The following is a 60,120-nucleotide window of genomic DNA, read 5'->3' as shown; positions in this document are numbered from 1 at the left end:
TAAATCCTTAAAATGCAGTCCAATATATTGTAAAAGGTGGGATCAGGGTAGTACATGTATACATCCAGGTGTTGTTTTCACACAGTCAAGTCAGTTCAATTCAAGGCAGTATACATCGAGGGGCAAAAATACAGTGCAGCAACACTGTAGTACACACAACAAATAACTCCTCTAAAATAAATAAATATAAATACATCCTCATCCCACATATACCATAGAAAAACATTTAAACAGGACTAAACATGACATGGATATAATACAGTGATCCACTGAGTCTTACATATTATTGTAATATTCTCATATTCTGTAATGGCTGAGGGGACACAAACTTTTAAAATGTGCTTTTTTTTCCCAGTCTAATGCTCTGTATCACTGGCCAGATGGGAGTAGGGGGAAAAATTGGTTGAGAAGGTCAGGGCTGCTAACTAATTTTTAGCTGGTGACAGTGAGAAGGGTGAAGAAGCAGGGGGAACAGTACATGGGTTGGATGGTGGGCCACAGACAGTGATTTCAGTTTAGTCTGTGTTGTGCACATGTATGTGGTGATGACATTGTCATTGTCTATATGTCCTAGGTATTTGAAACTGTTGACTGGTTCGACTAGTTGTCCTCTGATGAGTGTGTAGTTGAGTGTATGAGGTGTCTTTTAAATTGTTAATAGACCATTGTAACATGCAGTAAGTTGCAAATAACTGTCCCCAAAAAAGCATTTACTCTCAGAACATTCTCTGGCAACTTTTATGGTGAAAATAAGCAAGACGGGCATTTTAAGGTTTAGGTGTGAATATACACAAAGGTGCAGGATGTTATGCATGCTGGGTATTATGTGTATAAATCTCTTTGGAGAGTGAAACGATAATGTGTTGCCCCTTCCTTCTTATCAGTGTGGTCGTCTGGAGAGAATAAATGCCCATATCTGCTATAAACGTCAATCATTGTGCTTAAGAGAACGGGCGAGAAAAAGAAAGAAAGAAAGAAAGAAAGAAAGAAAGAAAGAAAGAAAGAAAGAAAGAAAGAAGGAAACCGTTTTGGAAACCATTTTTATATTTAAAGGTGAATACACACTTGTAGAAACAGTATTTTTCTACCAGTTAACCTTAGGCATGGTTCTTGAAGGAAGTTTATATTTCTGTTACAGCTCACACACACACACCAGCTTGTTAATATTTAAAATGTTAATGTCTCCATGCATGCTGCACATTGTTTGGGTTAAATTGGAATGAAATATCTGCTGGGGATTAACATTATGATGTTTTGTCATAAATCATATGTGGCCCTTTTGCCCTCCTTTATGTCAGCGCGCCCCACTGGAGTAAAGTGTTGTCCAACCCTGCCATAAACTCAAACCATTGAGCGTGAGAGGGGATATATGGATACGGTATATGGCTGCATCTTCAACCAGGGGGAGTTGGCATTCCCATGCACATGAGACAAAGAGGAGGGGGACGGGCGGAGGAGGAGGGTGGGTGAGTAAAACGCCGAGGAGCGAGGTGAGGCACAGCTCATTCAGTGGGATCGTTGAGCAGATCGTTGAGCTCCTCGGATTTTAAACTGAAAATCCCTGCGTTTGGTGTGTGTGAACGCGCTCCTGCACCTGGACCGCTGTGCGCTTCGTGGCTCACCATCTCCGAAGCGGATGCGACAAGACCCTGCTGAGGGACCAAAGACACAAAACTTTTTCTTATCGTGGTTTTCAACAAAGGTAAAAAAGAAAAATGTGCTTTTCACTACAGCTCACACAATAGTATGACAGATAAACGCTGGGCGGTGGAGACGGTGGAGATGGTGAGGCGCACGGCGCGCGTCTTAACCTCGTCTCTTATTGTCTGTTAATAGTCAAAGGTTAATTGAAACTGATTTAACGGAGACATTTCTGCAGATGTAACACAGGTGCATCAACATTTCAAATATTACATTGAGCCGCTGTTTGCAGAGCTGTCCTAAATTTGGTCGCAGATTTAGTTGCATTTATTTGTGCATTTTATAGAAATAATTCCAGTTTAAGAAACCGGGGTTAAATGGAAATGGAAAATCGAGGAGAGGAGCCTGGGCAATAAAACTACGCTAAGCATTGCAATACAAGGCTGAACAAAAGAGCTGCAATTCACTTACATCTTCAATCGCTGACTTCTTACAGGCACCTGCCAAATAGAGTCGCTCTGCTTTACCGCAGGTAAAATATCGAAGTCATCCTCTTGTGATGTCCCTGTCAGTTACATAATCAAATTCATATATGTGGATGTAAGGGGAGACCATAGGAAGCACTTTGTTGCCAACGCTGGCTGTAACCTTTGTGTCACTGCTGTGTTTTTAATCGTGCGTAAAGCTGCCTGATCTGAACTATCCCACAGGGCTCCGCTGGTCCTGCTCCAGCCAAGCGCGCAACATTTTAATTTCTCAGTCAGACAGAAGTGTCCGTGTCACTGGGAAGAACGATATATAAAGTTGTTATGAACTGAACAACAATGATTAGGTGATGAATTTGCACAGATTTGTCAGTTTCCATTGCGCTTCTGCTAAACACAGATATTTCCATGGTAATATACTGGCAACAAGTTGTCGCTTCAATTTGACTGATTATTCTGACTCACTGTTGAATGACATGCATGTTTTTGCAAATCGTGTTTCACTCTGAAAAAAAGAAGGTGATATTTCAAATATTATTTAAGTCTTGTCATCTACCCAAGTGTTTTGCATCTTTAGTTTGTCAAAGGCATTTTTTGTTTCATGACTGGAAGCTCAGCATCACACCAAATCACATGCTGCAACGAGAAAATACGAATTGCCGGAGAGGAAACCTCAGCATTATTACCTTTATATTACCATCACCACCCACTTCAAGAGCCAATCACTGTTTCAGGCCCTGCCCTTCTTCATAACCCCCCCCATCTCCCTCTCTCTCACACACACACACTATTTTTCCAATAGCACTATCAGCATCACCATGGAAACCCACAGTCTTGGCACCATCGGTTGATCGCCTTCGGCATCACTCTTGGTTTGTCACATAAAAAAAAAAACATAGTGAGATTATGGTTTCTCTTCAGCAGCTTCATCTGGTTACACACAGGTTACAGCTTGTTTGGTTCTGAATCAGCCTTCGAATGGGCCTGCATGGTGAAAGGTGGAAGGCGTGTGGTGTGATGAGGCCTTGGCCTTCAGCATATAATTGTCAGGAGAATCTGCAGCTGAAAGTGTCCATGCATCTAATGCATTTTGTCCTTTCCCCACAGGCTGAATGATCTCTGTACTGTGGCATTTGCTGCTTTAGAATGTGCACTGCAAACTCACACATGTTGACAGCCAGGATGGATGAGTCATTTGACGGAGAAACATTTCTCGTTTTATTTGTTTTTTTAATAGGAATCTGTGCATATTACCATGCTGCCATCAACGCCATTATAAAGTAATTGGAATTCCCCCATCTACATCAATGGGATTGTTTAGCCACATTATGCACATAATTTGCATTTGTTTAAAGATCATCATTAGTGTGAAGGAATTCATGCAGTGGCTTTTATCCGACTGTGCCATAATAATGTTGTTTACCTGCATTTGTCAGGGAACAATAGACAACGCACTACTAATAATAATTTCCCTGGATGGTCATATTTGCCAAATGCTGTTACGCTACATTCTAATAATTTGTAGATTACTTCTTTCTGTTTAACAGATTAATCTGTAAATAAATCTCAGCATCATACAACAATCTGTGTGGATTAAGCTTCTACACCAAATCCCATCATATACCAACGGTGGATGGAAATCAAGACTTAATTGTGATAGATACCACTATTTGGCTGTTTATGACAGTAACTATGACAGACTCCTTCTTTTTCGATGTGATTGTTAAGTGTCAAAGGTAACGACATCCACAGTTGAATTATGTAACCACCGAACCAAAGAGCTAGGTGTCACGTGCCAGACAGGACCCTGCAGCCTCTCGTCCGTCTCCAACCGGAATAATTGAAATGAGTCAGAATGGTATTCGTCAGGACGTGTTGTGTTAACCATCTGTGAAGACGTTATTTTAATTGGAGTATATTTGCTCAGGCTATTCATGGCAGAAAAAGATGTTTATATGGACGTGTGTGTGTGTGTGTGTGTGTGTGTGTGTGTGTGTGTGTGCCTTTGTTCTGATGTTTGCATAGCTATTCTTCTGAAGACACTGCATCATCTTTGCAACCAGTTTCTCAGAAATGAGGTTCTGCCTAATTAAGACCAGTTTTAGTGTCCATGAGGACTTCTGGTCCTGACAAGGTCAGTGTTTATGCCAGAAAAGGTCCTAAAGAGGAAACAAGGTTCACATATTTGGGGGGGGAGGGGATTTGTGCAGAAATTTAAGACAGGTTTACATAATCAGGAAAGGGGAAGTAACAACATACTGGTAAAAAAAAAAAAAAAATCAATAGGCTGATGAACCGTCAGCTTCTTCATTGATTGTGAAATTACATTTGGATGGATTGATTATTGTGGTCTGTCGTGCTTGAGAATCGTTAAAAAAGAGGAATTTGCTTTGCTGCATGGATTTGTGTGGGATACTGGTGCGATGACTGGGAATGGTCGACCAGATAGCAAATGAGCCATCAACGGTTGGGGTCGGATGATGATGATGAAAAGAAAATGTACATTGTCGAGAAAGATTAATTGAATCCTAAACGAAGTTTATAATGTAGTAGAGACAATTTGGTAGGCATTTTTATTTTTATTATTTAAGGGTCTGAGAGTTTTCAAAAGCAAGCAGCCTGCAGCTCGAGCTGGCCTGTTTTCACTGAAAAAATGGTTCAATTTCTGCCAGATGAACTGGGAAATCTTACACTGAAAGAAGTGTGAGATGGAGCAGGGGAGTAACTTTAACACGTGGGAGGAACAGAAAGTGAAAAAGACGAGGAGGACAGACAGTAAAATATAGGACTCTCTCTGTTGTTCTAAATAGATAAATGGCTGCGTGATGGAGTGAGCAAGCGGGGCAGAGGGTGGTGTGGCTTTTCTTTCTTTGTGTGAGCTCTGCCGATGCATAAAATAGTCAAAGGGCTGCACAAGCAGCCTGAAGATGCAGCATATGTTACCTGTCTGTCCCTGGCCAAGTCGTAGCTCTCCTGGCTGCTGTTTGGAAAGACTACAGAGAAAGAGAGAGAGAGATGGAGAGGCTGAGAGATTAAGACAAAGTGGGAAAACACAGGGCGAAGGGGGACGCTGGGAAAAGTGGAGGGGAGGGAAAAAAAAAGCTCTGTAGAAAAGATGGAAGACAGGAAACAGGTGAAATACAACTGATGTTAGGTCCGTGTGCACGTCTGCGTGTCCATGCATGAAACTTTGCCTGTCGTCTTGCTGGCATCTAGTGCTTGAGTAATCCTCCTGGGAACACGCTGAGCCTGCCAAAGTGCCATCCATTTCCCCTTTTTCACTCTTTACCACCCTCACGCTCGTCTATCTCTGTCTCTCCTTTTCTCACTCTATCAATACTCCTCTTTTCTTCTTCTCTTAGCTGCCCCTTTCATTTCAGTCCTTCCTAATTGCGTTAAAATCACTCACTCTCCTTTTTTCCCCCCATATGTTTACCGGCTCTCCACTTTCTCCCACCTTGAATTGTGATTCACGTTCTCGTCGCTGTATTCCTGGTGTGAATCTTCCCACTATGAGGGATTCGTGCAACATTTTCTCTCTCTATGCGTCGTCTCGCCTATAGAATGAGCGTTTCAGTTCTCAGAGAGCTTGCACAGAGTGAGGCCTTTCCCATGGGTTGACCAAACAAAGAGCCTGGCTCCCTTCACTTCTGTATGACTGCACAGGAACAGAAACAGAGGCATTCACAAGCGAGTCGGTCAAAGCGTTTCTTCAGTTTCACCGTGAGACAGCAGCAGTCGTTAAACTGTGTGATTTGTGATCTGTTTTTTTTTTTTATCGCAGAGATGGGGATATAACCTCTGAATTGGAATCACATAACATGTGTTTATCCTTTAACAAAACTTTTCAACTAACAATCTACATAGATGTAATGTTAAATATCATAAATCCCTCTATATTTGATCTGAGGATTATCCTTTGTGGTGTTTTCTTGTGACAAACGCGCATCGGAATAAAAATGCTTGGGAATATTCATTCATTCATATTCAAATGCACATTCAGGGTTAGGTGTGCGCTTGATAAACTCTACAGGCACACGACAGACATGAAAAATAACAACACAGCATCCAAAATAAACACATCAGCCACAGCATTACAGGTCTAAAATTAAAGCGCCAGAGATTAGCACGTCGCACACATAAAGTACCTTGAATAATTAGAATGAAAACATCAATATGTTTTCAACTGTAACTGTATCACATTTATGCTTATTATGTATTTCTTGCAATAACAAAAGTCTGATACCGAATTTAATAGTCACAGTATAATCCAAATATAGAGGATTTACAAATAGCTGTGTCACGTGAGAAATATTGTTTTTTTTACGTTTGTATGGACACAGTTCAAAGGTCATGGTGAGAGTATAACATGTGTCCAAAATATTTGAACATTAAAGCTAACATCCTGAGATGAACCTGTAACCATATCTAAAACATATGAAAAAAACATTTCTGAGAAATGTCTTTGGAGGAGACTGAGTCAGTGTTTCCTGGTACTGTGATGGCCTCATCACGTTCACCATTTAACCACTGCCACAGTCCTCCCAAATCCCAAACCACCCACACCTCATTGGCACCTGCTACATCAGAATTCAGGTCAGCAAGGGGGAGTCACGAAATTGCTCAGCGAATGATTGGTAAAAAGGAAGAAATTGGGATGGATGGGGGTAGGGGTTCAGATTTTTTTTTTTTTTTTTTTTTTTGTTTCCTCTTGGCAACAAAGGCCATGCCAGTGAGAACAATCAGACCATTGTGTAGCAACAAAGGAACATAATTAAAGCACATGGAGTGATTCCTTCAAAACAAATAGGAGACTCAATTGGAAGAACTGTCTCAAGATTCAATGTGACAGATTCACACTGGTAGTAAATTGGAGTTTATGTCGAAATGATGCTAAAATTATTAATCATTTTGATTAAAATGTCTTATACAAGTGACACCTTGCCAAACTGTTATGTACAGTGGCCCTGAATGTTAACTCAATGCAACATATCAGAAAACACTACAGCGTTTTACATATTACTGAAATGGTAACAAGCAAACAATGTAGTGTGAATGGACAGAGCCAAACTCCCTGATCTAATTTCCTGTTACTTTTCAGTGGCAATGAATAGTGAGTTAATGAGTGCAATAAAACTGTGCAAAACTACAGCAATGGAGAGTTTGCTGATGCACATATTAAGAGATTATGCATTATGTTGTGCATGTTGTGTACATTTAATTACGCACTCTATGCTTTAAACCAGGGGTTCTCAAAGTTTTGATACCTGAGGGCCAATTTAGGAACCCATCGTTGGACTGAGGGCCGCCAAACGAAAAAAAAACAGAAAGAAATCCCATTTGTAATAATTTTTATGATCCAGTAATGTCCAATAAACATTTACCGAGCTTAATAGCTCCTGGACTAAAACTATCAACTGTAATTCATTGCGGGCCGCCATAAATGTTTCTGCGGGCTGCCATTGGCCCCCGGGCCGCACTTTGAGAACCAATGCTTTAAACCTTTATCGATATATTGTGAAGATGATGGTATAGACTGTGGAGTTGACTGCTGTGATGCAGTGAAACCTGCAGTCACTTCACGCAAGGTTCCTATGGAGACCCACCCATGACACTGGGGAAGTACACAAGCATGGAATTATGCCTCATAAAAGACACATCAGACAAATATATCCATGTGACAGCCCATTTGAGAGTAAACCCGCCCAGTTGATATGTTCTGGTATTACTTATTGTCAGCCCCTGAGGTTTAATAAAAATATTTCTGATGTTTCAAAACAAAACAAAAAGATTTTGCAATAGTTCCACTCAACTTTAAGTCGATACGTTAACAAAGCTGTTAATATTTGACTTGACTTGCCCTCGAAGAATCAAATACATATTCAAAATGTGCTTTAATTAATGTTTTAGTTTCGTATTAATGAGATTATTTTCTGTCAAACTGTTCAAGTTTTCCCAAGCTATTCCAGCTGCTCTTCTCTGCAGTGATGTTTTTTTGACAGTTTCAGAGTGAGGATAATGAAAGGTTCAGTGAATGTCGAATAAAGGGGAAGACGATGAAGAGGGGGAAAAAAGGATTTGATGATGCCGGGAGGTTCATGGCTGGATATTGTTTTCACGTTTGATCCTTCAAGCACCATCAGCTGACTGGGAGCACATATTGAAAAAAAAGTTCAAATTTAAATCAAGCTATTGTCATTACCCACTTCCCTCACTCTCCCTCCCCATCTTAGCCCATCTTTCTCTTTCTGTGCCCCTTTTTACCATTCCAGAAACCTCATTTAAGAGCGCAATGGGCCCCTGAGGCAGGTCTGTGTGCTTCTTTGTGCAGCTTTGGGGGGGATCAGTCGGCCTTAATGTTCCTCTTGAGTTTGTAAATAGCCTGAGCTGTGGGAGCACAGAGCAGAGCTGCCACTTGTCCCCTTAATCACAGAGAGCGCCATCACTTTCGGACATTTTCTGGAGCCAAGACAGGACATGCATGAGAACTTTGGTGGGGGGGGGGGTGGGGGGGATACAATGCACAATCCCAGAGGAGTAACATCAGCACCCATGTCCACCTCCCGCTTCCTCTGGAATGAACCCCGTTTTTGCTCTCACTCTCTGTCTCCCCCTTCAACCTCACCCTGTGAGCCTCCTCTCCCCCAGATCTGCCAGTGCCTCTTAACCATTCCTACGCCACAGAAGCCCGACCAATATTGTGTGTGTGCTGTTCCCCACTGCCCAGCCTATCCCATCCCAAGAACCCAAGCTGATAGACCCTTCAGTCTACGTTTGTTTACCCCACCCACTCGTCCAGCGGGACACACAACAATCCCCTTCATTGCCTGTTTGTTAGCCTCCTTTCAGAACCAAAAGAGGAGGGGTGTGTGTCTCTGTATGTGTGTGTGTGTGTATGGGGGGGGGGGTGTTACAAAAACAAAACAGAGGAAACAATTAAATTGCCCCTCCTCTTCATGAACCCTGTGCGAGCGGTTTCCCAGCTCTGGATTCTGTGAACTAACTTGGAGGCCTGTAAAGTGGCCCATTATTCTGTTCAGGGTGGCGTGTTCCAAGAGCGGCCTGCCTCAATGGCTGATTAACACAGAGCGGGGTCTGTTAGAGAGTTTTTGGCTCACCACATTATGCACTGGTTAATTAGGAGCTATCTATCTATCTATCTATCTATCTATCTATCTATCTATCTATCTATCTATCTATCTATCTATCTATCTATCTATCTATCTATCTATCTATCTATCTATCTATCTATCTATCTTGCCCTGCAACATTCCTTATATGTCAAGACAGACGGAGCAAAGGCAACACTTTGTTTTAGTAAAGTGAGACACTTCACGTCAGGTCTGAAACCGGTTTTCAGATGAAGAATGCAAATGACAAATTATGTTCCCTTGTCTCTGTTCACGAAGACTAATCAGAGGCAGGATTATCAACATCAGAACAGGCTACGCAGTACAGCTGTAAAATTAATTTGAGTTCATACAATAGGCTTTTCGTAATGCACACTGCACAGAATTCCACTCGTGCTGAGAGGGATCCTGACATCCTTAGGATTCCTGATTCCTCACATTGTAGGAGGATTAAAGTGAGTCCCGATTTTGTGGAATTTGTGTCGTAGTGCATTGAATCTCTCGACTGCAGTGGGGTTTACCGTTCTCTGAGCCAGGCCAGGATGAGTGCATCTCTGGGGATTTGGCTGCGCCTGGGATCAAACAGTGGAAATGTGTCAGAAACACTTTTTTCCTGGATCTTCTGATAGACTGTGAGTACAGGCAGGCTGTCAGAATCAGACGGTGGAAAAGTGAGAGTGTGTTTGCTCTCAATGGCATTCCAGTGATGCTTGTGACTGAAGAAATATTTACATAGCCTGACAAAGTATGCGGTGAATAATACTTCCCCCTGTGGCGTTTCATGTGTAACAGCAGTCAGCCAGAGGCAACGGTTCTGAGAGATCTGATGAAAACAAATCTGTATAGATGAGGTCCTGAAAGAACAGTGGCAATTTAAGCTTTTACAGCACAGACACACTCAGCTTTTGCTTTATTGAAAGGGTGTTTGAACTCAAACAAGATATATTCCTTAAATTCCTTCATACATCACCGAATCGCCCTTTGCTCAGCCAGTAAGGTTCAGGTTCACACCAGGTTTTCATAGAGATCCATAGCATAGACTGTATTATATACAAAGTTTTCCTGCTGAGTTTTGGGTCTTATTTAACAGCACATGATGGAAATGATGTTCCCATGTAGAGAACATATGTGATAATGCACAGTATATAGTATTTGTGGATGCCAGCATGATTCACAGCTGGTATCAGCCATTAGGTGCTTAGTTGCATGTGACATCTGTGAAAACAACATGGCGTCTGCCAAATTACCAGTGTTAAGGCTTCAAAATATGAGATTAAATTCCTGTAACCGGTTGCCACTTGGTCTATAGATGTGTTGTGTTTTTTGGTGCTTTGAAATAAGACGCAGCATGAATTCCGATAGCAGAGTCTGCTGAAAATGGAACGAAGTATAGAGGAGATGTTTTTTTTTGACACAATGTGTTGTTGTGAGTGTATGTATGTGTGCGTTTGTGTGAAAAGAGGGAGGGAGAAAAACTGAGAGAAAAGGAGGGAGAGCCGTTGAGAGAGACTTTGTTATGAGGAAGAGATAATGTGTACTGCGGTACACATATCTACACACACACACGCACACAGATACTGACAGCTCTGTCACACTCCACTGCTTTTCTGATTATGCCGCTTCCATATTGTGTTCCAGTCATCCTTAATGTGATGCGTTCTTCGTCGGTGCAGATAGATACACATGAGAACTGTCAAAGAGTTTTCAACGATTTAATCATCATACCGTATCAGAATGTGTTTATGTTCAAATCACTACAGGACACACCTGCACATGTTTCTGGCTTCTGTTTACAATAATGAGCACAGCATGACACTCAGTCAGTAAATACCATATGGCACATAGTAAGTAACAGAGCTATTTTGATCAAACAATAGTGGATGACAGAAATGTGGCTGTGGCTATAGCATGTTATATACTGTGCTATATACTGCACGTAATTATGTTTTTATAAGTGTATTATCACTTATCGTATCCTTAGTATAAGCCCTTTATATGTACTTCAGGGTCTTCCTTCCATGAGGCCACCATCTTGTGCTGCCATTTTTTCTTACGGCACCCTGAACAGACAAACCAGCAAGAGTGTGCAGTATTTTTTTTTGTTTTGAAACAGAAGCCAGCCATTAGTTACAATCTGCAGTCTCACCATTAGATGTCACCACTTTTTACACATTGGAGCTTCAATGTGTTTCTCCTGCACTTCAATGTTGAGTCTAATTTGTAATTGTTCTCCCAATATTTTTAAACTAGGGAGCAAACTACCAATGTCAGTGCATCGTCTGAACTACCTGGGTACCTTATTGTTCATTCATTTATTCATTTATTTTATATATGCCTTGTCCTTTGAGGGTTGCTCAACTTTCACAGGGCCAAACCTTTAGTCGTTATTGAAATAATTATAAATTACTGTGTTTTTCTTAACCATATGAGCTAGACATGTGTCGGTGTGTGGTCATCTAGTTTGACTGGCTGACAAAAGAGCTATGTGTGTGTGTGTGTGTGTGTGTGTGTGTGTGTGTGTGTGTGTGTGTGTGTGTGTGTGTGCACTTCTGTGTGCAGGAATGCCCTTTCCATCAGCACGGTAGGGTGGTGTGAGGAGAGCAGGCCATGGCTTCTGCTGCAGGCTGTGCTCAGTCCCTACAGACTCAAGTGTTTAATTAGTGCAAGAACATCCTTCTTCCTTATAGTCCACTTATTGGCAAATCCTAAGTGAGAGTGCAGCCCCCTCCTCACTCCTCATCCTCTATTCCCTCACCCCACCTCAGATGCAGCAGCACTGGACCAGCAGAGATTTATGACCTCACATAGCAGTGCTATATTTTTTGCTGCGCGTGTCTGTAAAATGTGTTTTGCACAAACACGAGCAAGGCGCTCAGTGAGAGGACGCACACGCACATTGTCTATACGTATGATTTCAATTTGACAGTGTGGCAGGTGAGTGTAGCGGTGTATGAAATGTGATTTGTGCATTACATTACATTTTGCGGGGCCAGCTGGCTGACACAGATGTCACCTCCTCATGTATCCACTGATAACCTGAGAACACAGGAGACCTCCATACTGTATCACTACAGAGACATTACTCCACTGATTACTTTCTCCTCTGTTTGCCATTACATCCCTTTGTTTCCATCCTCATACCTTCATCAGCCACACCTTCCTTTTTCCACCCTCCCCCCCTTTTTCCCCTTTCCCCTTCCCCCACACACCATTACACATCTATGTGCCCCTCCCACTCTTACCACTGACTACTATACATCTTTCTTCCCTCTCCCTCCCTGTCATCTCCTCCTCAGCAATGTAGAGGGTGTTCCATAGCGGTGGTTGTAGTAGGGGGTGGGGTGGTCCCACCTTACTGGCTGATTTAATGAGATCCTATGGGGATCGGACCAAAGCCATCCAAAGCAGCGTGCTGCTATATAGCCAGCTCTGACAAACAAATGTGCCTGTGCTAATGATATAGTATTGTAGCATTTCTTCATATGCAGCCTGTCATGAATACCAGAGCAGCTATAGGAGTAGAACAATGAGTGATCAGCAATAGGTGTGCAACAGCTCATCTGATGGAAGAGGCAGCATGGAGGCATAATAAGAGGAACATCTCACATGACTATGGATGACCTTTCATCTGAGCAGCTTTAAGCAAACGATGGGGGCTGGGGACAGGGGACAGCAGTAACAAAATCCTTTTGGTTGTAGCTTTTGAAGGTTCAAACTGAAAAAAAAATAGCATCACAGATAAGACATTAGGTGCTGAAGAGAAGCCGTGGGAGTTACATGTTCAGCACATATGGCTTTTACAATGGCCACTGTCGATCTATAAAAATCAGTGCAGCCGATGGCCAACAATGATATTTTTTTTTTATGCCAGCCATGTTTGGTTGTTTTTTTTACTTTTCACACCTGAAAATATGACAGTTTACTTATAAGAAATATGCACACAAAATTGCTTAAACTAAATCAACCAAAACGTTAGCACTTATGGCCTTTTAACATACTAAACTAAATATGAAGAATCTGGCTCAACAACCTGCATACACTGCAGTTTCACATATAGACTGCTTTATGGCAGAAGAAATCTAAAGAATAAATAGGTGAAACATAAAAGAATATGAATAACACATGAAGCATTTTCATGTTGATCAAATAATCCTTCGGATGAGAATAATACAGTTTTGTGGGCGTTTAGCAAGTTACTTAGACAAACATTTGACATATGTGATGCAGATTATTAAAAAAAGAAAAAGAAATTTGGCCATACTGATCAATTGTCCTAGATGAGGCATCAAGTATAAATATCCAAATATCAAAGTTCCGGAATATTAGATGGTATCTGTAGATATGTAGTATGAAAAAGCAGAGGATAAATACATTATTGAAATACATTTTACAGCTGTAGCCCTGCCTGGCAATGACGTTTCCCTCTAGATATATTGCAAATAAATGGATTCCCCGTATTTACTGCCCAGCATAATGGGCAGTTTGCACATGGACAGATTACAGCAGTGTCGCCTCAGGATTCCCAGAGGCTCTCACTAATGACTGCCTCATTATTGACACAAAGAGTCGTGCCAAACAAAGGAACAAACTTTAGAGGGAGCAGGCGAGTATGGTTCAATCATGCAATGCCAGGATGTGGTGCACCCAAACTGTGAAACAGAAGAAAATGATAAACAGATAATGATATAGAGCAGAATTGTCAGTGTTACAGATGTTACAGGCAGAGGATGAACTAAAAGAGAAATTGCAGTAATGATGATGATGGCACTTTATTTTGAAACAAGTCTGAGTTTTTTATTGAATCAAAAGCTCCACTTGATACAAGATATATATATATATATATTTATATATATATATATATATATTGACTTAATGTCAGAAAACATTCACGTCCCTTCACATTCTGAGCTTAAATGCCATATTGTTTGATGGTAATAGATTATTATTATACTATAGTAGCAGTCAGTACACTAGGGTTTTTTGAGACTGCCCCACACCCATTTAGCAGATTCTTATCTAGGGGAAATTAAGATTTGCCAACCTCAGGATCATTTGAGGTAACTGCACTTCCTTCAGCACCAAGGAAAGTCGATCCAAAACTGAGGCTTGAGGATGTGTCACTGACCGTGGTCCTGAATGCCTGCTCTGCTTTCCTGTCCATTAAGGACTCTATGTTATCTTTATTACATTTTGTTGACCAGAAAACAGTAACAGTGTTACAGTCAGACAAAATAACACATTGCACTATGTTAAACAGGGTCATAAAATATTAATCTGAAGGAGGAATATGCAGAATCATACAATATTAAAAATACACACCATGAAATTGCCAGCATTCACTGATCAAACTGAAAGTGTGACTCAGTTAAAACATTCAGAGGCAGTTCGAGTGTATTTAAAAGTATCCACTGAGACCAACTCTCTAAGTCACAGCTGTTTTTGCTAATGATTCCAAGCAGAATGAGCAGCAAAGTGGAACACCCGCCTCAAGTCTTTGTGGACTTTTGGAACATTTAGCAGAAATGTGAAATGTAGGTCCCCAGCCAAAGAGATAATAAACCAAAAAATGTGCCAGTGATCAGACCTATGGGTGGATCATGGCAGCCATTCAACTCTGGCATACAAAAGGCAGTCATTTGATTACCGTGTTTTATTTCCTTAGGACTTGGTATTTTGATTAGGACGGAAATGATGGGATAGCATGGAATGAGTCAGCATCCTTTACTGTGCAGTTAATTTTGGTTCATAGAAATCTTTAATCCAACTATATTCTCTAATCTGGAAGTACTGTGCACACCTATGTTCTGTTTGTCACTGCAAATATGTTATAGTTGATAAAAAGGTCTATGATTTTTACTGGATGTATAGTTTAATTAACTTGCGAAGACATTGGTATATACATTTTCTTCCAGCGTTTGTCGGTGAAAGTTAAACTGATGCCAAATTTCACACAGTATCCACTTGATGGAAGGTTTTCTTTATGTCTCTCCTTTTGTAAAATAAATTGTTTCTCTGTGTCTTTTGTGTTTCGTTGAGCCTTTGAAGAACAGTAGGTTACTCTGCTGATGGAGTAAACCAGATTTGCACAATGAGTCACACATCTTCTTATCCATCACTGAATGAATTCATCCCAAAAAATCCATCCTGGAGGATCCATAATTGAGAGGACAGAGATTGACAACGCTTCCTTTTCTTCTGATGCTGGAATTTATCTCCCACTTCCTATGCCCACCGCAACCTGAAGTGTTTGCTAAGTTTGCTTCATTCTGTGGGGAAAGAGGCTGCTTTTTCACAGCTCCCAGGCAGCCACTATTTGTGAGCCCATTTCTTCCCACTGCATGGCAAGTGGCTGTGAGGCCCAGAGGGGCCAGATATATCCGGAGCCTGGCCCAGCTCCAGTTGTCTTTACCTCACAGTATATTGTGATGCAACAGCCATGAGAACGGGCACCGGGCCCCTAAAGAAACCAGTGGGAATTGGGTATTCTCATTTATATCTCTCGCTCTCTTTGCTGTTTCATGGAACATATTGAATTTGTCAAGTATCACCACACCACTGGTCTCTGGTGCAAATGTGTGAACAGTTATGTAAGACTATGTCGTGGTTGGAAGAGTGCACTGAAATAAAAAAGTGGTTGACAAACCGAAGAAAATTAGTTAATTGAAACTCAAGTTAATCAGGTTTTCGCTTTTGAATTGACTGTAACCATAATTTAAAGTAATATCTAAATGTTTGTTTTCTTTTTCAGTGTGGCATTGAGAATTTCATTATTGATGCAGATGACAATGAATGAATGATTCACTGTTTTTTTCCATGAAACTAACTCTATGAAGTTCTCCTTCAGTAAGGCAAATAATATTAGTTGTCTGTTCAAGCTCCATCCCATCTTATTATGGTGTGAGTACAGGCCATGTGTTTGTGTTTGAGTGTGTGTGTGTGGTTTTGAGCTTCCTCTCTCTCCCCTTCATCCCCTTCATCCCTTTCAATCTAAGCCACACAGTGTTGCCAGGACAACCCCTCACGGTCCTTGCTGCATGGCGGCGACCCTCAATACCAGCACTCAGGGAACCTCCTCGCGCTGGGAAGGCAGCATAAAATTGGGATAATCGCTGTCGATTATGGGACACAATGGGTGCAGCTTCTGAAAGATTCATTCATCCTGGAAAAAGAGACTGTGGAGGGGAGGAGGGGAAGAGAAAGGGGCGCCTTGGTCCCTCCACTGCTCTCCCACGGTGGGCACAGGCATGACATCAGTGGCCTAAAAGAACTGGCATTCTGGACATGCCCGCTACCCCCCACCCCCCTCTTGCACTACCCTTATGCTCCCTCCAATTCAACCCTTCCCCTCACCCTTCTTTTCTCGCCCCTGCCAGTTTGGATGCAGCGCTTGGCCGGGCGAGTTGGGGCCACTGCCACTGTTTGCATGTGGGACAAAGCCCCTCAGAAGGAAGAGAGAGGAAGCAGAGAGCTTCACATGGTACCAGCCAAGAGCAGAGATGGCTGCCTCAGCCCCTTCCCCTCACAGGCCCCTCATTTTGGCTTAGAGGTCCTGGTGTACCCCAGTACCCCCTTCTTTTCCCCCAGTGTCCCCCACTCCTCTGTGTAACCCCTTCATCTCCTTCTCCATCTTCATCCTTCACTCTCATCCCAAAAATGCTCCTTGTTTGTTTCCCCCCCACCACACGAAAGCCCCTTGAATGAGTATGACATGTCAAGGGATTTGGGATGAGTGATTTCTCATGACACAACCTTTGCTGTCAGAGAGAGATGGCATCCCTCTTGCTTTTGTTGCTCATTCGCTCACTTGTATGAAGAGGAAATAGCTTTCCAACACATTTGCCTAATTAGAATAATGTGATAGTGCTCAATGCAATGTGAAGTCCCATGCTGCTGGGAGACGAGGGGGAAATCAGTGTGACACCATCCTCACATGAATCACGTCGGTCGTTTGTGCTTTGGGGTTCAGGGCTTTGGAGTTGTGTGTTGAGTAGTGGGAATATGTAAATCTATATGTTGGTGAGTGTGTGACTTGAATGTGTGAATCTCATTTTGCCCGAGTCGTAAAAGACACGAATGTTCGTTTTTCAATTATTACTTGAGTTGCCAGAAACACATTACATTTGGAAATGCTTGATACATTTTACCGTTTTTGTTTCCAATACTGATGTCACAATCTTTAATATGTAGTGATATCGATATCAGTCTGATACAGTCTTTACCTCTTTTTGCGACAGTTAGTAACACTCACACTCTGCTCACATGACAGTAGTGGCACAAATGTCTTCTGACAATGTGTTTGTCCATGCTTAGTAAAGCACATGACGTTTGAATTTTATAGACTGATTATATATTTTTCTTTTTCAGTGATTTTGTCCAGTATCCTTTATTTTTTGTTTATTTTTTACTGTATGTCTGTTGTTTCTTTGGTAGTCCAATGCCATTCCTGAATAAAACAGAGCCCATTATATCCTTGTGGACCAGTGTGACATAATATGGTGCAGCCTAACTCCACTGAGCAGAAAACATTAACCTCTTTGTGCTTTTCGTCACAAGGACATCAAAGCCCCCAAAAAAGCAACATTATGGACATTAAATCTTCTGTCCGTCACTCCTTTGTCATTTATTCTCTTCTCAGCAAAAGGGCCACAACAAAGCTCTACTGTCCGCATTGTGCCATTAGTCGGCATCATCGTGCTCATCCCCACAGCACGGCCTTTCCCTCACTATCCCTCATGGCTGGATAAATCTGGGAGTGTGCTCTCTGGAGGGATTACAGGGTCCAGGGAATGCAGGAATCCCTGATGGATTTGGACTGTTAAGCTCAGATATTGACTCCTCCCTCCCACTTTTTCCTGTGTAGGTATTTATTTTCTCCTGGGATTGCTTGATGTGTGTGTGTCATCTGTGTTTCCTTGGTATGTAGCTGGTGGTGGTGGTATTGGAGCCTGGAGGTGGGGGCTGAGGGGAGACATCAGGATGGGGGCAATTGAGGTTGTTGAATGGGTCGCGCGTCTGGACTGTGTTGACTCGCTCCTCTCTGGATGTTCTGGACGAGCTCGTGGACAGCTGACCGCTTCTATCTGTCAATAGCAGAGCTCTGGTGGTGTTCTCAGCTGCCGGCTCTACCTCGGAACTTATCCACTAATATCTGGCAACTTTCTTTTTTTTTTTGTTTATGGATGGAGCAGTTGGGATACTGCTAAAAACTTTTATTTTGTGCTGATTCACTCTTGAATACCAAAGGCCGGAGTTTTGATCCTTGTCAATGTATATAGCACTTACCTCAACTCCACCAGAAATGAAGTAAGTCCTATCCATCCATTTATATTACTAAGGGTAATGCACTTTTACTCGACTCCATTCATTGAAATGATTAATTACACATATACTTTACAATTTATGTCAAAGTTAAAGGTTGATTTGCATCAACATAAATCGGTCAAACTCTGTTTATTGAGTCAATGGCAAATTGTATAATAATTTGCTTTCTTTCAGGTCATATTTCATGTCCCCTAGTTGGACAACAGGTGAAGGATCATTAACATCTTGTTAAATTTATTATAGCTTCAAGGTCTTGTGGTGAATAAAATACCTGGCCAAGATTACCTCAGTTATGGAATGATGATAAAATAAGGCTAAGGAGATGACGCCATGTATGTCTATGTCTTTCTGCACCATGCCTTATATTATAATGCTATACTGGATTAATATTTCATAAAAATCAGCTGTAGACACTAATATTAGTGTCTATTATTATTTTAACATTAACTCTTTCAATATGAAGTGGCTTTAATCCTTATTAAAATTGTCAGCATGGCAGATACAATGAATTCAAAGCTCATGTAATTAAAAATATTCCAGTCCAGGAAAATTCAGCAAATCACATTTTTTCAATCGATACTAATGCCATCACATCTCTTTGCTGAAGTGTATTATCCTGCTATAGGCACATCTATTAATGGAGTAACACAAGCCCAGTCTCTCATCTGTCACTGACTTGGTGAAAGAAGTGCTAATGAGACAATCGTGACAGAACCATTTCCGACCTTTGTGACGTTCAACATCTGCTTCCTCTCACTCTCTTTCTCTTGGTGCTAAAAATAATGGAAGGGAGAGAAAAGGGGGGGAAAATTCAATTAACAGCAGTCATCACTCTTATGGAGCGGGACTATATGATCATGCAAATCTTTTCGGGCCGTTTTATTTCTGGGGTTTTAATTATTCAGCCGGCAGTATGAACTAACACAGAGGTAGAAGTGTGATGGCGGCTACTGTTCGCCTGCTGTTTCTGTATTTCACACTTCACTTTGAAATGAATAAGATGAAAGAAGACGGATTCATCATGACCAGGTGGTCTTCCTATAGCTGAGCTTACAATGCAGCCGTACATAAAGCTGGGGGAGGTGTGACTGTGCGTGTGCGCTCTTGTGGAATTGTTGGTGACCACATACACATTTTTTTCCTTTGTCAATATTTTTTAAAGCCAAAATGTGATCAATCAACATGATTGATATCTATGAAGTGCTGTGACTTCATTGAGGACTATAGTGGGAGGGTATGAGGACAACATTAATTTAATTCACCACTGAGGTTTCTGTGTGTGAAGTCGAGGCCATGAACCCCAGGGGTGAGGTGAAAGGTCGGAGTCACATTGTTTCGTGTTTTCTGCTCTTCTTTGTTGTAACCACAACAGACATTTCCTGAGGTTACCGGGAATGAATAGCAACATTGAGATGTATCCGTTAACTGAAAGACCAATTATTTGTCAAAATGTCGAGGAAGATTTGATAGATTATCCCTATTCTTTCTTCTTTTCTTTCTTCCTTTCTATCTTTATTTACATACTCACAATATTGTGTGTGCTGTTTAAGAGAATGTGGTATGATGTTTTTGCCTGTTTTTGATTTTCATTTTTACTGAATTTCTGTACTCACCTGGGGATCTTTGCCAATTGTCGTCACCTCATATAACAATACATAAGAACACTGCATAATACACAATAATATTGCGTATTATATATATGCTTGAATTTGGCAAGTTTAAATTTCTGCTTCACTTTTGTGGATTTGAATACTTGTTGTATGGCATGCATGTAAAAATGAAAGCTGTTGTATCAGAATACTGAGAAATATCTTTACTAGAGTGTAGCAAAACAAAGCACTAAAGAGAACTGCAGATTGGTTTCTGCTGCTACATGTCTACTTATCTAAAGTAGCAGCAATTTTATTAGCAGAAGCTTATTGTGATAATTGATCTGCTCAAAAGGATGGTAACAATCATCCACAGTGGCCCGACAGTTTCCCGAAATCTTCTCACATATTTCACTGTGTCTTAACATGTGGTTTTAAACCTGTATGCACACATGCATGTTTTAAATCTCATTCATTTAATAAGTAACCCTTCCGTTTTTGCTCTGTCTGTCTGCCACAGTGCCAACAGTATGCCTAAACAAGTGGAGGTGAGGATGCACGAGAGCCACCTGGAGCCCATTGAGGCCAGGCCTCAGTCCAAATGTGCCCTAATCTGGTCCAAGATGTTTAAGAACCTTCTGCTCACACTCACCATACTTGGTAAGTCACCTCATTAATGTTACCACTTTTATCTTTCTTTCTAATTTCCTTAAGGAACTAATGCAATACAAAAAAGGGCATATTAAAAAAAAAAAAGGAAAAGAAAAAAACATTTGGCAGCACCACTGAGATCAGTGTGCTGTTAAATCAGAGCTCGATGACAACGCGTCATGGTATGTGGAGGAGATGCCATCTGTGCCTGCTCACTTTATCAGGCAGTGAGATGACTGGGCACCCTGACCTTCCCCAGCTCTGTGCCACCTGTTGCTGTCATCAGCTCGCTGCATTACCAGACACCCAAACAGTGGTGCATGAAAAATACTGTGATTATAGCAGTGGCTCACTGCGCCACAGGGAGACGTTTAATGAAAAGAGGAAAGGGCACGAAAGTACGGATGCTGCTTCTGGTTAAAGGCCTTTAATCAGATTTATATTAATCCTGCAGAGATCATTTCAGTAATACAGTCTCCTCTGTGTCTCACTGTTTTACTAGGTTGTGAACTCATTAGCAGCATGTTGTGTGTTCATAATTCCTTTTTGTAGCTCTCTATCTGTATCCTGCTTATATTGCACATGTGCACATCTCACCCCACTTGGCAGGACTCATGCAAAAGCAAGTGAGCCATAAATGATCTTGATCATCTGTCACTTGGCAGATAAGAGCTTTGAATGGGAACTTTGCAAATGGGCCACAGGGAAGGCACAGGAAATCGAGTGCCATCCAAAACCATTGAGTGAGCAGAATCCACATGATGCTGCTGTAGATTAGAAGAGATAGATTGAGGACAGAGGACAGTTTATGTATTTTTTTCAAAGAAAGCTGGAAGGCTTTTGATTCCACTGTGTTAGTAAAGGCTGTCCCGTGCGGTGTGATGATGATCTTTGGCTGTGGTAGCAGAGGAAGTGCGGCCGCAGGGAGAGTGAGAAAGACATTTAGTACATGTCATGTACATGTACTAAATTGAAACTATCATTATATAACTATATTTCAGTATGGCCCAAACTGGCCAAGGCTCCACAGATCCCAACCCTGGGCTTTGACCCAAAAATTATTAGAAAAGCTCATGGAATGGCACTTCCAAGTATACCTTGTTTTGTTTTTTTGTGGTAAAGTGGATAACATCTAATACTAGCAAAGTGTAAGGGGGCATGTCACCACCTAGTGTAGTATAGGTGACCACACGCCATTCAAGAAAGTGATTCCCACTAGTGCTAGAACACTTAAACAGCATAAATAGCTTGATGTAACTGCATGGAAATGTACATGTATGAGTATATTAAATCAACAACGACCGTCTTCATAAGTGAATGGATGAAATAGGTTGTGGTAGAAAATGGGGTTAGAAAAACCCCATGTATAACAGAATTACCCCAGCAATGCACAAGCTGAGTCTGAGATAAGGGTCAACTGTTTTTATTTTCCCCTCTATTGAATGCTAATATTGTTGGGGTTTTTTTCACCTAAAAAAAAAATCTCAAAGATTCTGGGTTTATAAAATTTACTGATGCTTCATCTGTTGCTTCTTCCCAGCTTTTAGAGAGCCTGAGAGATCCTCCTTCAACTTTACTCTCTCTTTTATCAAGTTTCGTCCATAAGCATGTAGCAGGCATCCTCATGTATAGTTCCAAAAATCATCTACATTGATGAAACAAGAGTTGGTTATTGATGTGTTACTAGTTCTTCATTTGTTATTTACACGTGTCAGATTATATCTAGGCTCTGACATTTTATGTTTTATGCAAATATAATATCCAAATCGTCTTTCTGACTTTTCAGTGGGACTGTCATCTATTTTACGCTATTTCACTTTCACTCTTTCCAATTCAGGTGTGATCTTGGGGGCAGTAGCAGGGATGTTGCTTCGTGTTGCGTCCCCAATACATCCTGACATTGTCATGGTGATTGCTTTTCCTGGAGATATCCTGATGAGGATGCTGAAGATGTTGATCCTGCCGCTTATCATCTCCAGTTTAATCACAGGTGCAGTGGCTTTTTTTTACTTTTGCACGCTTTATGTCACTGCAAATAAAATGTGCATTCTTCATCAGCACCTTTCACTGCTGTAACGCAAATTAAATCACACGTGGAAAAAGGCTTGTTATGACTCTAATCCTATACTATCAAACCTGCAGTGTTGAGTCAATATATATTCATTAAATCCAAGTAATTAGCAGGTAAACATGACTTTGCTTGTTTTGGATGCAGGTCTGGCTGGGTTAGACGCCAAATCTAGCGGTCGCCTCGGCACCAGAGCAATGGTCTACTACATGACCACCACTATTATTGCTGCTATCCTTGGAGTCATCTTGGTGTTGGTGATCCACCCTGGCAACCCCAAACTGAAGGAGAATCTGGGCGAGGGCGAGAAAAACGATGAAGTGTCCAGCTTGGATGCTGCCTTTGATCTGATCAGGAACCTTTTCCCAGAAAACCTGGTGCAGGCTTGTTTCCAACAGGTAATGGAGGGAGGAACATGTGGGTTATAAACACACAGTGAAATATTAGTGTTTGTTTGCCTGTGCTGGATGCTCAGACATTGGTGAGTCTGTGTCCTTGGACAGTTTTTTATTGCCTAGCAGAAGATTTATCTCTACTGAAATTAAAATACGCATTCGATCATGAAGATTTATGACTGTGATACAGCCAATGTGAAGGAGCACTCTTTCAAATGAAATCATTGTCACCTCAGTGTCATTTAATATCACAATTAGCCCAGTGTCAACCTCTGAGGGCAGCACTAAGATATTTTCTTCTTTTAACCTCAGATCCAGACGGTCACAAAGAAGGTGGAGGTGGTCGTCGAGGAGTCAATCAATGCTACAACCATGGACGGACTGGTGGCAAACATCACCAAGGAGCCTCAGTTCATCGTCAAAAAGACCCTGCAGTTCAAAAGTGGCATGAATGTCCTGGGTGTGTGACCACATTTTAAAAAGAATGTTTGAGAACGTATCGCATGCACACATGCACAATGCTAACATGCCTAAGCTAATGCATGTTCATCTTTAGGTTTTAGCATGTTAGCATTGGGTAAACACATACAGTATCACAGCTGTATGGAATATAGGTAGAAGAAAGATCATCAGATCACTAAAGTCATCTGGATTCATTCTCTGGGAATCATGAACTCAGTAGCAAAGTTCATGGGAATTCATCGATGCATAGTTGTTGAGATATTCTGGTTGGGACATAAGTGACACCGACCCTGTCATGGCTAAATTTAAAAGGCAACATTTTTCAGTACATTCAAATCTATTGACAGTAGCAAACACCTGATACGTCCGGGCTGTTTCTGGTTCCTTCATGCTAAAATCATCTCAACTGTCAACACACACTGGTATTCAAATTTAAGGATACATTTATGATTTGTCTGTCACAGGTCTGATTGGTTTCTTTATTGCATTTGGCATCTGCATGGGCAAGATGGGAGAGAGGGCCAGACTCATGATTGAATTCTTCAACATCCTCAATGAGATTGTGATGAAAATTGTCATCATGATCATGTGGTTTGTATCACTTAAAAATCTCATTGACTCATTTTGAAACGCATATAGTCAGAAAGAGCAGTTTGTTCCCTGAGTTAGTCCCCTGATATTAATTTACATCAATAATGTAAGCTTTTCATCTCATCAGGTACTCTCCCTTTGGTATTGCCTGTCTGATCTGTGGTAAGATCATTTCCATCAAGGATCTGGAGGTGGTTGGCAGGCAGTTGGGCATGTACATGGTCACTGTAATTATTGGCCTCATCATTCATGGAGTGATCTTCCTGCCCAGCATCTACTTTATTATCGTCAGGAAAAACCCCTTCACCTTCTTCCTGGGAATCTTCCAGGCCTGGATCACTGCCCTGGGAACAGCTTCCAGGTCAGTGTCGTGATGGATGGATTAACAGATAGATGGAAGCTTCTTTATTTATATTCAGACTAACCCTCTTCTGCTTTTCCCTCCAGTGCTGGTACACTGCCTGTCACCTTCCGTTGTCTTGAGGAAAACTTGGGCATTGACAAAAGAGTCACTCGTTTCGTGCTCCCAGTCGGTGCCACCATCAACATGGATGGGACTGCTCTGTATGAGGCTGTGGCTGCCATCTTCATTGCCCAAATGAATGGCATTCACCTTGACATGGGTCAGATTGTCACTGTCAGGTCAGGAAACACCTGCAATAGTTTGTTTTTTTTTGTACCTAAAAAGATTAATTTGCTCGATGCCATTTACTCGGTTTAAATGAAAAGCTTACTTTAAAGGTTTGGTCTTGTGTGAAATATCAGTTTCGACATTGGAAAATAAGTATAGTCTTAATAATTGGACTCTGTGCAAGGTTTTATTGGAACTGCATGAACAAAAGAAAGCTCCATAGTCATCTAAGATTTGACATTCCCACTCTCATGAAAGAGTTCACAAGATTTTTATTAGGACTATAGCAGTATTTTGAATGTCGTATCACCTGGCGACATTCCCGCAATGCTTGTATTATGTCAAGATGATGGAGGCAAGAGCAACATTGTATTAGTCAAGCAACACAGGTGCAAACAAGTTGGAGTATGACTTTGTGAAAACACTTCATGAAAAGATTCAGAAGTGAAAACCTGGTCATTCAGGAGTTTGACGGGGATTAATGCTTCTTGCCCCCCCACCCACCCCTGCGCTGCTGCTGTATAAACACAAAGGCTCCCTCAGTCAGGTCTAAAAAGTATTGCTCAATGGAGAACATTTTCAGATGAAGGATGCAGCATACGAATGATCTCACTTTATTCCTGTTCAGGAAGACCTAACAGAGGCAGAATAATCTACGACAAAAATCGTGACGCATTGCCGACTTAAATGGAGCCTTAGTGATTTAGTTAATCAAAAGGTAATAGCCTTTTATAGATGAGGACAACCAAAATTGATAAAAAAATAGTTGACAAATTCCAGTGGGGCACATCAACAAGGAGAAAGCAACATAAATACAAACCACTTGCTTTTTCTCACATATCTGTATCTAACTTCCTCCCAACACTCCTCTGTTAATTGAGTGAGTTGAGGAAGGGTGACCTTTAGCTTGACATTTTAATGTTGCATCAATCCATGAAGGCTCATATTAACAGATTGCGTTTCACATATTTAAACCTCTCTTCATGTGCGATGGAGGACCCACTCTGGTGTTCCTCAGTTGGTGCTCGATGCAAAAGCACCATAGAGGGCGTGAATGTTTTCATCTGCGGTAATTTAACATTCATATGCATCTGAAGATGGTGAAGAGGAGGATATTATTAGGTGTAGGGGATTTTGGAGAATGTGACCTGAGGCTGATTTGAGGCCATTTTGGTTTTTTATCCAGTCTTACAGCTACTCTGGCCAGTGTAGGAGCAGCCAGTATTCCCAGTGCTGGCCTGGTGACCATGCTGTTGATCCTGACTGCTGTAGGCTTGCCAACGCAAGACATCAGTCTGTTGGTCGCTGTCGACTGGCTACTGTAAGTTTGAACTCAAAAATTTGCATAAAACATAAGTTGTTGTTTTGGTTTTTTTTCATCGGACAATTCCTCCTATTCGTGCTGTCCCTGGTTCCTGTGCATCTTTTCAGGGATCGATTCAGGACCTCGGTGAACGTGGTGGGTGACTCCTACGGTGCAGGCATCGTGTACCACATGTCCAAGGCAGAGCTGGAGGAGCTGGACGCGCACGCGGCTAAATCCGACGACATTGAAATGATGACAAAGAACCAGTCTTACTACGATGACATGAAGAACCACCACGAAAACAATTCCAACCAGTGCGTCTTAACCGAATCCGAATCCGCTTCCGCAACTGCAACCGCTAGCACTACTGCTAACAATTCTGTAGTAGTAGATGAATGCAAGGTACACTTAATGCTTTCTGACATAGAGACGTGTATGTAACCCACTTTGTTGTTGCATGCTCACCCTGCATGTTCACTCATTGCATCTTTGTTTGTTTGCAACATCAATACACCCTTTGTTATTTTACAATGGAAGTGAAGCAAGAGCACAACAGATGCATGCGTATATATGTTCATTTATGGATTTCCCTCTTCTGGGATAGCAGCTTTTGTGTTGTCAGGAAATCGAAAGAAACAAAAGGTTTTCAAAATCAAACAAGCAAACATATATACATACATATACTGTATATTTGATTGCAATTGTGCTTTAAAAAAAAAGGATGAATTTGCTCTTCCACAAAGCTGCAACCTGTTGTCTCTTGGCTCTGACACAAAAGGCACTGCTGGATGAGCTAATCCTCATAATGACGCTAAGGAATTATTTAGCAGCTCTCCCTTCCACCAAAAGTTCACACTACACGCATTTTACATCGTCACATAGACTTTGACGTTTTCAACAGATTTCTTATTTACAGGGGTGCGTTGGGGGGGTTAAAATCCTAAGAGAGTGTTACAGCCAATTAGCAGTTCATACATTTTCCTACGTACTCACACACCTATCGTGGTGCCAGTGACTCATTCCTCCGTTTTTTTTCCCGTTTTTTTTTTGCACTTTGACACAATCTATTTCTGCCTATTGTGAGAACCATGTTGTGAAATGTGAAAACTGTGAAGCAGCTCACGTCATGTAATGCATGTTTGAATGTATTTCAGGCTTTTAGAATAATCTATGATAATTCAGAGCGCTTATTACCACATACACACACACACAGACACACATTGGCAGAAAAGGTCTACTGATGATCCTATTCATTTATTATAGGGGGGAAATTGTTGCCTAGCAACAATGGCAACCTGTCACACAAGCAATCTGTCTATAGTAAAAAGTTATAACCTAGCCTCCATTTATAAGCTGACATTTGCATATCAATGCAACACAAAGGCAGCATCCATCTTGTCTCATTTTTTTCTGTTTTCTGTCATTTCTTCTTATAAATAGATTTATTCCCAATTCTAACCCCATTTCCATACTGCTGTAGAGTGCTTGCAAACTTGCAAATAACAATACATTAATTCTGTAGTGTGTGTACCTTGTTTTTTTTCTGTTTCATATGTCTGTTTTGCATTCATTATTTTTATATTAATGTTTTTGTTTTATGTTTGTTTGTTTGTCTGTTGAGTTTTTGGCCATGATAAATGTTTGGTCTGATCCTAGGTCAGTAAATTAAACTCTTCTCTTAGGATGACCATCATCATGAGCGGTCATACATGGGGATCCATTATTCAGCCATCGTTTTTGTTTTTGTTGTGCATGTTGCAAAGTTGCTTTGATACCTAAGATGCTGTGTTTTAATGGCAAAATAACTTTGTTTTAGGACCAACAATAACAAACAAATGTCTTAAAATAATGATATTAAACCTTTGAGTTATTACGTTTCTCAGTTACCTCTCAGTTTGAGGACAGGAAGAGGACTGGAGCACGATACATTTTTAGCCCTTAATAGTGCAAACAGACTAATGTTTCAACACAAATGTAGCTACATTAAGACACACATCCAGGCTGAAGTGAATGTTTTCGTCAGCGTCAAAGCAAACAAAGACTCGAGACAGGTATTTATAGACAATCTACGTCAGGTGTGCATGTGCTTGATAATCTGGCTTTGAGAATCATTGGACAATGATTCCAGTGGTGGGAGTGTCAGTGGGTGTGGCAACAGAGTGAACATCTGATCTAGATTGTCTGTAATTAACCACTTTTTCGCTAGTTGGCATCTTTACATACTTGTGGTGCTTTTCATTTACAACAGAAGTCAAACTTGAGTTGACCACGTTCCATTTGAGAAGTTAGATAAAAACATGGACACATGCAGAAAAGCCTTAGCCATTGTTAGCAATACCGGTTTAAAAGCAGCATAGCAACATGTCCATTAATTAACATTGAACTGTGCTATGTGTATGACTTCATGTGAAAAATAAGAGTTTAAAATCTGACCTGAGGGGAAATTATCCACAACAAACAAACACATAAGTACTCTACCTAAAAAAGGTTTTCATTACAAAAAATGAAAAAAAGTGTGCATAAAATCAGAAGAATGCAAGAAAAGTGGTGATGTTTTTATTTTTATTAAATCAATCACCAACTATTTTGATATTGAAATTAGATTTCTAAAAAATCAATGCAAATTTTGTGATTTCAGCGAATATTTTCTGATTGGGGGATAAGGCAAAACATTTAAAGATTTCGGGAAAAACGTACAGCCAAATTAAAGCATGTTACGGTAAAGAAAGTAAGATTTTTATATATTTTTTTGAGCAATCACAGCCTCTCAAAATCAAAGAGGGTTCAGGATGTAAGGGTTTAGGCGTTTGCTCTGAAAAGAAGGCTGGGAAGTTATCAGTGTGTTCCAGTCCTCTTATGACATTAAAACACAACCCAAAAACGATACAGCAGGGTCTAGCAGCAAAGTTGCTTTCATTGTCATCCTATATTAAGGTCAGACCATTCAGATTGCATGCCTGAAGCCGGAAGTCCCATCCCATGTTGTTATTATAAGGTTTCCTCCAAAGTTTTGTGTGACGTATGTATTTAAACAGTATATATGTATGTGCCTTAGGTCCAATGTTTAGATTTTCCTGCCTAACTGCTTTCAGGTAACCTCGGCCACTAACGGCTCTGCTGCGGAGTGCGCGATTGTTGAGGAGGAACCATGGAAACATGAATAATGGCAGCACAGAGATCCCCTGCTCCTGGGCTCCACAAGCTTTCCTACCTGGTGATAAAAAAAAAAAAGAGCGAATGAAAAAAAGTCACATGAACAGAACTACTAATTTTTTTATGTAGTTTAGTTTTCTTTTTTTATTAGTCCCTTTTAAAGGTTTTTGTAACTGTCTATCTGACTGATATATAATACTTATTCACTTAACCGTGGAATTATAACAAAGGTATACTTTGCCTGTTAGAGCACAACTATATCCTTTATAGCAGATACTTGCACAACATTTCTTCAAGGCTTGGGAAGGGATAGAAGAGGAAAAAAAATATAGATGGATAAGCTTTTCTCAGCAATACATCCTATTGTTATTGTATAAGATGAAGAATTAGCGGCTGTATTAGATGGGATGCCTTGAAATTATTGTTCAGTATTCATTCAAGTGATTCATTGTCGTAATGCCAGAGGATGAGCGTCGATTTGACAGTTAGAGCATTAGTAATGACACCTTTTTGCTGAACTTTGTTGGTGGGTCAGATACATCCTGAGAGTCTCATCACTTAACTGTCAGAACTGCTCAAAGTCCATCTGATCGCATGTGTGTTTTGGCCCAGTATCACTGACAATTCCTGAGGTCCAGCAAACTCAAAGGCAGGAGAACAATAGCAGACATGAAAAACAACGAGGAGGCTCTGATTTTACTTACTTTACAAGCACAGACACTATATGGAATTACAAAGCACAAATAACATCGAGCACATGTTTTTAACCCCACTTTTGTTTCTTCCTCTTTTTGACTACTGCAAACAAAAGGGACTTTATTTTATTTAAGTCACCCGACGAGTGAGATATAAGACGTGTGTGCCTGCGTGTGTGCGTGCGTGCTTGTGTGTGTGTATGTGTAAAAGAGAGTGGGAGAGAGGCATAACCAAGTCAAGTATAGGGACCAAACAGGCAGAGAATCAATCAACTCACAGGGGCCTTTGAACTGCCTCCATGAAACAACACATTTTCCATTTTTAACATGATGATGTCCATGTAAAACCAGCTGACACAGCAGCTGATGTATTCGCTTTGGATGGCAAAAGCATCAAAATTGAAGGCAAAGAAAAGCACTGCCCTAAATACTGGATTTGAAGGAGCACATTATCATTTTTCCAAAAAGGAAGATTAAAAAAACCTTGTGATGCCATTGAAATTAAACTTAAATTAGCATCTACGGGATTATCATGAGCAAACAATAATAAATAATTGACATATCTGAAAAAACCAAGCACAAACAAAGTTTGTATAAAGCACAAAAAAAGTGGTGGAGCACAAATGAAGCCAAATTACCAATACAGATGATCATTGATGGTGATTTAAGTCAAGCACAATTGTTCCATGTCGACACAGATCATATTCCAATATAAAAAAGATAATTTTAAAACCACAATAAGGGAGAGCGAAAGATACTCAGGCTTGTAGGTTTACTCTTTTACAGGGAATCACGGCGTAATCCTAAAATGTTTACTTGCTCACTACTGGAGCTTTTCACCTCATGAACACAGCCTCTGAACTGCACAGAGGCTGTATCATATTATACATTAGAATAAATGTATAATATGATAATATAATGACAGGAAGGGAAGATCCCCAGCACATACAGTAAAAAAAAAACACACACACACATTTCACAGCACATTCACAGAGGGTGAGTTACTGACAGCACAAGCACTGTTATTGTTGTTTTTCTGAAGACTGACCAGAGTATAAAAATGTGAAGCGTTTGAAATTTATTGTCTAAGTAGCACACTTCACTTCACTGATATCACACTTTCAGGGACGGTTGCGCAGCCTCACATTCATCCAAATCTGAAAACCAGTTAAAATACAATATGATGTTGTTTAGCCACCAGAGCTCACGACTGTTTCAACAAACCCTAGATGCTGCAGCAGAGGGACAAAAAAAAATACAAACAAAGTACACGTACAGTAAAACCCACATACATACAGTATATTCCAGAATGTTGTCAGCCATCAGGATATGAACATATTTGTCTGCACTCATGGCTGTTTCATCTTGTGTAGCGTATGTGAGTGGGAGGTGAGACTCCTGTGATGTCGGTGAGGATTTGATTTCTTTATCTGCGGCAGCATGTCCTTCTCTCCTGGCGCGTTTCTTTTCATTTGTTGCCAAAACGGCAACCAGAAGATGTTCACTTCAAGCACGCTCCACTTCGAGTTCACACCTTAACAAAAACACTCGGTGCAACACCTTGTCCTTTAGAGTCGGTCATTCTGCTGACGAAAAAGAAAGTGTGCCCTAATACAACATGGGACATCTGCTGTGCTCGCTGCACAGACTGATGAACACACACACACACAAATACACACACATTTAAACATACACACAAACACTCTAAAACACTACATTTAGTATTGTAACCACTGACATCTGAAGTCACGTGTTTTGACTTTGTGATCTCCGGGGGGAAAAAAACAACAACAAACCTCTCCATTAAGGAGACAATGCAGACCACAGTGTAAACAATAAGGATTGAGTGTTGGACCGCTACGTTTACGTTCAAACTCGCAGTCTTAGAAGCATGAATAAACTAAAAAGTAATGATTATTTTTTTGCACCACTATCTTGAAAGCATGATATTTTGAAGTGCCTCCTTGCACTTTGTGTACATATTGTAGGTAACAAGACTGTTTTCTTTTTTTCTTTTTCGTTTTCTCTTGGGGGGGCGGGGATGTTGAAATGGTATGTAGGAATATAGTTTCATTACTGTGACATTTTTAATGTAATCCTCTAGTAAAAAAGAAAAAAAGAAAAGAAAGATCATCCGTGTCCTGAGTAAAATTAGATTAGATGAAATGTATAGGGAGGAAACTGTAATAAATTGCTTGTTTTTTTGTTTTTTTTATTCTCTAATAGCTGTTAACTAGTCGTTTTACTTACCTGTCACACATCAATATATACATTTTTTGTATCTAATGTAAGCGTTTTTGAATGTTTGTTCCATGAAGATATAAGCGGTGTGCATTCATTTTCATTGTACCTAAATAAAATGTGTAATTGTTCTGTTCAGTGGCGATGCAGAATTTTCCAGAATTACAGTAATGCTGACGAAATCACTGCTTGCTTGACGATGAGAGGGATAAATGAAGGAGTCGGATTGAGAGTGAGGAAGAGAGAGAAATAAGAAAGAAAGAAGGGAGGTTTCTGCTTTGACAGAGGAGGCCAACATGACTTATTTTGGTGGGATTTACTGTGATAAAGGGTCAAATTTGCCCAGGATGTAGAACAGAGAGCGAGGAATCAGATTACTGTTTAAATTACTGTAGAAGTTGATCTGAGTGAAAGAACAAACATCACGTATTGAGAAGCCTGTTACAGTATAAAGCAACACTCCTCAGGTGACTCATCTGAACCATTTCGTCTTTAAAAAGTGACTTTAGTCTCAGGCGTCATTCTTTACCCCACTGCATGTGCAATTAAAGCTGCAAGTCTCCGACATACATGAGACTGTCTACATGCCACGTTGTCCCTAATGAGACTCTCTGTCATCACCGTCACAGACGTTCAGCAGTGGAATCCCACACGATAAACTGTCTTTACTCCTCATGCTTTTTTTTTTTTTTTTTTTTTCGCTTTCCATACAGAAACTATATTATGCACACACAAATGCCTGGAAACCTACTGAGTTCAGTTGTACTATACTGATTAAATGGATATTGTCTGACACAGTATTCAACAACTCAATAAGAGTCAGCATATCTTTTCTACTGAAATGTGTCTCTTTTGGAGATACTCCTAAATACAGCTGATAACCTGTTTCGCTCCTGCTGACAACATGCTTTCCTGATCTTACTTTTCTAGGCCTTCCTTCTTTGTAGAGTTGTTGTAATTCTGATGTAAAGGCAGATCGTATGTGTGGGAGAGATATACTACTTAGAAACAAAAAGACAAAAAAACAAATAAACAACTGAATTATTTCCTCAGTCTATGGTATACACAAAAAAAGCTGTTTCTACATATCAAGTGTTGTACCTTTGGTGTACATATACAAATATAACTAATAAATGTTGATTCATAACTAAATTCTGGCGGCTCTGTGACTTTTTCTTCACCCTTTTACACAGAACCATAGAACCATATTGGAACAGATGCTCATGTAATCTAGAGTAAATATAAGGAGACCATAAACTTCTTATTTTCCATTTGTAAACATGTCTACACTGCTTTGGTCATTTACACCCTGTGCCGCCCTCAATATATGTGCTGATTATATCTTGGCCTTCTTCTCATCAAAACTCTGGAGACAGTCATCCATTTATCCACAGGTTTATTGACTTGAAAAAAGGGTGAAACTGAGAACACACAAACACAGCATAATCAGACAAATTGCTCTTTGACTACACTATGAACTCCTACTGACTGTACACATAGCACGTAATAAATGAAACCAAGAGACACTAACTTGGTAGCCTATTACATCATGAAATCAACAGAGAATTGCTTATATGCATATTTACTCAAACTTCACAAACAAACTTCGTAAATTACAAATAATGAACTGTAATGATAATACATACTGACGATGCTCCGTTTAGCATAAGATGTGAACAGCTGTTTGCTGATGTAAACAGATTCTGTTTTCTGTGTGTAACATGCCTCCTGCAGATCTCAAACATGGCTTCCTGTTGCCACTTTATGTGGCTCTTAAAGAGACCACTGCCCCCTAGTGGTAGTATTATGAAGTCTCCTAGAACTATTTATCTAAAACTGTGGTAACAGAACACTCCCCGTCTGGAAGGATGAAACCGCCACTACTCAACAGCCCATGGCGCTTACTATGGCTTAATCTCAGGAGCTAAGAGCAGGACTACCTCTGTTATAGGCCGCATTAACATTTTAGTCCCATCTTTCCTGGAGACTTTGATCTCTACCTTGCGTTCTCTGCAGTCTTTGCTAGGGAAGACTTGCGTGATAAGTCCCAGAGGCCATTCATTCCTCTTTAGTTGGTCATCCTTGAGAAGCACAATGCTTCCAATCTGAAGGTCAGGCTGGGAAGACTGCCACTTCCTTCGTGGCTGAAGTGACGAAAGATATTGCTTCTTCCATTTATTCCAAAAAGTTTGAGACAGATGTTGAACTTGGCGCCACTGATTTTTATGGAGGTCTTTGACCTGGTCACAAACTGGTGCAGAAGGGAGGCTCACTTTCTGAGTGAGGAGAGTTGCCGGTGTAAGAATGAGAGGATCATCTGGATCAGTGGACACAGGTATAAGAGGTCTGGCGTTGTTGATAGCAGCCACCTCCGCCATCAGTGTAGAGAGTGCTTCATGAGTCAGTTTTGATATCCCAAGCTGCAGGAACATTCCAGTCCAGAATCTTTCTTGCTACACCAATCATTCTCTCCCATGAACCGCCCATGTGAGAGGCATGGGGAGGATTGAACATCCATGTGCAGCCTTGGTCCAACAGAAACTTTTCCACAGAAGTATTGTTGATGTTGGAGGGAATCCTGAGTTCCTTGCATGCACTGACAAAGTTGGTTCCTCGATCAGAACGGATTTGTTTCACAGGGCCCCTGATTGCGAGGAAATGCCTAAAGGCGTTAATGAAGCTTGATGTATCTAGAGATTCGATGACCTCAATGTGAACGGCTCTTACACTCATACAAGTAAATAACACTGCCCACCGTTTTCTCTGAGCAAGGCCATCTCGAAGTCCTACGTGAAGACACTGCCCATGGGCCAAAAACATCAAGGCCAACATTTGTGAATGGAGGTTCGGTTGAAAGGAGATCCACAGGAAGATCTGCCATCTTCTGTGTCAGAGATGTGCCACGAAGTTTACGACCTGTGACACATCCATGGATAACGCTGCTCACACGCATTTTTCCGCCAACTACCCAGAGACCTGCAGCACGTAAGGCACCTTCGGTGAACAGTCGTCCCTGATGTTGTGTTTTCTGGTGGTAATACCTTACCAAAAGTGTTGCTAAATTATGCTTTCCAGGAATGATGAGAGGGTTTTTCTCTGCTGGCTGGAGTTCTGCTTCTCTAATGCGACCTCCAACACTTAGCAGACCATCAACTTCGATATAGGGATCCAATGTTTTCAGAGGACTGTCCTTAGGAAGGTTTCCCCCATCTCTTACACAGGCATACTCTTGAGCATATGTCTCTTCTTGAACTGCATGGATGATGGTTTTCTTTTCCAATGATGCCAGCCTTTACAGCTACCGTCTTTGTTTGCCAGATTTGTCTTGAACGAATGGGCAATGTGAGTTAAGCGAGCAATAGTGCACCAGCGTGAACCAGTGAGTTCCAGCTGGAGAACTTAGAAAAGCTTTGAGTCCCCAGACGTTTGCTCGACATTGTTGTCTTCATTGTAGAGACCTGAGGGCGAATTTCTGCATCCAAAGAGGGATTCACCAACTCAAAGGTGTTTTCCTCAGGATTGGCCGGCTGAGGGTGTTTCAAAAACATTGGTCCATGTAGCCAGCTTGTGCCTGAGAGATGTGCAGCAGTGACAGACCGTGTGGCAACATCTGCAGGATTTACATCTGTGGGTACATATTGCCACTGCTCAGGACGAGAGTAGTTCCTTATCCGCTGGACTCGGTTGCTGACGTAAACACACGTCTGGTGTCATTACTGATGTAGCCCAATACTACCTTGCTGTCACTGTAAAAGGTAGTTTCATCCAACTCCATGTCGATCTCTGAAGAGATGAGCTCCGCAAGTTCCACCGCCAACACCGCGGCACAAAGTTCAAGTCTTGGAATTGTATGTTCGGGAAAAGGAGTGAGCTTGGCCCTGCCAATGACAAACCCACATGGACCATTCCGTTGGTATCTGTCACTTTGAGATAAGCCACTGCCGCGATTGCTTTATTGGAAGCATCACAAAAAACAATTAGCTCTCTGCGTGATGCCTCTGTTGGAGAGATTTCTGTGTAGGGCCTTGGGATCTGGAGACTGGTTAAATCCTTCAGTGAGGACCGCCAAGCATCCCACATCTCTTCCATTCCTTGAGGGAGGGGTGATTCCCAGTCACTGTTGTCTTGTGTAAGCTGTCGCAGAATTGCCTTGCCTTGAATAGTGACTGGGGCGATCAAACCCAGAGGGTCGTAGATGCTGTTCACGGTAGACAAGACACCTCGACGAGTGAATGGCTTGTCCTCATCAGCTGCTTTGAAAGTGAAAGTATCAGACATCAGGTCCCAGTTAAGACCAAGGCTACGCTGCAGAGGAAGTGCATCAGAACCAAGGTCCAGGTTTTTGAAGTCATTGGCATGGTCCTCAGGTGGAAAGGCTTCCATTACCTCTCTTTTGTTTGATGCAATTTTATGTAGTCGTAAGTTAGAGCCTGACAGAATTTCTTGTGTCCTTTTAAGTAGGTCTGCTGCGGCCTCGAATGTAGGGAGACTCTATAGGCCGTCGTCAACGTAAAAGTTGCGATTTACAAACTGCTTGACATCAAGGTCTGCATCTCGTACAGACTGCCTTAGACAATGGATTGCCACTGCTGGAGAAGGACAATTTCCGAAGACATGGACCCTCATGCGGTACTCGATGATGTCTTTGTTTGGGTCAATGTCCCGAAACCACAAAAATCGCAGAAAGTTGCGGTCCTCTTCTCGCACCAGGAAACAATGGTACATCTGTTGGATGTCTGCTGTTATGGCCACTGCATCCTTGCGAAATCTGATGAGTACCCCAAGAAGGGTATTGTTGAGGTCAGGTTCCGTTAAAAGTACATCATTAAGTGACACTCCGCTGTGCTGAGCGCTGGAGTCGAACACTACACGTATGTTTCCAGGTTTCCTAGGATGATATACGCCAAAGAACTGCAAATACCATCGCTCCTCATTTTCCTTAAGTGGGGGTGCCACTTCGGCATGATTGTTCTTGAAAACCTTTTCAATAAAGGCGAAAAAGTGCACTTTCATCAATGGCTTCCTCTCAAGACTTCGTCTCAGTGATGAAAGTCGATTCAGAGCCTGGGCCTTGTCTGTAAGGCAATGCCTTGGGGACTTGAACAGCAACGGAGCAACCCAGCTGTTGGTTTTCACCTTCTTTAACCCTTGTTTCATTATTCGCATGAATGAGATGTTGTCAATAGATGGAGCCATTTTGTTATGTTGTTTGTCTTTCATCGCGGGAAGGTTTCTCTGAAGAACACACCTTATGATAATTGGGACTTTGGAAATGGCTGCATCTTTCTTTTACATGAAACATGTTTGGGCAAGGCTCAAAGATGGAGAGGTGTTCCCATCCCGTTGTTCTGGTATAGTACGTGTTCACTGTGGTGGGCTTGTGAACACCGCCCAAGCTGACGTTGCCTACTATCACCCATCCTAGGTCTAGTTCTTGGGCATAGGGAGCATCACGAGGGCCGTTCACCTGCTTTCCCACTTTGTGGACCGAAATGATGTCTCGACCGAGAAGAAGCATGATGGGAGCATTTGGGTCAAGCTCTGGACTGAGGTGAGCCAATGATCTCAGGTGAGGGTGATTGAATGCAGCACTGGGTGTCGGAATCTCAGATCTGTTGTCAGGGATGTCGTTGCATTCTAAGAGACTTGGTAAAGGGAGACTAACTTTCCCATCCATGGTTACGATTTGATAACCTAGAGCTCTTCTCCCTGTTTTCTCTGTTATTCCAGAGCAGGTCCGGAGAGAGTATGGAGAAGTAAGGCCTTGAACATTGAAAACATCAAAGAACTCAGATCGAGCTAGAGATCTATTGCTGTGCTCGTCGATGATCGCGTAGACCTTCAAAGCTCTTGCTTGATGGCCAACAGGATAGACCGTGACGAGGCATATTTTAGAGCAAGATCTATCTCTCTGATTTTGACCACAAACTTCAGTGCAGCGGGCTGTGACTTCTGAAGCTGGGGGAGAGTCTTGCTCCCCACCATGCTCTGCAGGGGGACATGGCTCTTTGGTCCACGGAACGGGTCCAGGGTGGAGAGCAGAGATGTGATTCTCACTACCACACTCATGGCAAGTTGTTCTGAACTCACAATACTTGGCTATGTGTTGTGTAGATGTACAACATTTATAGCAAATCCTGTTTTCCTTCAGGAATGCTTTAAGTTCCTCTAAAGGTTTGTCACGGAAAGCCCGGCACTTCTGGAGTAGATGAGGCTTTTTATGGATGGGGCACAGTCTTTCAGAATTGTCTGTTCTTCTATCATTTTTGTCTGTAGCAAGATGAGCTTTATGATGTATGTCTGTCTTGTGAACTGAAATTTCCTTCTGTCTAGTTGGTCTTTTCTGCTTTTGAAGGAGCATCAGCTTGCGTGGTAAACTTAAAGCTTGGATCATTTCTTATTGTAGCTTGTTAATGAAGTCAACAAAAACTTCAAAGGGAGGGAAGGAGATATTGTGCTTTAGTTTGTAGCTGGATCCGAGAGAAAGCCACTTCTCTTGTAGGCTGAAGGGCAACTTTTGGACAAAAAGATTTATTCCCCGTGCTGTGTCCAAGTACTGGAGGTGTGGGAGGTTACCGTCTGCCTTTGCTGCTTCTAGTTTCATAAGGAGATCACTTAATTTGTGTAGTTTTGCATACTCTTTATTAGAGATTTTTGGAAAGCTATTGATGCGTTGGAAAAGTGCATCCTCAATTACTTCTGGGGCTCCATAACATGCATCCAGTCTATCCCATATCATCCCAAGTCCTCTACCTGGAAGGTTCACATGGATGGCTCTGATCCGTTTAGCATGCTCAGCTGAATCTTTTCCCAGCCATATGACTAACAGATCAGTTTCTTCGCTAGCTGTCAAATCTAGACTTCCGATTGCATTCATAAAGGACCGTTTCCAAGCTTTGTGGTTGGTCATTGAATTGGATCAAGCCTGTGGTAACCAGCTCACGGCGAGCGAAATATCTGACAAGGTCAGTCATGATAAGTTGGTCATGGTGGGAGTATGGAGATGCATGGCTGGGCGTAGTAGACAAGGGAGGACTGTGGTTTATATACCTTGGTTAATTTGAATGATAAAAACCTTCACCAGTGGTGAAGAGGAGCAGAGCTGGATGCTGTGAAGAGTTTCTCCAAGACTTGATTAAACCAGGCTTCAGCTGTAAAGGACAAGGAATATAATTACACATAAAATATGAACGAAGATTTTACTTCTTTTCAGGAAAACAAACATTTCAGCTAAATATACCAACTGGGTGAGCTGTGAGCATTATACTGTTGTCTATATAGGCGTCTTGAACAAACATGAACAACAATAAAACATTTGAATAACACTGATATTATTCTCCAGCGAAAGCAAGGTGACTTTACTTTGCTAACAGAATACGTGTATATAACGTGTGTGTAATTGTCTATCAAACGTTACGTTTACAAAGTTGTTGCTTCACTGCCGACAACTATATCACATCGAATACTATGATCAGAAATAGAATGGCATATTATCGCCAGTCTTACCTCTCAGTTACGTCTTCCTGCTGGAACTGTAGACTGTGAACCCCGCTAGCTTCCAGGTTTTTTTCTTTCGATTTCTTCACTCCAAACAAGCTTAGCATAGCTTAGCTTTCAAGCTTCAGCACCGCTCTGAATCTCTGACCGGCAAATAATGGGAACTTACTGCTTGTCCTTTCCTTGTTTTTACTGCACGTCCCGATATAATTTAGCACAGTAGAGAACAATCCTGTGTAACCTGCAGGTCCGTTATGTATCCGGAATGTATATGTAGCTTTTCCCCTCGGGGATTTGTGTCCGTGTATCACGCTGTCTGCTAATGGACGCGTCTGTGTCTCTCGGCAGCAACAATGGCGGCGTGTGAACTCTCGCTGGAAACGAGCGCTGTGCATTCTGGGAGTTGGTGTCTTTCGTGTACATGAGCGATAAATACATTTTTCTGCTTTTCTCAGCCAAGAAGGCACTTGCTTCAAATATTATTTCACATTTATACTACATAGATGACCTAGTTTTAATAGACATCCATCTTCTCAACGGTGAAATATCCCTTTAACATTTTTAAACAACAACACACAGGAAGCCTGATGCAAGTGATACAGTGAGTGAGCATAATATAGAGCTAACATCTTTAATTGCATTCTGTACGTGTTCACAAATTGAGGTTAGAACATTCATGATACAACAATATTGTGTTTATGTTAAATCGAAATGGAGTTGTGAAGACAAATGAAAAATATTGGTTTCATCGAAGGAAAAAGTGGGGGAAAAAAGTTGGTATTTTTGACACAGTGCCATGTTTTTTGCTCTTCTTCAGGGCATCAAATGAAGCAAATAATAATAAGAAAAAAAGAGCTTATATGAGCTCATGCCAAAAGAAGACATGATGTGTGAAATAATGCATGTTTTTTTTAAGATTGAAATCAAGAACTCCTGAGCAGCCTTGAGTGAATTGCACAATAAATTAATGCTAAACTTCCAGTTTTTGTGCCCCACAACGAGCAATTAAATATCCCCCATGCATCTTAATGCTTTCAGAAAGGCTGTCTTTGTTTCCCGTGTTTAACATGTTCTCGCGTCACCACCCCGGTGCCATGGAAACCTCACTTCCTCTAATGTGAGGGCAATGTAACCATTCGCATCCCCGTTCACTCATCCCCCCACTGGATTGGCTCCTCCATCTTCATGCACACACACACACACACACACTGAGTAATGAGAGAGTGAACACCACATTCCAGCACGTCTTTTTTTTCTTCTATACACATTTATTTCATTCATTCATGACATTACAAATCTTTTCAGTGACATCTTTTTTTTTTTTTTTGTTAAATGGTCATGAAACCTGCCTACACTATGACATTAGCTACACTTCCCCCTCAAAAAGAATCATGGAAGAGCAAAAGCAGGGCAAAAAAAACTGTTTACACTTGCTTCATATAATTCAGCATCACACTGGAAAAACAGAAACAAATAAGCTGTCACACTATATTGACACAGTGTTTGATATACTTAGCCAATGAGAAGGTCAGTAGTAAAAACTGCAGTGGTTTGTTTATGTGTGTGCAAGCACAAAAGCTTAATTCACACCGAAACACTGCAACAGACTTGTTGTGTGGTGACTTTTATTTTATTATAATGCCCCCAAACCCCCATGGTATATTGTGCTCTATTTATTTGATGCTGAAAATCATATATGATATTTAATTCAGCATCTAAGATAAATCTTGTGTCCTCAATGTGCTCGATCTGACACAGTCCAATTATTTCCCCTGCACACATTTCCCTCCCCTTCTAATCAATGTACACACTGTGTACTCAGATTATATACATCATTATCATTCTGCTTATCCCCAGGATAGCAACAGGAATGTCATATCACCATATTGCCAGCTCATTATTGAATTTATACCACATTTACTGACTTCAGTTGTGCACAACTTTTTTTTTGGATGCTACCGATTCATGCAGTTATTGCAAAATCTGTTTCTACTTAAATAACCATGAAAGTAGACACATTCCTTTGTCTAAAAGGAATAAATTAAAAGCTTTCTCCTACCATAAAAACAAACAAACAAACAGCACTGGTAGCTACTGCTAAGGCGTTTCCAACACTTTATATACATAGAACAAGAAAAAGGGACTTAGACCTGCATAAATTAAAATAGTTTGTTGTTGTTGTTTGTTTTGTTTTTAAAGAAAAATCAAACTCCACAGGTTATGTCTGAAATATACAACAATCAGGAGACATATAAAATGCAACAACAAATGCTTATAAAACAACAGGAGTTATTGAAAATTCCTTTTTTTTTCCCCTACCAGTTAAATTACACAGTTCTCTTTATTTATTTAATTAATCTGATAGGCCCTAGATTTTTGCCAATTATGAAACAGAAGCAGACAAATCAGTTGTTAATATTTTTCTTCACGTTAGACCCTCAAAATCCCCTCCCCGCCCCCCCCCCCCGTGTAAACCCAAAGCCCCTCCAGCCCTGTCATCAAAGAACACAAAGAACTGACTCAGAAGACACCCTGCTATGCACTGATGCTTCATACCCCAGCCATGCATTGCTTTACTCTGACCGACCATTCAGTCATCAAAACGGGTCACCAGATGAGGGTCACCATCTGGCCGTACACAACGCAGGCAAATGCTGCACAGACCCAGAAAACACTTAAGTTAGACAATCTCTCACAGAGACCCTCACTCCGCTTCCATTCAGTGCTGATCATCAAAGCAGTTTATAACCCCAGTGATTGAAGCCCCATCCCACCCATCAATTTACTCGACCCTCTCAACCACCTCTACTCTTTGCCCTCTCTCCCCTCCCCTCCACCTCCACCTCCACCACCACCACCACCACCCTCCCATCTCACGCCTGCTGCTCTTTATCTGGTGACTCCTCTAGCGTGATGACGGTGAACTCCTCCGTGTTGCCGTTCTCCTGGATCTTCTCCTTGTTCATGAGCGTCACCATCTCCTGCTCCCGCTCCTGGGAGTGGGGGCTGGATGCGGATGCTGCTGCCCCGTTGCCTTCCCCGCCATCTTTGGCTGTGATCATCAGCGTCTGTCGTTTGCCGCACAGGCTGAAAATGCACATTAAGACATCTGTTTATTATTATTATTATTATTATTGTTGTTGCTGTCCTATATTGAAGTAGAACATGGAGAAAATGGGACCCTGTCTATATCAATGCTGTGCTCAAACTATCCCTGGTATAATGTTTAGGTCCAAAACACAGTACAGTACATTAATAATAATACTACTAATAATCATAATGAAAAAAAAACAGTAACTCAGCTTCACCTCTTTCTTTTGGCAACAGCTACACATGCAATAAGAATAGCAGCGACTGCCAGAATCACCACAATGATTACAATCCAATCTGGAGAGAGAGAGAGAAACAACATGAGTCCAGTGTATTATTCATTATGAAATATTGTTGGGGGAACTGTACATGAAATAACTGGCTGCTCACCTGAAGAACTCTGGCTCTCTGGTTGACCAGGTTCAGACTCAGATAGAGCACGTCCTCTGCCGTTAGGTTGTAAAGAAGCTGCATGTCAATAAAAAAAACAAAAAAAAAAACATTAAATATCAAACGTGTTTTATTCTTTTAAGTCTTTATATACAGCAACACAGGCTTTGGCAGTAACATTAATCTGAGAGAGAGCCAGAGTGCTATTGTTAAAGTGTAAGGGTAAAAAATGCTGTAAAAAAACAGCATTGTATCATTATTTCAAATATTATGAGGCATGTTTAGTCACATATTTATTCCAGAGCTCAAACTAACACAAGGGGGCGTCCTGTGTTCCTAAAAATAACGTTCAGTTCCCCTCAAACTTGTTGCATTTGTAGTGAGAATGTGCTGTTCTTTGCATTTAATAGAGGCATCACCATTTTTTGTTTATCATCCCCTTTGTGGATATACATGTATGCAGAGGGAAATTTAAACTTAAGTTATTACAGACAGAATCAACACTTCTTTTGACACAACATCCATAGAAACATCATACACATTTCCAGAACTGTACACTCCCACATACGGCCATATGGCGTTTTTGTAAATTGCTGCAATATTTCAGTTTCAGTAATCATGTTTGTCTTACACTCGTGATCTCTGGCAGGCTCGTTTTTTCCATCCTCCTGCTCATTTTCAGAGGGAGATTGTGTTTCCCCTGACTCTCCAACAGGGGCCGTTGTAGGGGCTGCTTCCTCCTCAGACAGCGTTGGCAGCATTCCAGATCCAGTGGGCTGGTCCAAGTCTCCAACTGTAAAATTTAGTCCCTGACTGCTGTTCTTGCTCCCTCCAAGGGCCTTTGGATCTTCTGCGGGAGTAATACTGACTGTGGTGGTCATTTCTATCATTCCCTTGTATCCATCTTCTCCAGGTGCCGCAGTGGCATCATCTGTTTCACTGTCATAAGAATCCATTGTTGGAGTGGACTCTGGTTCTGCCTCATCTCCTTCTGGAGAATCAACTGATTAGACAACAGGGAGGATCGTATAAATATCATGTGAAATGTGGACATTTCAAAGTTTTCTCATCTATGCAGAGTTAACATGTATATTTCAATCAGAATAATTTTACAGTAGATATTAGCATGCATGATAGCATTTCTCATTGAAGCTGTGTTTGTCAGTCATACACAGACGTGATCTTTTTACTGTATAACAATGGAATGTAACGAAAGGTCTGGTATAAAAACAACTGTACAGTATGCATCTCATCAAGTTTGTTTACATGATATTTTGTGTTAATCTCCTCTCTCTGGATTTTAAACATAACCAAAAAAAAATCGGTTGAATATCTTTCTAGTAAAATGTCACCACATGTTATGTCTCAGCTCAGGAAACAACTAGGACCTGAGAGGATCTCGTGTTTACTGTACTGATGAGGTCACTTGGTGAAATGACTGTGATGCAAATTGGAATTTCAAATTTTTCAGTGTCCTGAAGTTGTACAAGTTATGGAGGACAGTATTATTATTATTTTTATTATTATTCATTTTTTTTGTCTTCTTATGTATTGTTGAATCAAAGTTATGATTAATTGTATACTGCATTTTTAGATGCAAAATAGACTTTTCTTTTTGTTGTGGTCATAAAGACCAGCCATGTGAACTTTGAACTGTGACGTATTTCCAAATTTCACAAATTCAATCTGATTTGAAATGTTTTTAGTCCTTTTTGCTCAGGTGTGTTCATATAGTTTTTTTCATCAGATTGCCTACGTAAAAAAAAGGGCATGAGACACTCTATATTGCACATTCTTATACCTTCTGTATATACTGTATATTTTAACATAGTAATGGAAAGAATGGGTTAAGGTTGTCGTTTTGTTGTTTATTATGATATTTATTTGTTGTGTGAACACAAAGAGACTTCTTGTCTTATATGGCGGTAAACATGACCAGCTCACCTGGGGCTGTAACCGGTGCAACTGAAGCAAACAAGACAAGATCCTGTTCGGTTTTAACCCCAAATGTGCATATTCATACTAACCTGATTTAAAGGCTTCTGTACAGTTACGCTCAGGCCCAGCTGAAACATGGGAAACAAGAAGTAAATATTACTAAACAGACCTTTTCATTGCAAACTAATAATCCACATGTGATTTGAGTTTCAGGAGTGAGCTGCTGATGGAGTGTCACTGACTGCTTCAAGCGGTATAGTCACCTTTGGCATCATAGCAGTAGGCGTCAAAGAGTTCATCAGGGCTTATATATGAGTGAATAATTAACCCAGTCGTTTCATTTGCACAGTTTTTATGGTGCGTGTGTCTGAGGATGGCAATGCTGCCATTGGTCATCCAGCCATTCCTGAATGCACACAACAATAACTTTATTAGAAGAAGAGATATTTGTTGATACAGAATGCAATCTGTCCAAACACATTATGTCACAGAAACCTGAGCTAACTTTCACTGCTCAGAGAAATAGAAACACAGTTAAAACATTATAACACAGTTATGATGTTTTTCTTCCCATACAGTCTGATTTATACATTGCTCACACGATCACATTGAAGATGTGATTTCTTACAAAAAGTGATCTAGAAACACATTTCAGAAGAAGTAGAAAACAACAGTGAGACGATATGATTTCACCTGCAGGTTTCCATGGCTTTATGATAGGCCTCCTCCACTTGTTCTAGACTCGCCAAAGTGGCCTGAAGCTGCACACACACCTCGTGAGCCACGGGAAGGCTCAGGGAGTGACGGCTTGCTCCTTCTGCCAGAAATACCCCAGCGAAGGAGCAGCTCCGAGAGTTTACTGTAAGGAAGGAGACATAAATAATTAGAGTAGTTAATTGTCGGGGTATTCATGAGGTCCAGTATATGGGGGTGATTGTGAGGGTTAAGCTAAAATAAGTGCATAAACCCACACTCTTGCACCTTACATGGCCACAACCTCCAGTACTGCTTTGCACTTGTCATTACAGGTCATCCTGCGAAGAAGCGATTGTCACCATATTCCTGGTATTATTTACTCAACTCAGGGCATCTCCTTGCATATCATTATGTTGAAATAGAAATGCAATTGAACTCAGCTGCCTGGGTCGAGCTATTTTGCAAGCAAACTGATTATGATTGAATAAACATCCAGGTCACTCTGGTTGGTGCCAGAGTGGTATTTTTTGAATTCTTATTTTGCTCTTGAGTTCTAACCTTGTAGTAACTTCAGATCATAGTAAGATTTGAACATCAATTTGCTGGTATTTTTAAATTCCTATTTTTTAAGTGTTCTACTGACCGTGTAAGCTATTTGTCCTCCTGATCTCACTTTGAATCATTTGGTGTTCTTCTCGTCCAGGTCAGAATTTTGAGAACCCCAGAGTGAAGAATCACTTTGACCAGCTGATCTACCTCATCGGAATGTGAAGTTGTGCTGTTCAAGGTGTGATGAAGGTGTCAGACTCGGGTTGTTCAGGGTTTTGTTTTTTTTGGCCATCAGTGTGGACCTCAAACAAAGTCTGATGCCTTGCAGACTGTACATAAGCCCACAGTTATGGAACCAAACATGTCACTTTGTGGACTTAAAAAAGCTGCCACTCCATGATTTCCTGGTGCACTTTGGTCTCTTTTCAATCTTCAATTTGGATGTTGAACTTTATAAACATACTGTTCCTCACAAGAACTCAACCTATAACTTGTGAACTTCACAGCAGCTGTTTTACCCACTGAGCTAGCTGCTCAGTAAATGCTCCCAAGTTTAGATTTTAAAAGACTAAAATGTCAAATTAACCAGAATAATTTGCAAAAGCATGCACTTGTGGTTCATTGGCGATCCGAGCAACCTGGAGGTTTCTTAAGTTTTTTTTTTTTAATCATCATAAAAGTACTTAATGTTGTCATTATTTTCTTGGACAATAATATATACAATCCCTTAGTTGTGTGACAGCAAAATCTTGTATTTTACATTTTTGATTATTAGCATACAGTACATCAGTGGATGGAAAGTCAAACAAACAGCATCCAAGAAAACAACATGATTCCTGTAACAACACATATAAAACTAATAGCCACGGTCAATTAAATAAACCATTAAATTGATCATTTTAACCTTTAATGACGTCATTATACCTTTCAGCTTACTGTATTCACTATCAGTTGGTTTTGCAAGATGCTGTAAATCTGTTTTAATGTGTTTTAAATGATTTCTTCAACTAATGCTTATTGACCACTATCATGCATTTCCTAAGGGATCATGTTTACACTTTACAGTAAGGGTCCAAAAAGCAATCAGTAATGGTTAACTATGGTTGATTAATGCTTGTGAGGCACTTATTAAGGGTTAGGTCAGGTTACCAATGTTAAGTAATACATTTTATACGGTTAGGTAAGGGCTACCGGATGACATACACAGCATAGCATTACTAATATACTAAATAGTGTGCAAATTAATTAAGTAATGCATACATAATGATAACTACAGTTAATTAATTAATAATTACAATATTACATTTTAATAATCCTAAATAATTTATTTAACTTTACTTTAACTTGAGTAGTAAACATTAGTTAACTGCTAATTAATGCAATAACTAATATGTTAATTAATAAGTAATACATAATAATGATTGTTATATATGAATAAACAGTACATTCATGCTTAACCCTGTAAGACCCACGGTTGTAAATTTACAACGTTACCTTTAGCCATCCCTAAAAACTATCTGTTATATTTTATCTGGTTTTTAACCACATGTACATAGTCATTGGGTCTTACTGTTCAGTCTAACAATGTTAGTGGATGTTACATAGGTTTATAAGTTCCACTTTATGGCCATGAACGCACACGACTTTTCAAGATTTCCTCCGAACAAAATCTCTTTGTTTCATTGGACTGGATTCATCAGATTAAAGTAAGTAAAATGTCTCTTATATTTTTTTTGGATGTTATTATAATGTGTAGAGCATGTACATATTTAGTTATTGTGGAATAGATGCATCAAATTTCATTTAGAGCTTGTTACATATTTGTTGTAATTTTACAACACTGGGTCTTGGTGGTAGCAAAAATAGAAGGCTTGTTACAGTGGACACAGACAGGTGATATTCACTCCACTACACCACTGCCTGAAACAGAGGATTTTCTTTAAACATGAACAGTAAATATTACATACATTATACCCTTGTGTTGTGTTCTGGTCAAATTTGACTGATTTAAAAGTTTTATGTCTAAAAAATTATATAGTTAATTTGATCAGACTGAGCTAAAATCCCATGTCTTTGTCCACATAGAGGATATCAACAGACAACTCAGTTCTGGGAAAGATGTAAATGTTCCTGAATGTGGGTTGTGGATGTAAGTGGGGGTCTGCATGTTTTTCTTTGAGTATGATAAGTAGAGACCATAGGCTCAGACAATTACATTTACATTCAGGGCATTTAGCAGATGCTTTAGTCTAAAGTGACTTACAATCAGCAGACACTATTGTCTGCCTTGAAAACATTTCTACCCAGAGCACTTGGTCCACCACCCTATCTATTCCTTCAGATTATGTACTACTATATAAAAAGCATATTTATACATGTTAATTCATTGCTTTTTTTTCCCAGAATGCCACCAGCAAGGAGAGAGCCGTGATACAGTGTGCAGGATGTGATTGATATCATCCAAACTGGAGAGAGTGAAGTTGAGATGGAACTCAATGACACTAATGAGAGTGATGAAGACTCAGATGAAGATGTCTGTCAACAAGTGGACAAAGAAAACCAACCACCCATGGACTGTCCAGCTGATGATTATGTCGACATCAAGCCAAAATCACATAAAAACACCATGCACCGTGACAGGTGTCGCTGGCCGAAAAAATATTTCATCAGTCCCAACACTGATTTTTCTGGTCTGGATTTCATCTTCAGACAAAGAGAGCCCAGCAACACAGACAGTGACATCATGAAGCCTCTGAATGCTCAGAAGAGACCATCCAAGAGATGTGAACACCTGCCATTGGATGTACGCAAGGACATGAAGACAGGGAGAGGATGCTGCAATAAGGGATTCACCAACACACAAATGCAGCAAGTGTAATGTTCACCTTTGCTTTTCAGAGGACAAGAACTGTTTTTAGGACTTTCACTAACAATGAAAGTTTGTCATGAAAAGAAAAAAGGAATGAAGAAGTTGCTAGAAAAAGCTAGAATTTTATCCTGTTTATTTATTTATGTATTTATTTTTAATAAATGATTTCATAAAAATATGACTAATGTGTGATTATTTTTAAATGTTATATACATTTATGGAGCTAAGTAAGCAATCAAACTTGCAAATGAACTTAGTTGTTGTGAATTGTTGTTCAGACAAAGTGAGTAAAAACACAGAAATTCTGCTACCACCAAAGCCCAACGTTGTAAAATTACAACGTTTCTGTAAAAACTTACAAAAACATTTTTTTTCCAAAAACTCTTTGATTTCTGCATCTAAGGTCTCCTACAACAACATCTGAAAGGTCAAATAATTTTTTTTTTAGGTTTTTCTTAATTTGGGTCTTACAGGGTTAATAATGTACTAACTAACATTAATTAAGGGACTCTTATTGTAGTATTGTAAGTGTTACCAAAGTTTAAATAGAATGTAGAATGTACGATGGCATTGCTGACAAGCCTCATAGCAACTGTCAAAATGTTGTGATCACACCTGAATATGTTTTCACAGCCCCTTCAAGGGGTTTGACTACATGACAAAGCAAACACCTGAGTCCATAAAATGGGGAAATCTTCTCCATGCCCAAATCATTATCAATAAACAAATGTCTGTTAGGAGTCTGCTCAGGTTGCACTCACAGATGCAACCAAATACATCACACACTTTCCGGTCTGCTTTCTCAAAAACTTTCCCTCTTAAAACACACAGAATGAAACTGGGTGGAGGAGAGAGAGAGCACTGAGGACTACACCATGTCTGAATCACCTGTAAGAACATTATCGAAATAAATAATATATATAGATACAGGTACAGTAGGTCAGCAAGTGATAAGTAAGCCCACACATTTAACAGTATTTGCGAGAACTATGGACGATGGGATGGACTTTTTTTTCTTTCCAGACAACTTTATTAATTGACTGCTGTCAGGAAGTGAAATCCTATACGCTATAGCTGTAAAGATGCAAAGCACAACAATCTTGCTCTACCCTGTCCTGAGCAAAGCAACTTGCCAACATCACTATCATCTCACATCTGAGACGCAGGTTCAGCTGTTGTATTAAAGATAATGTGATGAAAGTGTTCTTTAATTTATTACGGCCTTTTAAGGATGTTATATACTGAAATGGCCCTTGATGAGAAAAAACATGTTCCCAGCCTCTGTGTTAACAAGTGTCACCATACCCAGTGTTATCTTTGTTGATTTAGTTTGCTTGACTGAAGGCGGAAATTCAGGGGAAATGACTTGCCTCATCAAATTGAAAAACAGCGACACACACATGCACTGTCCCTCACAGATAAACACATGGGCAAGAATTTGATTTCATCAGGAGTATTTTTTTTTCCTCTTTGCAGCAGGTGCACATTTGCATTAGAAATCAAAAATAAAACCGAACATTAAGAGTAAAAAAAAAGTGAACAGCAGTTTCTGTGGGTTTACCACAGCTATATGACGATGCATCTGTTTGCTGATGTCTAACTGCGTTGTCATGGTGACAGACCCGCGAGTTGTGAAATCCGAGTCATTCAGCCGCAACAGAAAGACGACACTTCACATGTCACTTCCCCCACTCAAATATCACGGCCTTCAACATGAACAGAAATGAATAATAATGAAATTGAACAATAACCTACAGTCACACATCCAGCATTCAGCAAAACAGGAAATGCAAGAACTGAAGGAGGAGACAGAAATCATGATGTGTCCTTAAATACAACTTATACGACAACTAGTTCTGACCAGCTGCACTGGGACTTTTAACTGTCGTATCACTCCGCTTCACAGGTGTTCATAATAATAATGAATCAACCGACAACTGTTACGTCTGGTTCACACTGCATGTGTGTGCCGCCTTCCATTATATCTTGTTGGCGGCCATCTTAACAGATTAGAGTGTCTCACACACACTGCATGTGTGAGACGTGTGTATTTTTTTAGTTCTGGCGTCTCGCCTACTTTCCACGTGCACGGTTCCCAGCAAAAATAAACAGAGCAAACATCTGTTGATACGCATGTGCAGGAATATTACATAGAACTGACACCTGCCATAGTAGTTTTAACCCTTAGAACACAGCACTTTGACTGCTTTTTTTCCATTATTATGTTTAAACATACAGTATATTCAGAGGCTGTAAGAATGTGCAACATAGAGTCTTATATCCTTCTTTTCAGAACAACCTATAGGCAATCTGTTGGTGAAAAAGTTTTCTCCACAACAGAGCAAAAAGTACTAAAAAGTTTAAAGTCGGATAGATTTAGTGAAATTTGGAAATATGTCACAGTTCAAAGTTCACTTGGCTTGTTTTTAACAGTCCATTTTTGTGACTATTTGTAACGACTGGGGATACAGACAGGATAGGATCCAAATGCAACGACCACAAAGAGTTCACAGTCTTTTAATGCAGTCCAGAAACAGGTCCGGTACACAGGGGGTCAAGCAGTCCAGGCAACAGTACAAATCCGATAGGCAGAAGGCAAAATCCAAAGTCAAGACAGGCAACGATCATACACATGGAAGGGACACGGGGAAAACGCTGGAATTAAATCTACACACAGAGGCTCGAAGACAGACTGGCACAGAAGGGAGGAACAGGCTGGGTTATATACTGACAGGGGAGTGAACTAATTACACACAGGTGGAAACAATCAGGGGCGTGTTCAGACAATAGCACATGGTGCACAGGGGGGACCAGGCAGACATGCAGGGAGCAGGGACCAGGAAGTGAAGTGCTGGAACTTGGGACCTGACGAACGTGACACTTTTATTGCTACACACCACCAGGATGTCTATATAAGGAGTTGTGTATTATTCCCACACAAATGGGTGCACTTGTGGCCACGTGCAGCACTAAGGGTTAAGGGCCAATTCCAATTCCTTTCTTAACTCTCAATCTTAACCGTCAAGCTCAACCCTCATCTTAACTGGCCCTCAAAACCAAGTGTTGAGGGTTATTTTGTCACTTAGAAATGGGACACCCCTTAAATGCAGATACGTCTTCAGACTGCGGGGGGCAGAATAACGCGAAAGCTGCGTCCAGTCTGTCAACTCCAAAAAAGAAGAAGAAGAACACATTTATGTCACGATTATTTATTTATTATTTTATTTCAGTCAAGTTATTAGGTTGTCAGTTAGTTTTAAGATGATACTCATACAAATACCACAACCACGGACATATTCAGCTGACAGTTACCACACACCACGGCTTATTGAAAAGTAAACGATAGCAAACGATCGCGTGTGCGCACCGGCCAGCTATTGACAAAAGATCGTAAAATAAAAATAAATGTTACGCAACAATGACGTAAGTCATCCATAATATGGGCCTAAACTAAGATAATACAATGGTTTTCATCATTTTTATATCTCTATTAACAAAGAAAATACTTAATTTGTATCGCACTCGCTTCGCTGCTTTCGACGCCATCTTTCTTATGTGAAAACACGCAATGCATTCTGGGTAGCCCTTGCTCCCAAGGGTGGTCTCGGAAAATCTCAATATTGAGGGCGATACAGCCCTTAAACTTGCCCCTCAACTTAATTTTTCTGAGAATCAGGACAGCACTTGCACTAGAGGGAGCGCATTTTTGAGATTGAGGGTTAAGCAAGGAAATGGAATTCACCCTAAGTGTCTAAGCAGAATCCGAATCCATGAAAAACATAAATATTATATTGTCAAAACTATTTTAGAAGCTGTAATAATTATATCACATAACGCAGATTCTCTCTCTCTGTGTCTGTCTGTCTAAGTTAGCTATAGAGCAGCAACTAAAGTCATAAAGTGGTGGTGTGGGGACACATGAGCAGCAGACACGGCAGACACACATGCACGCATCCATCAGTATCCAAATTAATTGTGAATGGTGGTCAGGAGAGGACAAGGAAAAGGCGCAGTATACGTGTGCGCAAACCTGGTGTGACATCAGCGATGGAGACCATGGCAATGAGCACCTGTGATATTCTGAATATACATATGATGACTTATAATGCAGCGGGCCACATGGACGAATAGTGATTAGCTATGTCGTTGCCTTGCAGCAAAAAGACGCAGGTGTGCGTGGGTTTTCTCACGGTCCAAAAACACCCACAGTTTAATTGAGCAATTGCCCATAGGTGTGAGTGTAAGGAGTGCAAGTGAATGGTTATGTTTCTATGTAGTTCCACCGTGATGGACTGGCGACCATGTCCAGGACGTACCTCGACTTTTGCCCCATGTCAGCTGGGATTGGCAACCAACAACCCTGCGACCCTCATGTGCAGGGATAAAGTGGTATATACGATGATGGATGGACTTATAATGCAACCCCCAACCCACCAAAGCAACCCTCGACAGACAACCTTTTGTTTCTGGCTGCACAATTAATGGAAACATACACAAATGTACTTGAGTAAAAGGTGTGGGCATAATGTGTAGTGTGCAGGATATGGTAATTGTTTGTGTTGCTAGGCAACATTCAAATCGGTCAGGTTGTGGTGCTATTTTTATAAATGTTGCCATTGTAGAACTGTTGTATAAAAGCTATATTTGTAAATGATATAAACAATATAATACAGTACAGTTGTGCTGCAGTTGACACTTTTTCATATGATTCTTTTTAAGCTGTAAATTTGATTGTATGACATTACAGGGTCAACGTCTGCGCTCCTAACAATCACTCTCTCATAACATAAACACTCTAAAGTGTCAAACTGTTTGGCCCAGTGAAGAAGGAAGTGTACTGTTGAGCAACACACTGAACATATTTCTCAGACTGCATCCTGAACTTGACTTATGCATTGCAGCATGAAAAAAGGGAAATACATGTATTTATCAGAGAAAAACCATGTTTGATTTTGTCGAAAAGGAAGGTGTTGGCTTTGACTGCAGGAGTTAAATATTAAAACAAGTATCAATTCTGGCCACTCTTTTCTGTGTGTTGTGGACAACTTCACTTACTAGATAATAAAAAAAAAAAAGACTGCGATGCGTAAACGGAGAACTAGCAACAGCAGGAAGTTAAACTCTGCTGTTAGTAGCAGCTGTGCAACAACAACCAGAGCCAACACTAGTTTTACAAAGTAGTTTCCCTTCTTTGTCATCGCTGTCTCTTCCTCTCTCTCTCTCTCTCTCTCTAACCCACACACACACTCTACTGAAGGGACCTGAACACATGCTGCCACATGGCACCATGTCCCTTAAAAGTAAACGGGAAGAAAAACAGTCCTGGTCCTGTAAACCTGCCCAGAAAGATCAAAGACAGCACAGCTATGAGTGAGGTGAAAGGGGGGGGGGGACATGAATCTGAGGCGTCATCATTAGTATGCAGGAGGAACCGTCATGGGTGTCTTTATACAGTCGAGGAGCACTGACTCTCCTGAAGGCTCCATTGTCGGCTAATGGAGTTGAAACCAAGGAGACTGCAAAGTTTGGGCTGTACAGAACCTGAGAGAAAGGGAGCTGTAACACAGTGTCTTGCCAAAAGCTCCAGCTGCACTAGAAGTAATAGACAAGTCTTCCTCTCACTCCACTTCCACAGTCCCTCTCTCTTTCTACTCTTTTTGTTGTTGTCGTTTGTTTTCTCTCATTGCACAGTGCTTATCTTTTCTATGCGTGCAGTAACGTACAACCTCCTGCATGCAGGTGTGCAAACACAGATAAATGCACATGCTCTTGAATTTCATCAAGTGATTGCCTTTATTGCACAGCATGCAAACCCACAACGGAATATTACGTTCATTACGTTGTTTTCCTTTTACGGCTTTTGTCTCTCTTCACTACCATCGCTCAAAAACATAGACTGAATATAATGTGTATTGTATGCAGTCATCTCTTTTCCATTTTAACTATTTGTACAGATGACTTCTCGTTTGTGTGCATGGACAAACACACACACACACACTAAAGGTCACAATGACCTGATTTCCTACACCTAATAATAACAGTAATTAACTGTCAAACTGTGATAAATACCAGTTAAATGTGTCACACTGTTCACATTATTTCACGTGTTATAATATTTTATCCAGGGTTTTATCTACTGTTTCTTTTTTTAGGTGATTTGAGTGAAAACAGGAAGAAATGTCGCAATGCTAACGAGCACATTTAAAGCTGCATATCTTATGAGATTGCCAATTGCTCTTTTCCGCAAGAACATTCACATCTACATTTGAAACGGATGCTCTGGCTGGCTTGTTTTGGTGCTGCAGAAGAAACCTGGCAGCGATAGATGGCAGACTTCATGAAAGCACAACCTGTGCATATAGTCATTTTAATAAGCTTACAAAAAAACAACTTTTGTTTTTAAGCAATTATACAGTTAGATAAATGTATAGTATGTGCAATTGGGTGGAATTAGATGTTCAAACACTTTTCACGAAGCAAACAACACTTTTTAAGAAGACGGACAGACTTCAAGCCCATTGAGATATCTCCAAAACTCAGTAGCCAATCAGTAGGCAGCTTCCTAAGGCCCGCCCATGGTCAGAATCACAAACAAAAAACCACAACGCAAAGAACAAATCGGGTAGAGCAAAGAACAAGTGTGTTTTCAACCACTAAAATACAATGTTTTTAAAATGATTAAACTGATATTTTATTTGCTTCCTGAAAAGTGCTGTTTGAAAATATTGACGCAAATCTAATTCCATACAATGTCTGCCAATAAACCCTCCAAAATGTTGCACACTGGACCTTCAACACTATTACTGCATTCATATATGTTTAGATTATGATTGTTCTGCTGCTCTGTACAAAACTTGACCCCTTGGATATGCTCACATTCTAGTGTAACTGTAACTAGGATACACACATGTGATGGTGTTTGTCTGTTTAAAATTATATTTTGAACCCTTTAGATTGCACCAGGGCCCAAGGTCGGTGTAGTGGTTAGCACTCCTGCCTTTGCAGCAAGAAGACCCGGGTTCCTGGGTTCGAGCCCCATTTGGAGCAACTTGGGAACTAGGGCCTTTCTGCAAGTTTGCATGTTGTTTGCATGTTCTCCCTGTGTGTGCGTGGGTTTTCTCCGGGTTCTCCGGCTTCCTCCCACAGTCCAAAAACTTGCGATGTGGGGATTAGGTGAATTGGTCACTCTAAATTGACCATAGGTGTGAGAGAATGTGAGTGAATGGTTGCTTGTCTCTATGTGTGGCCCTGTGATGGACTGGCGAACTGTCCAGGGTGTACCCCGCCTATCGCCCAATGTCAGCTGAGATGGGCACAGCACCCCCTGTGACCCTCTGGTGGAGGATAAAGCGGTAGACAATGGATGGATGGATGGATAGATTGCACCATAGTGGGTCATCTTCCGCCATATTTGTGAGCAGCTAATTGCAAAATCCCCATATCGCACATTTTTGGACTGTGGGAGGAAGCCGGAGAACCCGGAGAAAACCCACGCACTCTTGGCCAGGACTCCCTCGAAAAAGAGGTTTTTAATCTCAATGGGACTTTCCTGGTAAAATAAAGGTTAAATAAAAAAAAAAAATATGCTACTTTACCTATAGATGTCTCTACATTCAACATGCTGATCCTCTAATGCACATTAATCATATTTATGAGAAAGGTAAACACATTTCTTTTGTCACCCTAGTGTTGGATTAGGGTTAGGGTTTTTATGTGGTGTTTGAAAAAAAAAAAAAAAAAGTCACCTCATCCATTGATCAGTGTTTTTCTTCTTAAAAGCAAAATTTACTGTCAATTTGTATTTCTGATGACACTGTGAATACCTGCCTCATGCTAGTTGACGTGTGCACATTACAGAGCTGTTACTTTTGCCAGGAACACACAAAGACTGTATATTAGAAGGGAAAGCAGGCAGGTGGTTGGGGAGTTTGTAGGGAACATGAAACTCATAAAAAAGGGTTTTAAAAGAAATTAGCAGGTTTAACAGCAAACAAAGGGGAGGGAAAATCCTGGAATGTGAGAACTCTTAATCGTTTTAAGACCAGTTGAGTTAGTTTTGACGGCACTGATCAAAGAATAAAGAACCAGCAGAGGATGGTATTGTGCAGGGCCGCTAAGCCTCAGGGTATTTGCTTTGCAAAGGAGGGTACAGTGGAAGAGGAAAGCGAAACACATGTCTAAAATTCTCAGGTGGCGAGAGATGGTACTGTGAGGCTGCACAAGCACAAACCTCCTTTGTCACGACCCAGACCCAGTCCAAGGGGCCCCTGATCACCAGTCACCTTGAAACATGACACGGACGCATGTGGGAAGGTTTGTTAAAGCCAGGGATGTAAACATAGCATTTAAAAGAAATCTAGTGGTCAGGATGGCAAATTGAGAGTGTGTGCAAGTGGATTTATGTTAACATATGACTGATGCTTTGTGGTTATGGTTAATCTCTTATTGGCACATTGCACCTCAGCAAGGTTATGGAGCGTTGTGGGTGTGCTGAAAGCCCAGTGGGTCTTTATCAGTTTGATCATAAAGCCCCTGCACTGTGTGCTATACAGACAGGAAATTGAGAAATTATAATAAAGTCTCAAAGATTGCTGATAATTCTTGACTGCTTCGTGATTAACTTAAGTAAAAGGCAGCAATGAATTTAGATTAGTCTAAATTGGATTTTTATTACTTTCCCTCCAGAGGTCACATCATTAAAATAAAATGTATTTCATTTAATTAATTTAATTGACTAATTTGAATTACTTTAGGGCAGGTTCAGTGTCTATTTGACGATGTAAGAAATAGCAGTTACCAAAACATTCAAATTTTACTGATGTTTATAGTTTTCATCACAATGTTCAAGCTCATAAATTTTTAGTATCCAGACACCAGAAACCCTCCATAAATCCCAGTGGTTAAGAGCAGAGAGCAGATCTGGACCCAGATGGATTTATTTGTATATTTTATATGAGGTTTGCATTCCAGCTATAATTTCAAAAGGACTGCAATAATTCATAGAAATGTGTTGATGGTCTGCATACGTTTAAGGTTACTGCAATAAATTGATATGTAAGTACAAGTTGTGTTACTTTTTCAACAAGTAAATATAATATATTTTTCAGTTGGAACCATGCCCAATGTAATGACATTATTTGTTATACATTTATTGCAGTTCAGTCAGTTGTTGATGACACAAAGATGCTGAGGTACATACTTAAATATAAATATAAATATGCTGCACTGATTCATAAGATTATAAGACTTTACAGTGTTCTGGACCTTTGCCTTTCCCTCTCTGAATTTTAATTGAATCTCCCTGTTTTGAAGGGAAGTCTGGCCAGGCCACAATCCACAAGTCTTGGTCCACATATTGTGCTTAAGACGAAACTCAGCCACAGACTCGGAAACAATGTCTGTACCATGATGAGCAATAACCACCTCAAGACTCCTCTAATTAGACACCACTTACTCTCAACAGTCAACCGTAGAGACACATGAACAAACCACTAACAAAGGGGGGGGGGGGACCTCCACCTCCTCCTCTTCCCATATACAGTGCCTTTACAATTTGAGTAGCTATTTCCTATTTTTGTTGAAGTTCTGCAAATACCGAAGACATTTGAAGCTTGATAGTGATTGTTCTTAAAGCTCACTGCCAGAGGGAATCTGTGTGACCACCAGCACCTCCACAGAGAACAACGCAAAACCTAGACCTGTTTGAATCCACTTCACCTCCAGAGGTTTACATCACTCTGAGCGACAAATCCAACAAAAGCCGTACGCAGAAAGCACATGTGAGGCAGAGACAAAGAAAAAAAAAGAAGGGAGACAGTGAGGGGAGAAAAGCTCCAGCGACTGCTGATCACCCTTTGTGTCAGAGGATAAAGCATGAAGCATGGCAGCACGAGACTCCAGCTGCAGCACACCGTGAAAAAAGGAAGGAGAAATCTCTGTTTCTAACTTAAAAACAACTACAGCCATCTAAAGCAAGACTCATCATCCAAAAGCCTGATGAATAAGGTTCACTTTCTAGCGTGTGGGTGCATGCGAGACAGAGAATGAGCAAGAGCGTGTGACTCCTTTGTGTCTATGAGGAGTCTGGGACTGCCAGACGTAAGCCTGTCTGTACTGGTGTAACACGCGCTCTCTTGCCGGCATCCACTTGTCCATTATATGAGTAGCAGAAGCAGACGCACAGCACAGCCTCTTTCTTTCACCGGCTTAATCCTTACATGAACACAAATTCTCAACTAGGATCAAGATGAAGAGAAAGATGAAACATTAGAAGAAAAAAAAAAGAAAATACTGTCTGGTCCCAAAATTTGCCAGACAATCAGTCACAAATGAGGAAGAATAAGAGTGCAAAAATCCACAAACAAAGAGCAATCCAGAGGGCGAAGACACTGTCCCCTCACCTTGATGTTGCTCTGACCTGGATGAGGTCAGTAATCCAAGGGTGACCCCCAAGAGAAGTGTCCACATCCTGGCAAAAGCGATGATTGGGTGATTATCTGGTAGTAAAGGTGTGCAACAGATCTTCTGTGGTCCTGTCTCCCCTATGCCAGGAGTGAGGAGTGGTGTGTGTGTGTGTTGAGGTGTGTGCGTGTGTGTGTGTGTGTGTGAAAGAGTGAGAGCAGGAAAAAGACAGAGAGAGGGGGGGGGAGAAGGAGGGAGGGAAACTGGTACTGTGGAGGGAGTTGCTGTGGGTGTCTGGTGGCTGCTGCAGCTGACTCAGACTTTGCCTCAA

General features: G+C 40.8%; 2 protein-coding genes across 2 annotated transcripts; one reads left to right on the top strand and one right to left on the bottom strand.

The window, feature by feature from the left end:
- Window positions 1-18,521: 18,521 nt before the first annotated feature.
- Window positions 18,522-29,895, top strand: LOC310930286 (excitatory amino acid transporter 2-like; the record flags this gene model as incomplete). Its single annotated transcript, XM_083893215.1, has 11 exons — window positions 18,522-18,559; window positions 20,687-20,826; window positions 22,655-22,807; window positions 23,033-23,283; window positions 23,593-23,740; window positions 24,207-24,333; window positions 24,461-24,694; window positions 24,781-24,975; window positions 26,151-26,285; window positions 26,396-26,672; window positions 29,363-29,895. The coding sequence occupies 11 exons, from the start codon at window positions 18,522-18,524 to the stop codon at window positions 29,432-29,434; spliced, it is 1,770 nt and encodes a 589-aa protein (XP_083749341.1). The 3' UTR covers window positions 29,435-29,895.
- Window positions 29,896-42,729: 12,834 nt separating this feature from the next.
- LOC310931190 (CD44 antigen-like) lies at window positions 42,730-59,855 on the bottom strand (the record flags this gene model as incomplete). Its single annotated transcript, XM_083894300.1, has 7 exons — window positions 42,730-42,943; window positions 43,165-43,243; window positions 43,968-44,339; window positions 45,364-45,402; window positions 45,538-45,680; window positions 45,968-46,133; window positions 59,789-59,855. The coding sequence occupies 7 exons, from the start codon at window positions 59,853-59,855 to the stop codon at window positions 42,730-42,732; spliced, it is 1,080 nt and encodes a 359-aa protein (XP_083750426.1).
- Window positions 59,856-60,120: the final 265 nt, after the last annotated feature.

The sequence above is a fragment of the Microchirus variegatus genome (genome assembly GCF_963457635.1).
Source record: "Microchirus variegatus genome assembly, chromosome: 8".
Classification (NCBI taxonomy): domain Eukaryota; kingdom Metazoa; phylum Chordata; class Actinopteri; order Pleuronectiformes; family Soleidae; genus Microchirus; species Microchirus variegatus.
Note: the sequence above shows the minus strand (reverse complement) of the source record. Positions and strands in the feature narration are given on the sequence as shown.